This window comes from Nicotiana tabacum, chromosome 7, assembly GCF_000715075.1.
Source record: "Nicotiana tabacum cultivar K326 chromosome 7, ASM71507v2, whole genome shotgun sequence".
NCBI lineage: Eukaryota > Viridiplantae > Streptophyta > Magnoliopsida > Solanales > Solanaceae > Nicotiana > Nicotiana tabacum.
Window position 1 is genome coordinate 11,960,336 of NC_134086.1, and position 72,089 is coordinate 12,032,424.

The window sequence follows — 72,089 nt, forward strand, 5'->3', positions numbered from 1 at the left end:
TACTCAGATTGATTTGATCTATGCTTTTTCCATTGCATCCTCAATCCCTTCTTGTAGAAAAAGGACAAACTAGGCTTTCAAGGTATATTTCCGCCTTGCAATGGCCATCGAAATTAATGAACTCAGGAATTTTGAACGAGCCATCCTTCATATTGTATATCCTGAAAGTTGATCCATGCATAACCAAAATTTCACCTTTATTTGACACGAAAAAACGCGGATTCAAAATATTATTATCATGACACTTGATGGTCAATATCTTAATCCAAGATTCTTTAACCCCGTACTCCTTCATAACCCATACATCTATATGACTTCTCTTATATTCAGTGGCAGATAGATCACTCTTCAACACTCCCACCTTCAAAAACTAGGTTCATTCTCCATAGTAAGGCTGTTCCACCGTTTCCCATTTCTCATGGGCCAAATCGAAAGACATGATGTTCTTGCTGTTATGATTAGAATAATAATCATCACTAGTAGCCCAATGAAGTTTGCCATTCACAAACATCCCTCGACCATTTACTAGCACTCGGCCATCATTATCAACACTTTTCCAAGAATTACTCTTTAGACTATATATTTTGACCTCACCATCATCAGCATAATTACAAAAACTAACCACTACCACCTTATAATCATCATGGAACTCATCATATCCAAAACCAGATTTTTTTCGGAAAATAGCCAGCTTCGCAGGTCTAGGATTAGGAATTTTTTTGTACTTTCGGATTGATGGATTCCATATAAAATAGTCATTGTCCCGAATGAGAAGACAAATTGTTATGATCTAACATGAAGGCTACAACTGGGATTCGAAATGAAGAAGAGCAATAACAGAAAATAGGAAGGAATAACAGAAATTCAAATGAACGGCTAGGATCAGTTGAAGCTTTAATGAACCCCAAGGGCCACGATTTAGCCACGTCAACTGTTGGTTGTTATAACCAACTGCATCAGAGAGAAAGAGGCATCGTTCAACAGAGTAAATTCTCTTCGTCTTTCTTCGATTCTCTCTTCTCTTTCCTCACTCTCTTCTTCCAATCTCTTCTTTTCAGGTTACTGCAGCTATGGAGTCTAGTTAGAAGTAGTCGATTTCCATTCCGTTGTGATAGTTAGATTTCTTTTATCAATATATCAGAAAATTGTCCCAAAAAACCATTCTATTTCCATTATTGTATTTTGATTTTCTTAATTTGAATTGAGTTCATTGCAATTAGTATCAGAGCCTCGATTCTACAACTGTGAGGAGGTGATGGTTGAAGGAACTAAACTGAAGGTTATGGATGATAAACTAGTCAGACATGAGGAGGTTCTAAATGAGGTTATGACCACTCAGGAGGAACTCCGCAATACTCAAAATGGAATACAGGGCACACTGGAGTTGATCCTTGAAAGACTGACCAACTTAGAAAGAGTTCCACAAAGAGCACAAGGGGAGAGGCCTCAAGGGGATGGATTACTACCTATGCTAGGTCAGGAAATAAGACAGCATCGACCTCCAGCAGTACAAGCTCCTACGCCTAAATGGGAGCTACCTTACTTTGAAGGTCATGAGCCTAAAGGGTGGATTAGGAAGTGTGAGAGGTACTTCAACTTATATAGAACCCTAGATAACTTGAAGGTGGAAGCAACTGCTCTCTATTTGAATGGATTGGCAGTTATCTAGTACGACTCATTAGTTCTAAGTAAGGGTGAAGTAAGTTGGGCTGAATTTAATGAAGAATTACTGATTCGATTTGGGAGGAATTAATGAGAGACATAGTATAGGAATTCAACAAACTAAGTCAGACTAGAACAGTGGATGAATTTCTGGATAAGTTTGAGGATTTGAAGGCCCAGATGTTGGTCAGGAATCCTAACTTAGATGAGTTACACTTCATATCCAGTTTCATTGGGTCTTTGAAGGAAGAGATTAGGTTTGGGGTGAAGCTATTCAAACCTACAACTCTACGATTTGCGGTGGAACAAGCTAGGTTACAGGAGAAGGCCATAGAAGCTGCTCTCAAGCGTACGAAACTAGTAACCAAATCCTCTCAGATCACTGGCAACCCTAATAATGCTAGGGCACCTGTTGCAACTGCAGTTAAACCAAATTCATTCAGGCTTAGCCTTGAGGTTTACGAGTATAGGAAGAGCAACCATTTGTGTTACAAATGTGGTGAGAAGTATGCCCCAGGACACCAATGCAAAAAGAAGCAACTGAATAGTATGATAGGGATAACAGAAGTTCCTAATGAGACTGGTGAGATAGGAGAAGAACATAACTCTGCTGGGCTGATCATTGAAGGAGAAGTGGAACAAGAAGTTATAGAGGCAGTATGTTTGAATGCCCTATCAGGTGATAACAAGGGGGTTAATACCATACTGGTGCGTGGTACTATAGGCAACAGGAAACTGACAGTATTAATTGACTCTGGGAGTACTCACAGCTTCATTGATGCCACCACAGTTAAGGAATCAGGGTACCAAGCCCAACCCTGCCCACTAGTGAGAGTGACAGTAGTTGATGGAAACTTTGTTATGTGCACTTCAATTTGCATGAGCTACCAATGGAAAATGCAAGGTAGACCATTCCAAGAGAACCTGCTGATTATTCCACTTGGAGGCTATGACATGGTTATGGGAAATGATTGGATGAAGAAGCATAATCCAACCAAATTTGATCATGAAAAGATGTGTGTTACCATTGGTAAGAAGGGTAATAAGCTAGTATTACAGGGCATCACTGAGGAAGGAAAGCTGACTATGATCACTAGTGGAACCATGGGCAAAATGTTAAATGAAGGGTTAGGCTCTAATAGCTCACCTATTCATGATGAGTGTTGTTAAGAAAGAAGAGCAAGAACCAATTGGGGAGGCTATTGAGGGGGTACTGCTAGTATTTCTACTGTAGCTTGGCCAACCCAAGACCTTGTTGATGGACTCGGCTTGTAGCTATCATATGTGTCCCAACAGGGACTGGTTCGTGGAATTTCAAGAAGGAGAATATGGAGTCGTCCACACAGCGGATAACAGCCCTCTTACCTCATATGGCATTGGTTCAATACGATTAAGGAACCATGATGGAATGATCAAAACATTGATAGATGTTCGATATGTACCGGATTTGAAGAAGAATCTCATCTCTGTGGGAGCCCTAGAATCAAAAGGGTTCAAAATCATTGCAGAAAATGGAGTGATGAGAGTATGCTCCGGTGCACTAGTGGTAATGAAGGCTAATCGGAAGAATAATAATATGTACCGCTATCGTGGCAGTACAGTTATTGGGACAGCGACAGTAACATCCAGTGACGACAAAGAGGCAGAAGCAACCAAGCTATGGCACATGCGCTTGGGACATGCTGGAGGAAAATCCTTGAAAACTCTATCAGACCAAGGATTGTTAAAAGGAGTAAAGGCTTGCAACTTGGAGTTTTGTGAGCATTGTGTCAAAGGGAAACAGACAAGGGTTAAATTTGGTACAGCGATCCATAATACTAAAGGCATTTTGGATTATGTACACTCTGATGTTTGGGGTCCTTCCAAAACACCTTCATTGGGTGGGAAGCACTATTTTGTAACCTTTGTTGATGATTTTTCTCGAAGAATGTGGGTGTATACAATGAAAAACAAAGATGAAGTGCTGGGAATTTTTCTCAAATGGAAGACGATGGTGGAGAATCAAACAGGCAGGAGGATCAAGTGTATTCGCACAGACAATGGAGGTGAATACAAAAATGATCATTTCAATAAGGTCTGTGAAAATGATGGCATCGTCCGACACTTCACTGTTAGACATACACCACAACAGAATGGAGTGGCAGAACGTATGAACCGGACCTTGCTGGAGAAGGTACGGTGTATGTTGTCCAATGCTGGCTTGGGCAAAGAATTTTGGGCTGAGGCAATTACATATGCATGTCACCTCATTAATCGTCTACCATCTGCTGCTATTGATGGAAAAACACCATTTGAAAAATGGTACGGAAAACCTGCTGTAGATTATAACTCTTTGCACGTGTTTGGCTCAACTGCATATTATCATGTGACAGAGTCAAAATTGGATCCAAGGGCAAAGAAGGCTATTTTTATGGGAATTACTTCTGGAGTCAAAGGATATCGCTTATGGTGCCCTATGACAAAGAAAGTAATATTCAGCAGAGATGTTACCTTTGATGAATTTGCTATGGTAAATAAGGTAACAGAAGATACCAAACAAAATGAAGGTGCTTCTAAGCAGGTGGAGTTTGAGGGAAAATTTATTTTTCCTACACAAGAAGCAGAGGAGGAAACAAATGAAGATTACCCTCTGGAAGGAGAGCCAGTAGAGGAGATTCCAACTCAGGAATCTCAACAACAACTTGAATCAATAGCAACCAGCAGGCCAAAAAGAACAATAACGAAACCTGTTCGTCTCATAGAGACGGTTGCTTGTGCAACCTCAATTGTAGCTGATGATGTTCCTACTACTTATAAAGACGCTGTCCAAAGTTCAGAAGAAGATAAGTGGAGGATTGCCATGAATGATGAAATACAGTCCCTTCATCAGAATCATACATGGAGATTGGACAATCTCCCGAAGGGAAAGAAAGCAATTGGGTGCAAATGGGTATTTGCAAAGAAGGAAGGATTTCCTAACCAAGTAGATGTTCGCTACAAAGCAAGATTGGTGGCCAAAGGATATGCTCAAAAGGAGGGAATTGATTACAATGAAGTGTTTTCTCCAGTTGTAAAACATTCCTCCATTAGAATTATGTTGGCTTTGGTAGCACAATTGGATTTGGAACTAGTTCAGATGGATGTAAAAACTGCGTTTTTACATGGAAACTTGGAGGAGGAAATCTACATGACTCAGCCAGAAGGATTCAAAGTTGCTGGAAAAGAAAATATGGTGTGCAAACTTGAAAAATCGTTGTACGGATTGAAACAATCTTCTAGACAATGGTACAAGCGATTTGACGAGTTTATGTTGCGGCAAGGGTACACGAGAAGCAAATACGATCATTGTGTGTATTTACACAAGCTTAAAGATGGTTCCTTTGTATATCTTCTCCTATATGTTGATGATATGTTGATAGCTTCCAAGAATTCGGAAGAAATTGATAAGTTGAAGATTCAACTGAAGAAGGAGTTCGAGATGAAGGATTTGGGTGAGGCAAAGAAAATTCTTGGCATGGAGATAATTAGAGATAGACGTTCAAAGAAACTCTGTTTATCTCAAAAGGAATATTTGAAGAGAGTACTTCAACGTTTTGGCATAGATGATAAGACTAAGCCAGTTAGTACTCCACTTGCTTCCCATTTTAAGCTAAGTACTACTATGTCGCCAATGGATGAAGCTGAACGAGAGTATATGTCAAAGGTACCATACGCAAATGTTGTTGGTAGCTTGATGTATGCAATGGTTTGCACAAGGCCTGACATTTCACAAGCTGTTGGAGTTATTAGCAGATATATGCACAATCCAGGGAAGGAGCATTGGCAAGCTGTGAAGTGGATTCTACGGTATATTCATAATACTGTAGATGTCGGGTTAGTTTTTGAGCAGGAAGACAATCAGTCTGTAGTTGGATATTGTGACTCAGATTTTGCGGGTGATATGGACAAACGAAGATCAACTACTGGTTATGTGTTTACTTTTGCAAAGGCACCAGTTAGTTGGAAGTCTACTTTGCAGTCAACAGTTGCTTTGTCTACAACAGAGGCAGAGTACATGGCTATTACAGATGCTGTGAAAGAGGCAATTTGGCTTCAAGGATTGCTAAAGGAGCTTGGTGTTGAACAAAAAGGTATCACAATTTTTTGTGATAGTCAAAGTGCTATTCAATTAGCGAAGAACCAAGTTTATCATGCAAGGACGAAGCACATTGATGTTCGGTATCATTTCGTACGAGAAATCATAGAAGAAGGTGGAGTCACGGTGAAGAAAATTCATACTACAGAGAATCCTGCTGATATGCTGACAAAGGTGGTGACTGCGGTCAAGTTTCAACATTGTTTGGATTTGATCAACATTGTTGAACACTGAAGATTGAAGATGAAGACACAACCAAAATTTGTTATTGAGAGAGAATTGAAAATGTGGAATTTTGCCAAGGTGGAGATTTGTTGAAGTTTGGCAAAATGCCAAAGTCCCACATTGGTTGGGAGTTAAGTTTGGAAGGGATTTTTCCCCTATAAAAGAAGGCCTAATGTTTAGAATTGAAACACACCTCTCATTTGCCTTCTCATCTGTTTAAGGCATTTGTATCTTCTCTCTTTAGTATTATTTCACTTGTATTTTTGGAGTGAAATAAAATATTGGTTGTGTCCGAGGAGTAGGCAAAATTAGCCGAACCTCGTAAATTCTGGTGTTCCCTTTATTGTTGCTTTATTGTCTTATTTATTATTTGGTGGCTGTCATAATTTTTGGTATAGTAGTTGTGACTTATTCACACTATATACATTTGGCTTCCGCAACAGTTTGGTATGATAGACCATGTATGGGATAACCCTGCATGAGGTGGTTTCTTAATCCACACTGCTTTTAATTTGTGAGGCGCTTTGTTAATTGTTACTCCCTATGTTCCGGTTTATGTGAATCTATTTTCTTTTTGGTCCGTTCCAAAAAAAATAACCCCTTTCTAAATTTGGTAACAATGTAGGTTAAACTTACAATTCTACCCTTAATGAAAAGCTTTTACAACCGCACAAATATTTTGGCATCCTTTTTGACTTGTTTAGAACCACAAATTTCAAAAAATTCATTTTTTCTTAAACTCCGTGCTCAGTCAAACATGTTCTTATAAATTGGAACAGAAGGAGTGAAGTATATACTATTGAACTTCCAAGAAGTGAATGCAAATGTTCGGAACAACTAACCTATCCCTTGTTGACTGCGGCGCTCCAAATGATGAAGCGTGGCTTTTCCCTATCTATCAATGTTTACTATGATGTACGAATGTTATTTCCATGTGTTTTGAGCAAGATTAACCTATGTTAGCTAATTGCATATCACGTTTTGTTTGCAGTTTGAAGTTAAGTTTGTCGTGAACAAGGTTGAACAAGCTTCTTCTTCCCTTGAATATCTGTTACATGTAGTATCAGATTGTTTATCAATGTTCACTATGATGTATGAATGTTATTTCCAGGTGCTTTGAGCAAGATTATGTTTGTCGTGACAAAGGTTGAACGATCTTCTACTTCACTTGAATATCTGTTATATGTAACAACCACATACTCTTCTCCGATCTGCTTGATTACACATAAGTGCTATGTCTGCAGGTTGCCAAAATTGAAACAGAGAAAATGCTATGGTTGAAACTAAATTTTAGCAGAGGAAGTAGATGGGTGCATATGAAGGTCAACCTAAAGGGAAATCCCACTTTCTTGTTATAACATCATATTGTAGAAAGTGATTTGTTAGGACTTCGCTCTCTGTTATTAGAAGAAGCGGTGCGACCTCACTCAGCTGGAAAGAACGGGTCTGCCGCTCAGTTGAAAACTATGAAATAAGTCTGCGGTAGTTCAAAATTGGAATTGGCACAATATCGCGAAGTGGCCGCCCTTGCTCAATTTGGCTCAGACCTTGATGTTGCGACTCAGACATCAATCCTACCTTTTCTTTATGCGTAAATCTGGTAAAAAAGCTCCCTTGCGGCTTTATAAGATAGCTTGAAAATCCGGGCATTTCGCTCCCTCCAAGTATTATATATGGTTTTCCAAAAAAAAAACAGTTTCGTAATAGAGCTAATGAGACCATGCCCCGGATAATGGTGCATCACCTCTTTCAACTAATCCATACTTTTCATTTCCTTCTCCTCTGGTTCTTGTTTGTTTTTCTTAGCGGTATAGTACGGCACATGAGAAATCACAATTAGAGAGAAGTAATGATCCTTTATATCCACAGGAAATAGCGAAGTACATGAATTCTCTATCTCTTTCCTTAGTTACTGTGACATTTGCTTGCACCTCTAGTTATGAATACTGTTTATTTTGGTCCCTACTATATACTACTATTAGACATTTATAGTCCTTTGAGTATGCAAAATTGGTCATTTTTAGTTTAGGGATAAAAATTATATGATTCTTCAACAGTTGTTTGTGTTTTACACTATTTGACAGTTGTGCTGGTTAAAAATTTCCATTGATCGTCTAGTAATAAGAAGAAATGCAGGCTTCGGCTAATTTTGCCTAATAACTTTGTAATTTCATTGGAATGTTAAACTTAATTAAGTATCGAAAGTTGCTTAATGACGTTGGTAAAATATGAATGGACTTAATTGTTTGGGGTTAATTAGACTTAATTGTTTAGTTTTTATGTGCCAATTTTTCAGGATGGTTTAGAATAAAGGAGTCTTAGAGAAAGTTTTCAATATTAAAATGCATAAAGGGAATAAACCTTGTCAAGACTAAGCCGTAATTTCATAAGAAGAAAAAAAAAATAGGAGTATACAAGGGACTATGAACGTCTGTCATTATTTGTTGTCAATATATAGGTGTAGCTTTGTAGTTCATTAGAAATATTATTTTTGTGATATGACTTTTCTACAGAAGATTAGTAAAAAAACACATGAAATTTATAAGTCATTTTCTTCCATTCAAATTGTAAGTGAACGTACGAAATTATTTTCACTAGATATATACAGATAGGATCGGCCTAAACCCGCAACATTTGTATGGCAGCTTTGTTCTAAACAAATAAAAAGACAAAAAATGGCAATTTGAGTTTGTGCAGTCAATAAACTTGATGACTTCAATTGATCTAATCCGCAGATTTCAGTTACAGCAAAATGCATGTCACGTTTAAGTTTAAGTCAAAGCTAACTTTCAATTAAATGCTTTTACACCTAACAAAGATTTGACAAAATCAAACTCAGATTTTGTTATAATTGTTTCTGTATAAGATTAACATCAATTAATAACATAAGACAAATTAATTCGGAAAGGAAAAAAGAAATTACTGTTTTACAATCCAAACAATTTTTTTGAAAGCAAACACATAGCCCAACCCCAGGCTGGCTACTAAATAACGTCAATTATTACTTATTTACATATTCCATTTTTATGTAACATTATTATCCTTTTTAATCCGTTTAAAAGAGAAAAATATATTTGTATATTTACAAATTCTTTAACTTCAATTTTTCATTTATCTTTACATGACACACGCTTATAGCTAACGGCGAAGTCAAGAATTTCATGTTTAAGATTTATTATTGTAACACCCCAAACTATAGACAGAGTCTCACATCGGCAAAATACAAGAGGTATACGGGGTATATAGGTTAACAAGTCTTAAACCCTAGTGACGCGTTTTAAACCCGTGAGGGTCCAGAGCGGTGAAATTAAAAAATAACCGGACTTACAAGTGGTAATTGAAAAATAACCGGAGTTTCAAAAGTAATCGAAATTTAGCCACTTTTCATGTAAAGATAAATCTGAACGAAAATACTGTTCAAAATCTGGAAAATATTCCAGCATAATATGCTGGAAATTTATACACAGGTGCTCCAATCTCCAGTATATTATGCTGGAACTTTTCGTGTTGCGGCAAAATAGTGGCTATTTTTCAATGACTTTGCAAAAGCTGGCTATTTTTCAATTACCAGTTCGAAAACTGGCTAGTCCGTGCTATTTTCGTGACAATGTCACTAACCGGATGGGTTGTTACAGATGGTATTAGAGTCACTCTTATGTCAGCCTTGTCGTTGGTGGGTCAGAGTTCAACTGAGTTTAGGCAAATTCCGGTTTGGCGAGGCAAACCTCAATGCTGAGTCTAGGCAAATCCCATGCGGTGGGGCAAACCTCATCAAGGACGCATAGTCCATAAGAAGGGGTGTATGTAACACCCCCAAACTTTAGACAGAGTCTCGCATCGGTAAAACACAAGTGGAATGCTGGGTGTATAAGTTAACAAGCCTTAGACTCTAATGACGCATTTTAAACCTGTGAAGGCCTAAGCTCAAAGCGGATAATATCACTAGTGGGTTGGGCTGTTACAATTACACATATATTTGACCTATAACACAATATAATTTTCCAATGAAAGGTTCAACCGACCACCCTGGAGCTTATGTGGCTCCTCCTTATAGTCACAAAATATCTATATCCAATCACCGTCACATAAAATGAAACGGATAGAGTAATTAAATTAGAGATGAGGAACAAAGAGGAAGAAACCAAGCTAATTGTCTCCATGTAAAACAAACTAGATGACAAAATTCCAAGTCTTACTTCTAATCTAGTATATATCATTTTCTTGCATGTAACGGTTGGTTTTGTGACATAAAACCAGCCAAAAAAATTCTCAATTTTCTACTTTGTTCGGTTCATACATACACCATTGTCTAAGTTTCTCAAAAAAAAAAATCTCTCTTTGTCTGAAAATTTTAATGGCTAGTTTTGCAAAGGAAGAAGTGGAAGTGGTTATAGTTGGAGCTGGTCCTGCTGGTTTAGCTGTTTCAGCTTGTTTGAATAAATTGGCCATAAAAAATGTTTTGTTAGAAAAAGAAGATTGTTGTGGCTATTTATGGAAAAAAAGAACTTATGATAGACTTCACTTGCATTTATCTAAAGATTTTTGTTCATTGCCTTTGAAGCCACATGCAAATTCAGCACCAAAATACTTGTCAAAAAATGAGTTTATTCAATACTTAGATGAGTACGTTGAGAATTTTAATATCAACCCAAAATTCCAACGTTGTGTGGAGATGGCATTTTATGAAAAAGAAGAGAAAAAATGGAATATCAAAGTAAGAAATGTGGCTACTAGAGAAATGGAATCTTATGCTTGTGATTTCTTGGTTTTGGCTAGTGGTGAAAACAATGAAGGTTATATACCAAAAGTGCTAGGGCTTGAAAAATTCAAAGGAGAAATTATTCATTCAAGTGAATATAAATCAGGTCAAAAATATGAAGGAAAAGAAGTTTTAGTTGTTGGTTCTGGAAATTCTGGAATGGAGATTGCTTTTGATCTTTCTAATTATAAGAGTTGCACTTCAATTGTTGTTAGAAGCCCGGTACACCTCTCTACCTTGAATTTGACTCTTTCTTTTTTTGCATGCATGTAGATTTGTGTTTGTCTATTTTTATTTTTATTTTTTTACAATAACAATAGTGTTTGGGTCAGTTTATTCGTATCTATATTATTCTACTTAGTTTACTTCTCACCAGCACATGTATCGTAACTTTGCCGAACAAGCAACAGATAGGAAGATTATAACTTAACGTTGCTTCTGCTAAGATTTGAACCTTAGCAGAGGCGGATCCATGATTTAAATTCTATAGGTTCAACTTCTAAGGTTTTAGCATTGAACCCATTATATTTTTAAAGTTATGGGTTCATATCTACTATCTTTGCAATTTTAATGAAATATTACATATAAATGTTTACTTCGCGTCGAAAATTATGGATTCAATTGAACCCGTTGAGAACACACTACCTCCGCCCCTGAACCTTAGTCATTTATGACAACAACAACAAATTCAGTGTAATTCCACAAGTGGGATCTGGGGGGAGAGTAATGTATATGCAGACCTTATCTCTACCTCCAGATATTGTTTCTGGTAGACCTTCGGCTATATGGTTTGAACCTTAGTCGTCTATGATTTTTATCCAACTGCATTATTAAATGCTGGGTCACACCCTTAACTACAGATTTGTTGATTTAATTGATATTTCACTTCTAATTTTTTGGTTGGAAATTTTTTAATTTCTTTTTCCTTTCTAAGGAATAGAGGAAGGAAAACCAGCCTATACAGGAATAACTTCTAAGGGGAAATAATAACAAAATTGCTTAATAACGTGGTCGTGGTAAGATCTTTTAACAGCTTTTCTAGCATAGCAAATTAGTAAATAAATTAATAAATAAAAGAATAACTAATATGGTGAATATCTTTCCCTTATCGTCTCATCATCTTTCCTATTTACAAGCCACAACTTATTTCGCCAATTTTAATTTCTCATAAAATCTCTTGATTTTTATCGGGTGTTGCATTTTTTTTTTCTTTAATCCTGTTTTCTCAAACATAGATTTGATTTGCTTCACCTCCAATTAGTTGACGGAGTCAGATTTCAACCTTATGATTTCTTTTCAAGAATGACAACTTCAAGTATTAATGATTAGGTTCTAGATTTAATGTTTGTACATATTTAATAAACTCTAAATACCAAATATATTATTTTAGCAAAAGCGGCCTCTATTGAGTATGCGTTGGTTGAGGTCATCTTATTAATGTGAAAATACCTTGAAAATCTACTAAGTATTATATTTGAACTCACAATTCTAAACACACAATGCAGTATTAAGAAACTTAAATAACAAATTAATCAAATTTAAATTCTGATTCCGTCTCTGCCTACTAAAAGAAAGCGGTAATTCCTTGTTTTGACGAAGGAGAGCAGCGGAAAGGTTGATGGTTCGGCTAGAAGAGGAAGGGAAGATATAAAGAGAGAAGGATTCTTTTTATTTTAATATATTATTTCAACTTAGGCAAGAATCCATACCACATATATCGAAATTATTATTCTGCTGATACTTTTCTTAAACCAAATATAAACATCACATTATAGGGACATGATGCCTAATTTAGGCACATGACAAAAAAGATATTAGTCATGTAAAATCTGAGTATAGATGACTTACCTTAAACGAATATAGATTTAACCCTATATATACTCGGATGACAAGACAGGATAATATACGAGATATTGATGTCCCATTGATATCAGCTTAAGAAAGCTACGAGGAGACCTTCCTATATACGAGATATAGATGTCCCATTGATATCAGCTCAAGAAAGTTTCAAAGAGGCCTTCCGTTGGTTAATAAAGAGGGATGACAAGGCAGGATAATATACGAGATATAGATGCCCAATTGATAATATACGAGATATAGATGTCCCATTGATATCAGCTCAAGAAAGCTTTAAGGAGGCGTTCTGTTGGTTAATAAAGAGGGATGACAAAGAAGGATAATATACAAGATATAGATCTCCCGTTGATATCAGCTCAAGAAAACTTCAAGGAGGCATCCCGTTGGTTAATAAAGAGGAATGACAAGGCAGGATAATGTACAAGATATTGATGCCCAGCTCAAGAAAGCTACGAGGAGGCCTTCCGTTGGTTAATCAAGAGGGATGACAAGGCAGGATAAGATTTAGGTGCCTCATTGATAATATAAGAGATATAGATACCCTATTGATATCAGCTCAAGAAAGCTACGAGGAGGCCTTCCGTTGGTTAACAAAGAGGGAAATGGCAATTGTCCGTACATTTTCCAAAAATGATGGAAATATAGTTCAGTGCCGCCAAGGCAAAGCCAGCTGAAGGGTAAGGCAGCCCAAGCAATGGCTTTGGGCCCCTAAATTTTGGGGGCCCCACTTTCCATTGGTAGTAATTTTATAAAAATAATTAATAAAAAATTGAGTATCTGAACGTTAAATAGTAAAAAAAACTAATACAAAAAGGAAAAGAAATTTTTTAATTTGCTATTAACATTGATCGTTGAGATTTGAATAATCTAAAGGGTATATGATAAGAATCTAAACATAATATTGCCTTAGCCTTGATTAAAACATAATAGTCTGATATGGTAATTTAGACTTATTTTTAAATTATATAACGCTAAAGAAAATACTACAAGTAGAAGATAATATGTTCATCGGTATACTCAATAAGATAACAAGAATCGATTTTTTTTTTAAATGGATCGAATTAGCTATATTATTAGCTAAAAGGGGCTTATTAGAATAACTCGTTATAAGAAAATTATTAACTTTATATCTAAAAGAGTTAAAAAATAATAGACTTCAAACAAAATATTTAAATTTATTTTGTTAACAAATTAGAGTCTCTCATCGAAATTTTACTTTAGGACACCAACAATATTAAGCCGCCCCTGTGCCAAGGGCCCGAAAACATAATGCAATATTTACCCCTTGTCATAGAGGTTGATGCAAAGTCAATACTGGAGTTAGTGCAATAGTACGACTATGGTCATACCAAATTCCTTATTAGGTAATTTATCTTAGCATAATCTTCTAGATAAAGAAGGATATGCACACTAAAGATTGAAAGATCTTTTGTCTCATGGTAACCTACTTCAGTCTCCTTACTAATTTTTGGTTATTGGGTTAGCCCTACTCTTCCCATGCATATTTCAAGTGATAGCTTGTTTTTGTCTCAAACTTATTATATGGCTACAAAGACTAATACATGGGACATGCATATGAAGTTGGCTTCTTTTTTAGGGTGCAATTCAATTTGCATTGAAGTTGATTCTATGGTAGAAAGAGTGGAATTAAGGGTGGCATTGGGGATTAAAGGAATTATTAAGGACATATTCCTATTACTCGGGTATGAAGGTCAAACTGCTGGGACCTGTATATAGGGAGGATTTTTTTCCGGATGGTTAAAAAGAGTAATTTTACTAATTAGTATGTGTCATAACAAATTAAAATACAAGTTCATGGTGGGCACCATGCCCTTGTAGTCTACTACTATATATATGTCGATTGTCTAACAAAAGTAGTTCCTAGCTTGTCTGCTCTAACATGTTCCTGAGCAAACAAATTAAAGGACGAACTACTAGATATACAATATTATCAAAAAGGTGTCCCACCTTGTTCTACTGCTAGAAACCCTAGCTAGTATATCAACCACACGCAATTATTTATAATATTATCATAAGTCAAGTGTTTTATTTAAGTTAATGTGATTAATTACATGTTTCGAGTCGATTGAAATTTCCAATTCAGTAAGATTACTTTCCATTTGGAGGGAATTCAACTTACCGATAACTTGACAATTTATGGGAGTTGATGGATTATCCACATTCTCCATCTCCAGGTTTACAGAGCTATCTGGCCATGCACGTTGTTCGCTTAACATGGAAAAGATTGTGCAAGAGAAATCATACAAAAATGTTCGAATCTTCGAATATGTTCTAAAGCAAGGGTGCAGCAGCTGCACAAAAATCGTCGTTTCATATATGGAATGACGTGGCATTTTTCTCTTACTTGCTGCAATTGCTTTAGTGCAAGATGCAAGGAAAGGATAGTCGGTGCACAAAGAGAAGGACATGATAGAAATCATCTGGTGACTTCATAGTTCCAAAGAAGCTCCAAGAAGCATCAATGAGATCCTTGAAGCAATTCTTAAATAGCAAGCAGTACCTCTCGATGCAACCTCACACAAAGCAATAAAAATGATATCGAAGAAAATGAAATACATATATGTTACTATAGTGTTTTCTTCTTTTCTTAGAAAATATTCGAAACGGTCTGGTTAAGAAGCTAACTCTATTATCAACGAAATAAGGAAAGGGACGACAATTTCGCACCAAATATTCCATAATGGTTAAAAAGAGTGCCCTTCACCCTTCTTCATTACATTAGTGACATAAGTCATTGACCTCCTCACCTATTATTGCATTTTTTATGTATCTATTCTCTCACGATTAAATTTATATAGATATTTCTCCAGTATTTCACATACACCACACAAATGGATATATTTTCCAATCAATTTTGATATTATTCTTTTGGTTATTTCCCACATTACAATTTCTTATAATGTCTTTTTTCATTCATGCTTTTTTTTCTTAGACGAAAGTGCATTAATTAGAGTGCAATAGAATAACTAGGTATATTTTCTTCTTGTTATCATTCTAACATTATCCAAATTTCAAGCAATTTTTATCATATGCTCTCAAGTTTCTCTAAAATCATTCTTGTTGGTTTAGTTTATTCTTGCGAGGAGAATGAAAATATGATAAAATCATAATTGTATGTATTTTTTGTTTTACTTGTACGTATTTTAAATTAACAAAAATAAATGTTTAAATATAATTAAAACCGACTATGTTTTAATTAAATCACCCAAAAAAAACGCATTGATTCTCATGAGATAGCAATATGTTTGTTATATAACCTATTATAGTAGATAATTCAAAATTAATCATTGAGATATTATTTTATCTTAAGAGTTGTAAATGATAATGTACATCTTAGGAGTTCAAAAATTCAACTTGATCTTAACTTTGTACTTGTATACAACTATAAATTACATTGAACTTGAAGCAAAATGATGTACATTTTTATCTCGAGGTCGAAAATTAATAATTCAAATTTGGATGCGAAAATTTTCAAAAAAGGTTGAGTGAGCTAGGAGGAATTTCATATCATATCCTCGTGATGAAAGTATTTGTATCAGATTTAAATTTATACACTGGCAACATAGAATAAATTTTACACTAGTAATGTACGTAGTTTAACATCTATAATATATAGCATGTTCATCATCATTTTTATGTGGTCACCTATTAATGTTTATCATAAAGATTTATCTGTAATTACCTAATAATTGATCAATCTTTTTCATACCGTCAGTGCATAAAATTCAAACCTGATATTCTCCAAAAATTAAATATGGTTATTAATTAGTTAATTACCTTTTACTAAAGGATTAATGTTAATTTCTCTTAATGTGTTTACAGATTCATGTTCTAACAAGGGAAATGGTGCATACTGGAATGTTATTGCTAAAATATCTACCAATATCTTTGGTGGATACTCTGATTGCAAGGTGTGCTAAGTTTAGATTTGGAAATTTGGATTAATTAGGAATACCTCAACCAGAAGAAGGCCCATTTTATATCAAAATATCAAAAGGTAGATCTCCAGTAATTGATGTTGGTGCTATTGACAAGATTAAACTTGGAGAGATTAAGGTAAGAGTACCAAATTTTTCATTCTATTTTGTAAAAATATCATGTGAAAAATACATGGCTTGCAAATGATTTGCCCACGCGCAGAGTATTGGTCTAGTGGTAAGCGCGCAACTCGTGATGTGTTGATTAGGCAAACATCATGTGTTCAAACTCTGCTCTAGGCAAAAGTCCGTTATTAATAAAGACGGAGCCAGGATTTGAAACTTATGAGTTCAAGCTTCCAATCTTTTAAATTACTGAGTTTTGAATTCATAGTTTATATATATTCAATGAATTTCTTAAGGCAAATACATAGTTTGAACCAAATTTACCGGGTTCGACCGAACCCTTAGCTTCTACTCTCCCTCTGCCCCTAGGTATTAAAGTGAAGAAGAATAGAGGAACAGGTCCATTATCCAACGAGTTTTGAATTGTGTGCCGCTAGTCGGTTAAAAAAAAAAGGCTTGATTTGCCTTTTGAAACCATGAAGCTTACCATTAGCAAACTATAGTTTAGGATTTAACTTACAATACTATAGTGTGTGAGTAATTTTTATACTGTAAGTAAAATTTAGCATTTTGTAATTGTGATTATCTTTTAGGTGATTTGACAGTGTAAAATTCTTTTACTATTGATATATAGAAGTTGAATTCTTTTAGTTTATTGATTTAATTTGATATTTTTTTGTGAAAACACCTGATTGGCATGCTGGTTTTGGTGAATGTTTAGGTACTTCCTGGAATATCAAAAATAAAGGAACAAACAGTAGTTTTTGACAATGGGGAAGAACACCAATTTGATGCAATAATTTTTGCTACTGGATATAAGAATGCAGCTACCAAATGGCTAAAGGTACGTGTTATAAATTGTCGAGACAATTATTAAAATTTACCCACAGAAAAAATAGTTGTTAAATAAGTTTTGTTCTTTGTCTTAATTGTTCTATGGTTTTTCTGTATGTTTGAGTCTTGAAATTGTTCCACTTGCCTAATAGAGACTACTCCTAAATGGAATTTTTTTATTTTGGTTTTTCTGTACTCGTATCCGTATTGGGGTCCAACTAAATTCAATTTCGTACTGAAAAATCTCACATGGATTTAATTTATAACTGTTGTTTGTATACACTATATTATTATTGCATATATTAACATGTTGTAACAAGTAACTTGCCTTATTTTTCAGGTTACTTTGGGTAGCTACCTGTAGTTATCTTTTAAGTAATTTCATAGTGTAAAAATTCTTTTACGTTGTCAGTGTCAGAAATTAAACTTATCTTAAATGCTTGTTCTACTTTTTTCTAAATTTTTACTTCACATAATATTTTGATGCTCTTCTACTTAATTTGAAAGAAATTCGACTCTTACCTTAGTAGATGTATGGTGTAAGAGTAAGTTTTCTAAATACAGATTATTAAACATGTTTAATTTAGAGGAAACAAGAATATGTGCGTGTTCACTTAATGCATTTTTCTCATTCACATAATTATTTTATATATTTAACTCGTATCTACATAAATGAAACTTTAGACATCAGTATAATTTAACTTATTGTAAAAAATTATCACCTAATTTTTCAACTTATAATTTCACTTATTATAAGTAATTATGACTTTAACTTACATTGTCATTGTATAGAAGTTAAACCGTATTTTTATTTTATTTTTTTCTTCTAAAATTTGTGAAATATTCTTTGCAGGATTATAGCTCCATTTTCCTTGATGATGGAACTTTGATAAATGAATTTCCAAACCATTGGAAAGGAGAGAATGGGCTTTATTGTGCAGGTTTTTCAAAAAGAGGGCTATTTGGCATATCAATGGATGCTAAATCTATAGTAGAAAATATAAACATTGTTAGAGTAGAGAAAATCTAGACTCTTTTTATTGTTATGTCAAAATGCCAAACTATGTTGGTGATTATTTACTTAACAGCTAGAAACTTAAAACCTTGTTTGTTTTAATCTGTTTTTGTTGGATTTTAGCTTCTATAATAAAATAAATGCGATGGAATTATCTGATTGATTGTTTTTGTCTATCGATTTCCTTGTTTTTATAATGGTAGAATCTGGGCCAGCTTGCAGACATCTTTACCTGCTACCTCCTACTAAGTATCTGAGTAACTCTAGCCACCAAGCTGACATAGAAGGATGGAAAGAAATCATCTAAGGATTACATCATAGTTGTTGTTACACTTGCATTCCTTGATGCTCCTTAGGTACATAGAATTAATGTACATTGAGCAGTTAAATACTCCATTTTGTTAGGTCATTGCCTGTACAAAAATGTCCTAACAAAACCAGTACAAAACAAGAGGATAACAAGGGGGTCCTAGCTCATACAAGATACTCCTAAGTCCTAGCAAGAATGTAAAAGTTGATGGGCAGATGATTCAACTACATACGCGCAAAATACTTCTGGCGTATGAACGAGGACAAATCAAAGAAGTTGGTATGAATGATAACCAGGCAAAGCTAGCTAGCTATTCAACCAACCAGAAGCCAAAGCCGTCGAATCAAATGGTTCATCGTCTTCCTCCCCAACCTCGTGTCTGCGTGTTTGACAACTTAGCCTTAGGTGCACACTTATTGTTCTTTCTTGCGAACCAATGTTTAGTGTCTGATTTTATCAACCATTGAGCAGAAGAAGTTCCTCCTGTGGTTTCTTCTAATGTTTTTCTTTTTGTCCAGAGAGAGTCAGGTGTTACACCGTCCTCCTTTGACCGTCCCCAACTCACTGAAGGTAATCTTTCCCAACCTTCACTAGACCATTTCCTCTTGGTTGTGGTAGGTTTAGAAGCGAATCCTTCCCAACCCTCAGCAGACCATTTCCTCTTGGTCGTGATAGGTTTAGAAGCTAATCCTTCCCAATCTTCGCTAGACCATTTCTTCTTGGCCGTGATAGGTTTAGAAGCTAATCCTTCCCAACCTTCGGTAGACCATTTCCTCTTGGTCGTGATAGGTTTAGAAGCTAATCCTTCCCAACCTTCGGTAGACCATTTCTTTTTGGCTGTGATAGGTTCAGAAGGTAATTCTTTCCAACCTTCGCTAGACCATTTCTTTTTGGCCGTGATAGGTTTAGAAGCTAATCCTTCCCAACCTTCGGTAGACCATTTTCTTTTAGTCGTGATAGGTTTATAATCTAATCCTTCCCAACCTTCGGTAGACCATTTTCTTTTAGTCGTGATAGGTTTAGAAGCTAATCCTTCCCAACCTTCGGTAGACCATTTCTTCTTGGCCGTAATAGGTTCAGAAGCTAATCCTTCCCAACCTTCGGTAGACCATTTCCTTTTAGTCGTGATAGTTTCTGAAGGTATAGCCTCCTGACTTTCTTTCTGGCCTTCTGTACTTTGATCCTCCTTATTCTTGATATCTCTACAAGGAATTGTGATGCTATTTCCATTTTCTTCAATGTTACTTGTCTGAGAATCCACTTGAAAGGGAGCAGCAGCATGGCGGAATAATTGATATCTTAATGCTGGTAGTTCGACGAGGCCATCCATATAAGCAGAGATGTATTCGCTTGTACGCTGGATACACTTGTATATCTGCTTTACTTCTCCTTTCCCAACAGCCCTTGCGACATTTTGAGATTGATCCGTGAAATCCTCAACCTGTGAAGATCAATATCAGACATTAATTCAGCGCCTCAAAGATAGCTAAGCAGAAAGGAATTGAATAAGCGAAAAATAACTACACTGATGCAGCAAACTTTAGAATCCCATGTTTTAGATAGCCAAGATGCTTCATAGGTGCTTGCACATAGTCCTTTGTCCCATAGTTTCTCGACCGACAATAACTGCAATGAAATGAAACAATACTTAGCACACTTCAAGATATGGCCAGAGTTACTAAAATTCACTATACCTTGATTATTAAAGTAACTAGCAGCTCAGCCACCGACTCTTTGTTGCTCTTCCCATAGTTCACAAACTTATTCAACGACTTTTCCACTGAATCAGGATCAGAGCCATCTACAACATTCCCAAGCCAAGAAATAATACCAAGCTACTCAAAACCAAAAATCTCATGAAAAAAAAAATTAGCGGATTTAGAAGCATCATTTAGAATCTACTTGAGTAAAATATCTCAACAATGTTTTTCTTGAAATTTAGAATCTAGTCTATTGATATGGTTTAAATTCCTCACTATCTATAGCAGACTGAAAAGATATAAGGATTTCCTATTTGACCCTCATTCTTGGGAATTTTGCTTTGGGAATTCTGTTTTACTAATACAGTACTTCACTGCACTGTGTACCGAATACCGATACTGAAATTAGTAAATACCTGTCAAGAGGCGTTTGAAAAATGAACAAGTAAAGATTCATAGCATTACCTTTTAATATGGCAGAAAATGGCGGTAGTATTGGAGGATTTCGTGTCTGCAAAGTTCATTCATTAGATGGAGAAGTTCATATGAGCCCAAATGAGAAAAACAGCAGATTCTTAACTAAACAACTACATGACTAGCACTCTAGGAAGGAACGAGATATCTACACATACTTTTCAGCACACATAAAGTTCCTTTCAGAAAAAGCAAAACAAACAAAAAGGCAAGGCTTTCAAAATATATGTCCTCCTCGAATTTAAATCAAAAGGCAGAATTCGTAAATAGGCAGCAGAAACATTAAAGTTATTCTGAATAAGCATGAGGAAAAGAAATTGAGAAGAAGTTAAATAAGCTATTGGCTTCCTATATAAGTATAGACTTTTACATTTTTCTTTTTCTATAAATTGACAAATACAAGGGTAAAATCCAGTAATAATGAAGTTTACAAGAGCAATATCACTTGTACAAGAGGGTGCCCAAATTTGGCGTTCAAAGCACATTTTTAAATTTGGGAATTTTATTGTGCTTAGAGTTGCTTTCATATAAGGTATTGTATCCCATAGCATTGGAAATTTCTAAAATGAAGGTCCCTATTGGATTACAGGAAGCTAAATGCAACATAATCATGAAAGAGCATTGAATAAGTTGAAAAACCACAGCAGACTAGAATCAAATAATATGATTTCACCGTAGAGTAAACTGTGTATGGTTATGTAAACTATTAGTTCACCAGTAGCTCCTAGGCTCAGACTGATTAACCACAGTGACAAAACATTCAACTTAAGGCAAAATTCATATTGACTCAAAGTAATCTGCACGCGAATTCCTCAATATGCAACCAAGAAACAAAGAGTAAGATAGCAACAGAGAAACAATTTGTACTTGGCTCATACCTGTAAATGAAAAGCAACCAAAAGTATTATAGATAATGAGTTTAAAGTTTTGTCTCTTGAGCTATTAATATTCTGAGCTTTTGCCCAAGCTTTCATCTGCAAAAACAAGAGATCATATCTTCTGAGGACGTAAATACAATGATGCAAACTAAAGATATCTGTCAGCATATACATAAGTTGACCCCTGTATCTTCTTCTATGAACAAGAACTGACGAGCAATTTTTATAAGAGAAAGGAAACCAATATAGCAACAAGAACCGATGAGCATTTGGACCACTAGACCATGGTTCCAGAGGGGGGGGGGGTATATTATCAGAACGTAAACCCAAAAATATATATTATAGTCTTTTACAAACCACAACTTTGATTTCCATCTTTCTTCTTTTTGTACCTTTCGAGTTTATTCTAAGTAAAATTCATCCCATGTGCTACGGAAGTCACATGGCCTTTCTAATGTTTATATTTACCACTACCAATCCATATATTTTCAGAAAATTATTTATCTCAGAAGTAGGAGTTAGAGAAAGTGATATAATGAATCTCCTATTTCATTTAAGTACTAACACATAATGCTGTATTCTGGGCAGGGCCCGGGCCTAAATGGGCCAAACGGGCCGGGCTTAGCGGGCCTGGGCTCGGGCGGTCCCGGGCCTCACGGTCCCGGGCTTCGTGGGCTCAACGGGTGGAACCAGCCCGTGACGGGCCTAAGCCCATATGGTCCTGGGCTAAACGGGCCGGGCTCGTGGGCTTAGCGGGCCTAACGGACTTTTTTTTTTAATTTTTTTTGTTTAAGGCAATTTCTTGTAAACCATATCATGGCTATATGAAAAATATATATGTAGTATATATGTAGAAATCTAATTATTAAAGTGCTTGACGAAAAAGTAAAATAACAAAACAATAGTAAAACTAAATTGTCATACATAATAAATTAATAAGAAAGTACAACATGAAGCATAAATACGTCTAATAATTTTAAAATAACACAAATTGTTGAAAAATCTTAAAGACGAATTTGCGGATAAATACCATCAACACAATACGTTATATGTCTCCTTAAAATGCCTGTGGTACACCCTGAACGAAAATTTAAGACTCTTCCACAGTTCTTGCACTTTAATATTTGGCTTTCTTCATTTTCTTCAAGCACTTCATAGTAGTGCGAAACAAGTAAGCGCACTCTTTCCGAACGAAGCATGATGTAACTTGAAAATTAAGATTGAGACATGAAGTCTTGAAAATTGGAAATTGAGAGATTGAGAGAAATTTAGATTGAGAAATGAGTATTGAAATGAAGAAGAGGGAGGGGGTATTTATAGTGTTAGAGAAGGTTAGTTTTGTAAATTGAAAAAAAACGGCTATTTGTGCAATATGGCCGTTGGTGGTCATTGGGGGTGGGCCCTCATTTTGAAAAATCTTGTTTTGTAGTATATATAGTATACTAGTATAGTATATATAATATATATATATAGTATACTAGTATATGGTAAGCTTATAGGAGTTTGTACACAAGAAGGATTGAAATTGTGTAATGAGCTAAGGCTTTCTAGACAGCTTAAGATTGATAAGCTTAAAGAGAAATCCCAATTAGGTGACTTCTGTACTCAGTTCGGTTTACCCGGAACTTCCACTCAAAGTAGGAAGAAGAAAAACAGATATCATAGGTATCCTTACCCGGATAGCCCGTATAAGAAAAAGAGGTCTAGATATAGGCCTAAGGAAGAACGTGATACTAGAAAAGCGCATCGGAAATCTACTCGATTTGCGAAGAATAGATCTAAACGAGATCTCGCTGATATTAAGTGTTACAAGTGTGGAAAGTTTGGTCATATTTCTCCAAATTGCAAGCTTCAAAAACTAAAAACCTTAGAACTCGATGATGAGTTACACGATAAGGTTTATGGCTTGTTATACACTTCAGGATCAGAATCTGACTATTACTCGGAGACTGAATCTGAAGATGAAGTTGAGTTAATTGATTTTTCTGATAATAATAAAAATGCTGATACTTCCTGCACTACTAACAAAGGTGATATTTGTACTTGTGATAGTGACGAATTTTATAAATTGCAATCACAATTTGATAATCTAAATATAAAAACTATTACATCTGATAATGTAATAGAACTTTTAAAAGAAGTTACTGATGAAAAACTTCGTGAAAAAATTATTAATTTAGCCGCAAGTTCTAGTTCTAGTAGTTCAAAATCTGTTGAAAAATACAAGAACGAATTTGAACATTTTGCACCTTATTCTTTATCTGAAATTAATAGACGACTTCAAAAGTCCAGTACACCTAGTAGAGATACTTCTTTTGATGATTTAAAAGAAGAAATTGAGAATTTGAAAAGGGATATTAAGTCTCTTAAGCAAAATCAAATGATTTGCGATCACCGAATTACTCAAATTGAGAAAAATAATTCTCTACTTGAATTTTCGACTAAAGAAATTTCTGAATTTTCTAATGATAAAGGAAAAGAAATTTCTGATCTAACTGAAGAAAAATCTGATTTGTTTTTAGGTATGATGCAAATTATTACTGCACATAAATGATATATTAAATGTACTATTTTGATCGATAATAACTTTTCTATAACTGATATAGCTATGATTGATAGTGGTGCAGATGTAAGCTGCATTCAGGAAGGATTAATTCCAACTAAATATTTTCAAAAGACCACTCATTTGGTTAAATCCGCTTCTGGTCATGCTTTAGATATAGAGTACAAACTGCCAAATACTCATATTTGCCAAAATAGAGTCTGTATTCCTCATTTCTTCTTTTTGGTAAAAAACCAGTTATACCCTCCAATTATACTTGGAACCTCTTTTATTAATGTTATTTATCCGTTCAATAATACAGATGAACATGGGTTTTCTGCTACTTATCAAGATAAAAAGATAAGTTATTCTTTTGTTACAGATCCCGTAACTAGAGATATTAATGTCTTGATTAATATGAAACAAAGGCATGTTGATTCATTACAATTAGATATTCTTAGCATGAATATATTCGATACTTTACAGTCTGCTAAAGTTAAGCAAAAGATTAAATTGATTGCTGAAAAGATGGTTGTTGATGTTTGCACCGATCACCCTAGTGCCTTTTGGAACCGGAAAAGGCATATTGTAACTCTTCCTTACGAAGAAAATTTCTCTGAGGATGATATTCCTACTAAATCTCGACCTTGCCAGATGAATGCTGAACTAGTTGAATTCTGCAAAAACGAGATTGATAGTTTGTTACAAAAGGGTTTGATAAAACCCTCAAAATCTCCTTGGTCATGTTCTGCCTTTTATGTTAATAATGCGGCAGAAAAAGAACGAGGTATCCCTCGATTAGTTATAAATTATAAACCATTAAATAAACATCTAAAATGGATTAGATATCCTATCCCCAATAAAAGGGACTTGCTATCTAGGTTATATGACGCCAATATATTTTCAAAATTTGATTTAAAATCTGGTTATTGGCAAATTCAAGTATTTAAAGAGCATACTTATAGAACTGCTTTCAATGTTCCATTTGGGCAATATGAATGGAATGTTATGCCATTTGGTTTAAAAAATGCCCCTTCTGAATTTCAAAAAATTATGAATGATATTTTTAACCCTTATTTAGATTTTGTCATCGTTTATATTGACGACATATTAGTATTTTCTAAAACTTTGGAGATGCATATTAAGCATCTTGATATTTTCAAGAAAATTGTTATACAAAACGGTTTAGTAATTTCTAAACCAAAGATGAGTCTATTCCAAACGAATGTTCGTTTTTTAGGTCATAATATTTGCCAGGGAAAAATTACCCTTATACAAAGATCAATTGATTTTGCCTCGAAATTTCCTGATGTTATTACTGACAGGACTCAATTACAAAGATTTTTGGGAAGTTTGAATTATATATCCCCTTTCTACAAAAGTTTATCACGAGATCTAGCTCCTCTATACGATAGGCTGAAAAAGAATCATAGACAGCCTTGGACTGACCAACATACTGAGTTAGTCAAAAGTATTAAACAGCGTGTTAAATCTCTACCTTGTTTAACCCTTGCTAATCCTACTTGGCAAAAGGTTATCGAGACAGATGCGTCTAATGTTGGCTATGGAGGGATTTTAAAACAAGTGAATCCCAACAATAAGAGTGAATACCTAATAAGATTTCACTCTGGTAAATGGACCGAAGCCCAGAAGAAATATGCTACTGTGGCACATGAAATGTTAACAATTGTTAAATGTGTTTTAAAATTTCAAGACTTGTATAACCAAAAGTTTTTGATAAAAACTGATGCTCAATCTGTTAAATATATGTTTGACAAAGATTTTAAGCACGATGCTTCTAAATTAATATTTGCTAGCTGGCAGGCTCAGCTGGCGCCTTTCGATTTTGAAATACAATACAAAAAAGGAATTGATAATTCTCTTCCGGATTTTCTATCCCGGGAATATTTAGAATAAATTATGAATTATTATACCATGTTATTTGATGATAAGGTGTTGATCGCTATTCTTAAAGTGATTAATTTAAACAGAAACTTAAAGGAACTCTATACTTGATAAAATTATGACTGACATTATTAATAAAATTGAAGATGAATGCTCTAATTTTAATGAAGTTACTGATATTCTTCAGTTAATTGAAAGTGAATTCCCCAGCCAAGATTATATCGGCGATAGAATTATGATGTCTTTTTTAATTACTAATGACTTGCTATTTATGCAGAATGGACCCTTCATGGGCCACCAGGGGCAGAGGTAGGGGAAGATCTTCCCCTAGTAAGACTTACTCTCAAGGATCGTCATACGGATCCTCATCAAATTCTCCAGTAATACAAAGAGGAAAAAGGAGTTTGATAAACTCAAAAGTACCTCATACAGGTGAATCATCAGGACATTCTATACATCTGGAAGATATTCCAGAAGATAGTCCTTTATATGGACATCTGCAAGCTTATTTGGCATCAAAAAAGCAAAGTGATACTTTTGCTTCAATTGCTAAAGAAGAAGACAACGATGATATCAAGTCATACGAGAAATTATCAAAGAAAGAAATGATATTTCTCCTTGAAAACTCTGAGATTCAGAGAAAAGAAGAACCATGGAAAATATTCCAGAGATATCTGATTAATGGATTATACTACCCGGGTGAATCATATAAAACCCGCACTTATTATGAGACTATCCTAATCAGTACAGGAAGTGCAGAATTTCAGCACTTTTCGGGTTATAACACAAATGAAAACGTTTATAACTTTTCAAAAGTCATTATCAAACAGATTATATCTGTTGAAGAATGGGGGATTTCAACAATGAAATCTTCCACCTTTTCTATATCTCTGTCAGATAATATTACCTCTGGCTATATTGGTTGTGTATCTTCCACGAGGTCATCACCACTTGTTTCACTTCGCATTGAAGTGTCTGATTTTTCGCACTGATCCAGTGACTGAAGCAAGTTTCTTTTCACTTCTTCTAAGTATTGATTTATCAAATCAATTTTATCTCCTTCTTGAATTGCGATTCTTCGAGCAATATGTTTAACTGTGCTCTCTTCTATCATCTTCTTTGCGTTATATATAATTGGATTTGAGAGAGTTGGTGAATTGAAGTATTCAAGTCTTTAACGATTTTCAATTTTCAAGAAGTTGTTCGGCAATTTGGTAAACTCGTTTCAACTCTTAAGTTTTAAGAATATATTTTTGTGTGTTTTAGTTTGCATAATTGTAATTAATATGACATCTTTGATAAAAATGTTTGGTGGTAAGGGAAAAGCTAAAACTGGTGAAAGTAGTGGCCAACCTACTACCCTTCCCCCGGCTCCCCGAACCCAGACCTGGTAGACGTCCTGCTGCTCCTATTATTCTTGATAGTGATAACCCCTGTTTTCAATTTTCCGATAGTCAATTTTGCCATAATGTTGCACCAGGTGAAAATTTAGATGATGAAACTATGAATGCTCTTTATCCTAATCAAACTATCTTTGAAAATGATGAGGAAAATGAGGATGAAGAATGAAACCCAACCGGATTTAGATGATACACCTACTAGTCCTTTTAATAACCCAACTGATGTACCGCCCGACCCACCTGTAGAAACCCCTAGTTTTAATAGACAACCTCCTAAACGCCTAGAAACATCATTAGTTTGGAATTTTTTTACTCAAGTAAGAGAACAAAATAAGGCTAAGTGTAAAACATGTGGGAAATTACTGGCGCATAAATATACTGGAGACCGTAGCGACACGGGTAGTTTGACTAGGGACATAAAAATACACCCTAGAGATAAAGTTAGATATTTACAAATGAAAGCGCAGCTAGAGGGGACACGTGTAGATTCTGCGGATAGCCCTAGTACAGGTTCAAATCTAGTTTAACCATGAATTAACACTGTGACCGGAGGTATTTTATATTACGATCCAAATAGAGATCGTGAAGAATTAGCAAAGATGGTTACCGTTATGTGCTTACCCTATTCTTTTCCTTCTAATCCTAATTGGGTGCATTATATTAGAAGAGTTTTTAATCCTACTTATAAAGGTTGGCCTCGCGCAACAGTTAAGAGCGATATTTATAAATATAAACATGAATATGAACAATATTTGCGGTATTTATTTACTCATATAACTAATCGGATTTCTATTACTACTGATATTGGTAGAAGTGGTAATGATTGTGATTATCTAACTGTTACAAGTCATTGGATAGATGAGGAGTGGACAATGCAAAAACGCATTATTGCGTATAGAATAATTAATTCACGTCACACAGGTAAGTTTATAGCTAACACTGTTGCAGATATTTGTAGATATTTTTGCTTTAGAGATAAAATAATGGCAATTTCTATGGATAATGCTTCTAGTAACACTAGTGCTATAGGCATACTTACAACAACACTAAATCATGCATTTAGGAATATATTCCATGTTAGATGTATTTGTCATATTTATCATTTAATTGTCGGTGATGGTATGCGAATTTTAAATTTAGAAATTGAAAAGGTTAGAATGGCTCTTAATTGGCTTTTTTATTCAAACCGTAGAAGTAAACCTAGAGATTATTTTAAAAAATGTGATGAATATGGCCTTAGAGAAAGAAAGGTTCCTCAAGCTTGCCCGACTAGATGGAATTGTATGTACAAAAGTTTAGTAGTTGCATATGAATATAGAAACTCAATTAATGCAACGTTTAATGCTCGGGTAGGTGGTGAGGATGATGATAAAATGCTTACTACTCAAGATTGGACGAATGTTAAAATTCTTATAGATTTTTTAGAACATTTTCAAATTGCTACAAATGCATTTTCTGGGCAATATTATCCTACTATTTCAAACTGTTCAGTTTATATTGCAGCACTATGTGATTTGTTTGTTGAATTTTCGGAGGGTGGGGAAATTTATCAACTTGCTATAAATGAAATGAAAGAAAAGTTTAAAAAATAGTTTTTCCCTATCCCTCCTATTTATGGTGTTGCTGCAATGTTAAATCCTACAATGAAATTAGGAGGTCCTCATTTTTTGTACTCAAATATTTATAAGGCTTTAGATCTTTCAAATGAGGAATTTGCTACACTTGCAGATGCAAAAGCCTCAATTAAAATTAATGCTCAAACAATTTATAATGATTATCAACTTGCCTTAGAGCATGCTAGACCAAATGTTCCAACCCCTACTTCGTCTAGTTCACAATCGTCTAAAAGAGTTGCAGGCTTAAAAGCACTTAAATCATGGACGGAGTTCAGGGGTTCTCAAGGTGATAATTATGATGAAACTTCACATCTAAATGAGCTTCAAGTTTATTTGTCGCAGGGACTTGAAAAGGAGAATCCAGACGACACTTTTGATCTTTTGGAATGGTGGAAGGCAAGGGAAAAACATTTTCCGGTTCTTGCAAGGATGACTCGGGATATTTTATCTATTCAAGCTTCAACTGTTGCATCAGAGAGCGCTTTCAGTCAAGCAAGACTTCAAATAGGTGATCATAGAGCGTTATGAGGGAGAGCTTGGAAAAATCTGTACTGTTCAGAGATTGGATCCGTTCGGAAAGAAGAAACTTTAGAATTGCGGAATCACAACCGGCGATAGATGAAGCTTATGAAAAAATGATGGCGAAACTTGCGGAGGATGCTGCTTCGCCCGGAAGTGGTGATGAACAAGCTTCTTTTCCACCACCACCAACGCAACCTCCTCCGAACCTTGAAGGATTTATGAGATTTGTTAGAGATACAATGTAGATTATGGTGTAACTTGTACTTTGGCACATCTTCTTTTAGTTTTTTCCCTTTTAGTGGTGGTATTAGTACCTTGTTGTGCTCATTCCATTGGGGGGAGGAAGACTAAGAAAGATATGTCATTTTTGGTAATAAAAATTATAAGACATGCCCTTGAATATCTTTTTGCAATATTTTTTTGTCTTTAACTTGCAATTATTTATAAGCTATAATATATATACATAACATACAATATATACTACAAGAAAATATATAAGGGAATATATATACATAACATACAATATATACTACAAGAAAATATATAAGGTAATATATATACATAACATAACATACTATATATATATATATATATATATATATATATATACTACAAAACATTATAAGAAATTATATTTGGAAATATATATACATAACATACTATATATAGTATACTATACTAGTATACTATATATACTACATATATATATACTATACTAGTATACTATATATACTACAAAACAAGATTTTTCAAAATTCAAAATGAGGGCCCCACCCCCAATGACCACCAACGGCCATATTGCACAAATAGCCGTTTTTTTTTCAATTTACAAAACTAACCTTCTCTAACACTATAAATACCCCCTCCCTCTTCTTCATTTCAATACTCAATACTCATTTCTCAATCTAAATTTCTCTCAATCTCCAATTTTCAAGACTTCAAGTCTCAATCTTAATTTTCAAGTTACATCATGCCTCGTTCGGAAAGAATGCGCTTATTTGTTTCGCACTACTATGAAGTGCTTGAAGAAAATGAAGAAGGCCAAATATTAAAGTGTAAGAACTGTGGAAGAGTCTTAAATTTTCGTTCAGGGTGTACCACAGGCATTTTAAGGAGGCATATAACGTATTGTGTTGATGGTATTTATCCGCAAATTCGTCTTTTAAGATTTTTCAACAATTTGTGTTATTTTAAAATTATTAGACGTATTTATGCTTCATGTTGTACTTTCTTATTAATTTATTATGCATGGCAATTTAGTTTTACTATTGTTTTGTTATTTTACTTTTTCGTCAAGCACTTTAATAATTAGATTTCTACATATATACTACATATATATTTTTTATATAGCCATGATATGGTTTACAAGAAATTGCCTTAAACAAAAAAAAATTAAAAAAAAGCCCGGAAATAAAAAAAGCCCGTTAGGCCCGCTAAGCCCGCGAGCCCGGCCCGTTTAGCCCAGGACCATATGGGCTTAGGCCCGTCACGGGCTGGTTCCACCCGTTGAGCCCACGAAGCTCGGGACCGTGAGGCCCGGGACCGCCAGAGCTCAGGCCCGCTAAGCCCAGGCCCGTTAAGCCCGGCTCGTTTGGCCCATTTAGGCCCGGGCCCGGCCCAGAATACAGCATTATCGTGGGCTATTTTATGTGACCCGGCCCGCCAGGTCCTTTTAGCCCGTTAGGACCGCGGGCCCGGTCCGGTCCCGGTCCCAGCCCGGCCCACCATACAGCATTACTAGCACAGGCCTTCTCACCAACTTGATGACTTTCTGATTGGGTAGCACACAGGCAACTGTGTCAAGAACTAGTGAGCCCTATGGTACTGCTACTGTGCATCCGCGAATCACATAAGAGATCTTCCAAACTATTGCACAAGCAGAACTAAACTTTAACTTCGTTTCATGAACAACTGTGCATATTGCATAGCATACAAGAGAGCAGAATTTTACCAAAAAACTCAGCTTCTGAAACCTTTCATCGAGTGAACAAATCATGTGGATTATCTTAGACTTTGAAACTCCATCCCTGTTTTCAACTGATATATCGCACTCAATTTTCGTTCCACAATCAACAACTTTCAGAATGGGCACCTTGGCAGCTGTTATTGGATGAACGCCAGCAACATGCCCATCTCCTGAAGCACAGAAAACCATAGATGAAAAGCTTTATTTAAATGGTTCTACTAATGGAAATAGCCATTTCTTGGAAGTGGCGGCATAATTATTTACCTAGAAAATAATCAGAGCAGTTAATCTACTTTTCTTCTAGAATTAGTCCTACTCTTCAAAGTAAAATGTTAGACACAAAGACAGTGACCCATGAACTGCAGACAGTATCAAGGAAAAAGAAGGAATTAAATCAAAGATTTACTTTGAAGTGCATACAACTTCCTTGCAAATTTCCTGAGAGTTTGAATCTTCTTCTCATGCGAAATCTTAACTGAACTGTTGTCAAAATTCACAGATATATCTAGATCACTCTTTGAATGGAATAGATCCATCACGAAAGATCCAAACTCCTCCACAACAGGAATATTACCAGAACGCCCTGAAAAAAAGAACTGTCACATCATGCTGTAATATGTAAAAATATAATCCAATAAATAGCCTACTCACTCAAATTTGTGTAGTTGATTAAGTCTATTAACAAAGCTACTACAAGCCAGTGCACAGGATCCATTTGCTGAGTTACACTATAAAAGGTTGCAGAGGTTACCGTAGATATCCTTTGCTATCTCATTGAAGACAGAAACCAAATTTCTCCTAACTTCATAATCACTTGGTTTAGGGCGGCAAATTGTATAAATCTCATTAAGCAATTCTTCAAGTGCAGATAGTCGCTCCGGGTGCACTTTATAGTTTTGCATTCGCTTCCGCTCAGCCCTCTCGACTCTCTTACGAAGAACTGTCATCGCAGTTTAATCAAATGATGATTCAGCCAATAGTAAAACAGATGATAATTCAACAATAGAGACTTTCCTACTGCAAGAACCATTACATATCACAGTTGAGTTATCATATACTACTTGGACCCAAAGTATGTTTCTAAGATGCAACTTGCAAGGATACAACCAGCCTAGAAAATATAAAGTTACAAAGTAATGGTTACCTTCCCTTAAAGCATTTTCTACTGTGAAAATCATATCCTTTGACTTCTCTAAGATAACTATCATCTAAGTCAGAATTCATAATTGTATTTATAAAGAGAATTAGTACCTAAAAGGAAGCAAATGGTTTTTTGGTGATAATACTCATGGTAAATAGATCAGAAAAAGCTGTCGGATATATTTATTATCACTGCATACAGATTGAGATTAGTTTCTTTCCTCTTTGTCTCCGTTGCAACCAATCAAGCATTCCCAAGGCGAAAACCATATCACTTGTTATAAGCAGGAGAATTTATGCCTCATTCACCTAGTGTGTGCTGTATAACAGTCTTCATTACATAAATTATGTATTAACCAAAAAAGGAAGTAAAATTAGTAATTGTGCACAATAAGCTAAGACAGAAGTAGAAATTTCTGACTTTAGAAATTCCGAAGTTTCAAGGCTGTGCATGCTCCTATTAACGTGCTGTGCAACCACCTCAACAAATTGGCATTCCACCTTACAACCTTTATCTCTAACAAGTTGCAAGTTTTTTATAACCCAGCATAAACACATTGCACCCATTTAGCCAAAACTTTTGCACTTTCAAGAACATTATGTGTACTTCCATCAACTCTTTCTCAATGTCACTTGATCTATGAACAACTCCAAAGCTCTCCTACTAACACGTTGTGTAACTGTTAAAGAAGCATCTTGCCGCTTTACCACCTTCCCAACTAAGAAGTTGCAATTTTTCAAAGATTTTACGCACCCCAAAAACATATTGCATGCGGCATGCCTTAAACCAAAGAAGCTTTTTCACCTCCAACAGGATCATATGTAGTTTCATCAGATATTTTTCAACATTTACTTTATTTATGAACAATTTACAAGTAGTAATAATCTTCTTTTCCTTTTTTTAATTAACAGTAGTGTCTAGACCAGCTTGAGCTTTTTCTCTTCTTTTGTTCTACTATGGTGTCAAGGCCAGCTTGCGAGCACTCCAACTGTTCTACTGAATACCTATTAACTCCCACCAGCACAGGTACTAGGTAAGTATGTTCATCAAACCTTAGGTACGGACTCGAACCCGTTCTCCAAGGTTTGTATCCATTCATTAACCACTAAACCATACCCTTGGATACTAGTAATAAACTTTCTTATTAGGGTTAAAAATTAATGTGCACAATATTACTGGTAATTGAAATAAACAACTAACTCCTCTTCAATTCTATCAAACAACCTAGGAGAAATATCAGAAATGAGAATCTTGAAATTTATAAAATAAAATAAAATAAAAATTAAAAAAAAGAAGAAGAGAGAGATAGACCCTTTAGCAGTATAAAGTAATGGTATTTCAGAAAGTACTGACCTTTAACGCGATAAACCTTAGACATATGGGAAACTGATGATTTCGTATTCAGCTCAAATGCTTACTGATAGCTGAAAGGAAAAATTCAATTAAAGAAAGAAGAATGTAGCAGAAATGTACTACAAAGGTAGCATATGGTACAAGTTATGGAAGCAGAGTGAGTGTGTATTTCTCGAAATCATCACTGTAATTACTTTCCATGGAACAGACCAACAAGAACAGGAAAGAAAGGGCCGCGCGTGGTTTTTTGTTTTCTGATATTCGCTAATCTAAACTTTCTTTCTATGTGAAAAGACGAAAATAACCTCCATAATCTCAACTCTTTTTATTTGAAAGACTAAAATAACCTCCACTGGTTACGTGTTTGGAGATGAATGTTAAAATTCATATAAACAGTAGTACTTACAAGTTATTCTTTTGTTAAAATAAGTCAAAATACATAGTTTACTCGTTAATCTTATAGCGAAATCCCTATTACACATTTTTCTTTCACAGGAAATATCTTATACACTTAATTTTTTAAAAGTGTGTCTAAAACATACTACTTTTGACCAGATAGCACTTGGGTGTTTACCCACAAAAAAACACGTGAAACCCGTAAAAAAACATTTTTTGTCTCACCTCCCCCAAGAACCCCTCCCCCTCCCTCTGGTCTTCTTCCTCACCACCCTCCCCCTCATTTTCTTCCCCAAATAGAATTTTTGAAAGAACATATCAATTTTAAATCTAAAATTGAGCGAATTTTGTTGGTTTATTTGTCCAAATATTGGAAACTATTCATTTGTGATAGATTTAAAAGCTTTAACAGTAGTATCGAAAGTTTGGTGAAAAAGTCTAGAATCTACCATTGTTGCGGTAATGAAAATTCAATTGGGTCTTGTTGATTATTGTGTTATTAAACTCAATTTGTTGCTCGATTATTTTCGGCTAGTTGTTTAGATAGTATGGTTGAATTTTGGTGTTGTTAGAAACTTTCTCACAAACAACCATGGTGCTTAAGATAAAAAATGGAAAGGTGAAGAAGATGGGTTTTAATTTAATTTCTAATATTTTTTTCCTTTTTAAAGTTAATGACACGTGTCACGACCCTATTAGGGCGTGACTTTCACATTATCTGAAAAAATTGGTCAAGCACAAAAGTGGTGCGCCTTAGACATACTTTTGAACGGTTGAGTGTGTCAAAGGTTTTCCGAGAAAGAGAAGTATGTAACAGGGATTTCGCTATAAGGTTGTTGGGTAAACTATGTATTTTGCCAAAATAAAATACCCTTAAATTTTTTATAAACTTAAAAAGTATCTTTGTCAAGAAAAGAAGAAATAATGAATATAGAAAGACAACAACAACAACAACCCAGTAAAATCTCACTAGTGGGGTCTGGGGAGGGTAGTGTGTACGCAGACCTTACCTCTACCTCGAAGGGTAGAGAGGCTGTTTCTGAAAGACCCCCGGCTCAAGAAAACAAAAAAGACAAAAAAAAATAATATTAGTATCACCATAGAAATCATAGGAAAAATAGGAACAACATAAAATCCAGAAGAAAGATGCAAAGCAAAGCAAAGCAAAAACGATAGCTACTAAATAGGTTCTACACTGAAAAGTGAAATAGTAAGACACAACGTTGTCACTATCTGTCTTAGACAAAAATCCTACCAGCCTAGTCTTCCAAAGATACGAAGTAAGGCAAAAATCACCTACCTCCTAACCTAGAACTCTAATACTCGACCTCCACATCTTCCTATCAAGTGTCATGTACTCGAAAATCTGAAGCCTCGCCATATCCTTCCTGATCACCTCTCCCCAATACTTCATAGGCCGCCCTCTACCTCTTCTCATGCTCTCCAGAACCAGCCGCTCACATCTCCTTACCGGAGCATCTGGGTGTGACGACTCGACCAGTCGTCTCATGAGTTACCGCTCCATTTCCCCCATTTCTGTTTCTTATTGCTTTGTTTATTGGTTCTATATATGATCGGGGTTGGTTGGCTTAGGTTCGAAAAAGTTTTGGTAAGGTTTGAGACACTTAGTCTCTTTTGAGGAAACTTAAGTTGGAAAAGTCAACCGGATGTTGACTTATATGTTAAAGGGCTCGGATGTGAGTTCTGGTGGTTCGGATAGCTTCGGGAGGTGATTTGGAAATTAGGAGCGTGATCGGAATGTGTTTTGGAGGTCCGTAGTAGATTTAGGCTTAAATTGGCGAAGTTGGTATTTTGGCGTTTTCCGGTTGATATGTGAGATTTTGATATAGAGGTCGGAATGAAATTTCGGGAGTTACAGTAGGTCCGTTGTGTCATTCGGACGTGGTTTGGTATACTTTTTGATCAAAAGCGTAATTCGGAAGATTTTGGAAACTTGGGCTTGAATTCGATGTGTTTTGGTTGATTCGATGTTGTTTGAGGTGTGTTTGAAGATTGGTATAAGTTTGGATGGTGGTATATGATGTGTTTGTGCTTTTGGTTGAGGTCCCGGGGGCCTCGGGGTGATTTCGGGTAGTTGGCAGAAAGTTTGGAAGTTGGTTTTGGCAGCTAAAGATGTTCCATTGCTATCATAACCGCACCTGCAGCTAGGGGACCGTAGGTGCGGTCTCGCAGAAGCGGAAAGAACTTAGGAAGGCAGAAACCGCAGATGCGGATGAGGGACCGCACCTGCGATGGCGCATGTGTGGATTATGCATCGCAGATGCGGATTTTGGCCACTTAAATGAGGACCGCAGCTGCGGTGCTTGGGACCGCAGAAGCGAGATCTGGACCACAGGTGCGAAAAGCCTGGGCCAGAAGGTACAAAAGCATTCTTTCGTGATTTTTGAGTTGTTCTTCACCATTTCAAGTCGGTTTTGGAGCTTTTTGGGAGATTTTGAAGAGGGAGTCAAGGGATATCGTCTGGAGGTAAGATTTTTGAGTCTAATAATCGATCCTATGGTATTATTTCATGGATTAGAGCAGTAATTAATGGAAATTTAGGGTTAACAATTAGGAAACTAGGGTTTGGTATTGGAGACCTTGACTTGAGGATTTGAGGGGTCATTTGTGGTCGGATTTTGGGACTTTTGATATGTATGAACTCGTGGGGAGATAAGGAATCTATTGATGTAAATTTTATCGAATTCCAAGATGTGGGCCCGGGGGTCGGGTTTTGGTTAATTTTGGGATTTATGCTATAACTTGATTATTTTCGCATAAGCTTCGTTCTCTTAGCATATTTTGACATCGTGATTCTGATTTTGGATAGATTCGACACGAGTGGAGACCGATTTGAGGGGCAAAGGCGTCGCAGGCTAGAGTTGGACTAGATAGAGGTGATTAATGATTTTAAATATTGTCCTAAGGGTATAAAACCCCGGATTGCACACCGTGGTGCTATATTGAGGTGACACACACGCTAGATGACGAGCGTGGGGTCATGCATCGTTGGAGATTGTGACTTAGTCTATCCCAAATGACTGTTTTACTGCGTATTTGATTGAAAACTATTTGCTATCATCATGTTTTGGGTTGAATGCCATATTTGGGACTCGTGTCAACTATTTGGATCTTTAGGGGACTTTTACTAATATTTCCTCACTGTTTTGACTTTATATTTGTACCCAGTCATGCTATATTATACTGTTTTCATAACTCAGCGATGTTTACTCTATTTTAACACATTAAATGATATTCTAAATGATAATTTGAGTTGAGCATCATGTTTTTACTGTTGTCCGAGTGGCTTATGAGATTCTGACTGAGTAAGGCCGAGGGCCTGAGATTGTATGCCACAAGGTGGCTTGTTGATATGAGGCCGAGAGCCTACTAATTATGCCATGAGATGACTTGATATTGCGCTTGGGCCGTAAGGGGCCCCTCCCGGAGTCTGCACATCCCCAGTGAGCGCGGGTACCCATTGTGAAATGAGATATAGCCCGAGGGGCTAGTGTTGTTCCATGTATTGTCCGAGGGGCTAATTATGTTGGTATTGTGCCCGAGAGGCTGCTCTTTATGGGTTTATCTTTTCTAGTTGCCTGTCATTTACTTGCTTAATTATTAAAAAGAGATTTTTAAAGAAGCTTAAACTGAACTAAGGTGACTTTACGTGTTTGCATTGTTTCATTGTCTCCACTGGCTTTATACTGCTTCTTTATAGCCTGTTGATGTGCCTTTGCGTGATTTCTCATCGCTCAGTCTTTATTAATTATTATTACTCACTGAGTTGGAGTACTCACTTTACTCCCTGCACTCCGTGTGCAAATTCAGGCGCTTCAGGTCCTCCTTGCGATGGTTGAGAGCTTCCAGCAGATTCCGGAGTTCACTAGGTAGCTGCTCGGCGTTTCGCAGCCCAGTGTCTCTCCCTCTTATCATCATTGCTTTCCCTTGTCCTAGTTATGTAATAGTTTGTGTAGACTCGTTCAGACTTGCAGTATTATGATAGATGCTCATGACTGGTGACACCCCGATATTGGGTTGTGTTGGTTCTATTTTCGCAAATTGTACTGTTTCACTGTTTATTTTGGGATTATTATTATTATGTTAAAGACTTAATTCATATTAATTTAATTGATTAAAAATAATTGGGTGTTGTGTCGGCTGGCTTTGTCTTCACGAGAGGCGCCATCACGATCGGGTCTGGGTTTAGGGTCGTGACACTGAGCTTCTCCCCTTAATATGCCCAAACCATCTGAGTCTCGCTTCCCGCATCTTGTCATCAATATAAAAAGAGATTAAGATAAAATTTTATTTTGGGAATGGTCAAACATTTGGTTGATTTTGGTGTGCTTATAACATTTAAATGTTTACCAATTGCATAGATAAGTTAAAATTTAAACGTTCAACTCAAATGCTTATTGATAGCTGAAAGGAAAAGTAAAAAGGAGTGAAAATACAATTAAAGAAAGATGAATGTAGGTGAAATGTATTTGACAAGATAGCAAACACATAGTACAAGTTATGGAAGCAGAGCGGAGCATATATTTGTCAAGATCATCATTTTAAGGAGTCGTTTGAACATATTAAAAAAATCCCAAAAAATATTTTCAAATTCAGTGTTTAATTATATAATTAATTGAATTTTTAGAGAAGTGGTTCGAGGGGAGGGGGGATGTTTTTTTTTTCTCTAATATATTCACTATCTGAAAAGTAAAACATTACGTCGTTGTTTTTTCCAGCGACCTTAGGTCTCGTTACGAGGAATTTATATAGAATACAACTTCTTTAAAACTTATTTAGAAATATTACAACTACTTTTATAAAATTCCATAAAATGCAATTTCTTACAACTTTTGAACTTTTTAATTTCATAAATTCCTAAAATTACTCCCCTAAACGTGGGATAATGGCACAAATAAACTTTTAAGTACTCAATTGCAGAATGACTAATTTTTTAGACTCGTATAATGTCTCAACTATCCATCTATTAGTCATTAATACAATCAAAGTATATCCACTTTTAAAACAAACATGTTATAAAATAATAAAAGAAGAAGAAGAGTATTGCAGAGCAAAGTAGAAAGAGAGAATTCTTATTGATATGAGATGATTTACAATGGAATAGAATCCTCTATTTATAGGGAGAAGATAACTTAGCCACCAAGTAATAAACCCTAGAATCTCTCTAAATATAGACATTCACCATAAATAAAATTCTATTTATAACACTCCCCCTTGAATGTCTATTCAACAGATAATGTTCCTCGTTAAAACCTTAACTAAAATAAAACCCAGTGGAAAAAAATTCTAGTAAAAAAAAAGAGTACACATATCTAATAATACGCCTTTTGATTGCCTCGTTAAAAACCTTGTAAGAAAAATCCAGTGAGACAAAACCTTGTAAGGGAAAAAGAGTACAACGCGTATTAACTCCCCCTTATAAGAACATCAATTCACATCCTTGAGCCTTCGCATCCCAATCTTGTGCACCATCTTCAAAAGATTGTTGGTAGAGATTTGATAAACAAATTCGTCATATTAACTTGAATGAACATATTGCATCTTGAAATCATTATTCTTGATAGAGATGTAATGTCTTCATAAAATGCCGTGGAATGGTCTTTTCAATATCTCCATAGAGGTATTCTCACTATCACATTATCATGTTTATAGTTATAGCAAGATAATTTGTACGCAAATTGTACTGAGGAAGTGGTACTTCATGATCAAGAATTGTATATGCTTTAAGCAGTTTAAATCCTTCAAGGATTGTCATATAAGTCATCTAATGGACTTTAATTAGATGCATATCAAGTTTTTATGTCATGCTAGACATATAAGATAGATAAAGGTGATTGCACACACCGTTGACTTTACACTTTCAAGTATTTGAACGACATAGACAAAATTATATGTCTTTCATATGTAATCAATTCTACTTGAATTGTTTCTCTTCCATTTGGCCAATATTTTTGTGTTTGTATTCGATAGACTTGAGGTCCGACAGACTTGAGATCCCCATCTATACTTAGCGCTATCATAGATGTCGTCGACGAACATTTTATATCAGTTTCAATATTTTTTCATAAAGACATAACATAGAGATCTCTTCATTCAAATTTTCAGGTACCTGAATCTCTTTTGAGATTTTATGAAGTGTTATGTCATGTGATCTTCTAGATCACTTGCCTCTTTTGCTTATCTTCTTTATCAAGAAGTTTATTTGAAACCGATTTGTCTATACTCTTTAACCGTACCATAGACTTTGTCCTTTTAGGACTTAATAGGAGCATTTTCAGTGAGAATATAGTAACTTTATTTAGGTCAACAAATGCGTTCGGCATGCTTTGCAATATACTGCAAATGAATTATCCTTTTATAAACTCAAGTTCATATTATTTTATTCGAGGGTCTAGATGTACACATGATAATTCATTCCACGTAACTTTTTCTCAAGTGTTTATCATGTATCCCCCTCATGTTAGAAAAACTAACTTGCTTCCTCAATTTTGGAAACTCATCTTTGTGCGTTATGGTGTTAATCCAAATACACCACACAACAATAATAATAAGATGAAATTATTTGGTTTCTGGCCCTGAACCACTTGTGAGGGGAGAATGAAATATACTTTCGTATATAACCTATATCAAACTGATATAGATAACTTTGTTCTCATAAGCAATAGTTTAGTTATTAAGTGGAGACACTCAATGAATTAGTTTTGCTAAACCAACTGTGATGTAAACCAACTTATCAAGATAAACTATCTTGAATAGAAAATCCGGAAATTATGCTCTAAATTAAATTATTGAGCAATTTACCTCGCAAATACCATGTTGCGGGTTAATAATCGCACATGTAACCATCTCATAGATGTATCTTATGTGGTATACATGGCAGGTGAATGGGCTCATATTCACCTTTGATATTTCCAGCATTCATGGGATTCAATCCCAATTTTAGTTGGTCTATTAAGTAATGAGAACAAGCAACATAGGAGAATTCGTAAAGAACTTTCTAGTTCTTTAATGTTTACTCATGTGAATTCTCTTTTATTTTTGTACATCATACTTAAATTGATATGACTAAACTAGATATGCCAACTGGATATCAATAAACTCCAAGTTTATTATGATATGCGTTTTATATCAATAAAGTTCTACTTTATTGTGACATTCTTTTATTTGTGTAGTATAAACTGGAGAATAAAGCGGGTAACTTTTCATATACATATTACCCCACTACAAGTTGTAGTAATAGAAGATATTAAATCTTTCCTTTATTTATAGCCTCAATATAATCAACTGCTTTCGCGTGTACTTTGGAAAGTGAATAAGTTTCTTTGAGATTTACTACAACACAATATCTTATTGATAATCAATTTTATTTCTCCAAAATAGTGGTAATTGGCTCTTCGAGAGCTCTCAATTAATTTTGTACTACCACATATTCATCAGCATCCATATGGTCATATATCTCTTTCAAGGAGAAAGTTATACCATTATGGTCATGGTCAAAATTATATGCAAGATATGTGTCTTACATTATTGTTGTCCTTTAATAATCACATTGCCAAAATATTTTGGCGTACAATAGGTACGTGACCAATGACCATTCATGCCATAATAATGACATTATTTTCTTATATCATCTCAAACCTCCTTCTAGAGGTGAGTAAGGTATATTCGCTACCACTAGCATTGTAACGACCCGACCGGTCGTTTTGAGCTTTAGAACGCCGTTCAGTAGTTTAAGGCCATGAGCAGCTTCACTTCAGGTATTATCACTTGTGTACATGGTCGGAATTGAATTCCAAGAAGTTCGGAGTTGATTTGGAAAGAGAATTCTCATTTCGGAAGCTTTAAGTTGAAAGAATTAGCTAAGATTGAATTTTGAGTAAACGGCCTCGGAATCGGGATTTGAAGGTTCCAGCAGGTTCGTATGATGATTTTGGACTTGGGCGTATGTCCAGATCAGGTTTTGGAAGACCCGGGAGCGTTTTGGCGCTTATTGTGGAAGTTAGCATTTTGGAAGAAATTTCATAAGTTTGGGTTGAAGTGCATTTCAGTGTTATCGATATCCATTTGGGATTCAAGTCTGGGAGTAGCTCCGTATGGTGATTGTAGAGTTAGGAGCGCTATCGGAAGTGAATTCTAGGTCTGTAGGTCATTTTGGAGTCATTTGGCTAAAGATAGAAATTTTAAGGTTTTTGAGAAGTTTGACCGAAAGTTGACTTTTTTATATCGGGGTCGGATCCTAATTCCGAAAGTTGGAGTAGGTCCGTAAAGGCAAATATGACTTGCATGCAAAATTTGAGGTCAATCGGACATAATTTGATAGGTTTAAACATCGAAAGTAGAAGTTTGAAATTCTAAAGTTCATAAAGCTTGGATTGGAGGTCGATTCGTGGTTTTAGCATTGTTTGATATGATTTGAGGCCTCAAGCAAGTCCGTAATGTGTTTTGCGACTGGTTGGTATGATTGGTTGGGGTCCTGGGGGCCTTGGGTGGATTTCGGGTGGTTAACGGATCGAAAATGGAATTTTGGAGAAGGCTGAAGTTATTGGTTGCTGGTGTAACCGCACCTGCGAAACTAGGGTCGCAGGTACAGAGACGCAGAAGCGGACTTCGTGCCGCAGAAGCGGAAATGGACGGCTAGGCTAGGACTGCAGATGCGGTCATTTCGCCGCAGATGCGGGACCGCACCTGCGGAAGGAGAAGCACAGATGCAGAAGTTGAAGGCTTGGGGAAAAACCGCAGAAGAGGCAATTGGTCCGCACCTGCGGCATCGCAGAAGCGATCAATAGACCGTAGGTGCGAAAGGACTGGAGGCAGTGAGTGTTTTAGAAATTGAGATTTGGCCATTTTCTCTTGGCTTGGGCGATTCTTAGAGGGTTTCAAGAGGGGGTTTTCATCATCAACGACAAGGTAAGTTACCCCCACCTATCTTGAGTTAAATACATTGATTATGTATGGAATTGAGCATGAAATTTGTAGAAACTAGGGGTTTGAGGGAAAACCTAGAAAATCGATATTCTTGGAATTTGACCACGATTTTGGGTATGAAACTGGAGTAAATTATATATTTGATTTTGTGAGGTTATGGGTAAAGTTTATCTTCGAAAAATTTAGGAATTCGGGCACGTGGGCCCGAGGACAATTTTGTCAACTTTTCGATCAGGGTTAGGAATTGTTATAAACTGGATTGTAATGAGTAATTGAGCGTATATTAATGGATTTGCATAATTATTGGCTAGTTTTGGAGCATGGTGCATCGATTCGAGTCTTCGGAAGGGCGTGGAATGCCGGTTATGGATCTTCGGAGCGAGCTGAGTCTCCTTTCTAATCTTGTAAGAGGGAATTGTCTCCATAGGTGAAATAATTAGTTATGTGCTCCTATTTGTGGGGGCTACGTACGCACGAGGTGACGAGAATCTATGCGTAGCTACTATTATGTTATTGTCTGGGTAGTCTAGGACCCAAAAGCATGCTGTACTTGGATATATTTGTAATCCTATTGACGGTTTGAAGTGCTTAAATCCTATCGAAGTGGTAAATGAATTTCTAAAAGGAATAAACTTCATTTTATAAAGTTGTTAAAAGAGAATTGGCTTTTCTTTGGATAATTGTTCCTTGTTGACTTCTTGATTGACTGTATGTATGTGTTTAATATCGGAACGGACTGAACGCCTCAGTAGATTAAATAGATGCATTTATGGTTCGCGCCATTCGACCCTCTGGTAGTGCATAGTTTAAATATTGTTGAATCGGGCCGTATGACCTTGGCATGATTTGCGCATGCTTGTATTGCTTGCCTTGAAACTTATTGAAGTTGTTATTGCCTCTTCCCGGCTTAAGAATATTTGTATAAATGATGAAAAGTAATTTGGAAATTTTCTATAAAAGAAAGAATTGTTTACATGTTTCACCCTATTGAATTACAAAGCTCGTTTATATAAATCCTTGATTCATTATATTACGGACGTATCATTATTGGACCACTAGTAAGTCGAAGTCGACCTCTCATCTCTACTTCTTCGAGATTAGACGGGATACTCATTGGGTACATGTTGTTTTCGTACTCAAACTACACTTGCTGTGCATTTTTGTTGCACAGGCACATGCATCACTAGTGGCCTGGTGGGCGTAGTAGCATGGTTGATGTGGAGACTTAGGTGAGCTGCACTTCTCGAGATATCCCGCAACCAGCAGAGTCTCTTCCAGATTATTGTATTTATTTTCTGTCCAATTTGTATTCCAGACGGTTGTTGTATTGTATTGCTTCCTAGAAATAGCTCATGCACTTGTGACACTGGGTTATGGGATAGTTATTGGGTATTTTGTATTGACTTCTTGACATGTATATTTAATTCGAACTGAGTATCTTTTACTAGTAAAAATTGAAGTAAAATCAGAGTTTTTTACAATTGTTTAAATGAGAATTTAATTAAGTATTTATGGTTGGCTTGTCTGACAGCGGTGTCCGGTGCCATCACGCCCCTTAGTGGATTTTGGGTCGTGACAACATGGTATCAGAGCATTAAGTTCCTTTAGGTCTCAGGAGTCATGAGAAAGTCTAGTAGAGTTTCGTGGATCGGTACAGAGACGTCTGTACTTATCTTCGGGAGGCTACAAAGCTGTGAAGAGCACTTCCCTTCTTGATTTCTTCATCGTGCGACTTGATTCCTTGAGGCTTATGCCCTTGTTTCCTTCCTACTCAATCTTATGTGACGCGAACCGCTTGCTATAAATCAAGAATTGAAGAATTTTAATAGTACTACCGATGTTGTGCGGGATGTTTCTCCCGGTATAGTTGGGTGAGCTATTGTCATCGCCTTACAACAACAAACAACAATAACAACCTAGTATAATCCCACTTAGTGGGGTCTGGGGAGGATAGTGTGTACGCAGACCTTACCCCTATCCTGGGGTAGAGAGGCTGTTTCCAAATAGACCCCCGACATCCTTCCCTCCAAGAACTTCCCACCTTGCTCTTGGGGAGACTCGAACTCACAACCTCTTGGTTGGAAGTGGAGGTTGCTTACCATCAGAGCAACCCCTCTTGTCTGAACCCAGTATAACCCCTATTGGCATCGCCTTGCGGAAGGATTTTTCTATCATTTCGGCTCGATAGTTGTTCTTCTAAGAGCTTGGAGGCTATGCACAGGTTGTTATGATGCTCGTGATTGGTTATCACACAGTATTCACTTGATGGTAGGAGACTTGCCTATTTTTTGGGGCGGTGAATGAGTTGAAAGGAAATCTACTAAGTGCACGATTCAGGGATATGATATTTCACTTTCGGTGGAGGAAAAGCAATTAGCCTATGGATGTCCAGATTTGGGGTGATGGAGTAACAAAACTTGGTAATTTCGAGCGTGGTGGAATTTTTATCTGCGATGTAGTGTCATCATCCTCGATTGTATGTGTTAAGTTCGCCGGTATTATGGTCTTCTGCAATTCTCCCTTGGGGTAGGATATTATGAGATAATATTGGAGAAACGACTATTGGATATCGCGAGGTGCGGTGGTACAGGATTGAATCGGTGTTTCTAATGTCGACGACTCGAGAAAAATGATCTCTGGAAAGGTTTAAAGTTAGTAGCGATTTATGGGTTCAAGTGCTACAAAGATAGATTTTATTAAGGCAACAACTGAGCAGCAAAGGATGCGGAAGTACATGTGAGGAGTGTCAGGCGGTGGTTAAAATTTCTAGAAGGTCAGGTATAAGATGCAAGGGTCGAGTAGTCGATTAAAGGGGTGAGTTCTGCCAAAGTGGAAGAGTGGCGGAGTTGTATATAAGCTTTGTGGTAGGATGACTACGCACCTTAAGGAGAGTTTGGAACGACTTGGGAATTTTAGAGATTGATGTTGGGGTCTACGGATCTAATTTGAAGTATGGGCTATTATGCGGCAGGAGATTTGATATAATGGAAATGAGCTACTTGAAATGAAGAAGGATACAACGTAACTTTAAATTGGAAGGATGTTGCCGCACATTTAATTGATGTCCACAAGGGGTGAATGGACTTTTGCAACTAGAGAGTGAGCTCGGACTTAGGATGGGTTATTGATGTCATAGTGATTGTACCTCGTGCAGTAGCGTTGGAAGATGTCGGCACGTAAATTCCACAGGTGGGTTATCTCCAGTGAGCAGATCGGCGGTCGCATGGTTGGCGAAGCTTCTGCGAAGAATTCTATTAGTTATACAGCAAAGAGACCGGTCGTGCAAATGTGGTTGATGATTCAGAGTATAAAAAGGGGTTTTACAGAAAGATTCCGCGAATTATGGCGGTTGATTGTGCAAGGTTATGTCAATAAGAGATAAAAAATCCTGATAAATTTCAGAGTTGTGTAATAGTGGCTTCAAGCTAAGTGGTAGTTTGAGCAAAGGAATTGTTAAAGGTATGTTATGGTTGGCCTTATTGTCATGTTCAGACTTGGGGAAGGATTCAAGATTTATGCCTTGTATAGATGCGGGTTTCAAGGGAAGTGATTCTGTCGGGTGCTTCGTCGAGAGGGTATTCATGTGCTAGAAGATTCATGGAGTTGATTATATTTGGGGCCAAGTCAGAGCGGGTGGCTCTCAACAACGGTCCTAGTGGATTCAAAGGGGCAAAGTATGGTTCCTAATGATTACGAGCCTATAGGTACGATTAAGAATCAAGCTTTGTAGCAGCTTATGAGAAGAGGCACAAAATGTTCTATGATGTTTTGACTTGCAGTGTAGCATTTGGAAGGTATGAAATGGTTCATGGGATTTGAGACAGCATGGTCTTGTAATTCAAGGTCACTCAGGATGAGTGCGAATGGAGTGTGTTATGTGTTGAATGGAGTTATTATTATTTCTAAGGCAATCAAAAATTAATTTGGAAGAAAATAAATTGGTTAGCCATAGTTGAATTGGCATATTGTTGGTACTGATTAGTTCCTTCAACGTGATCAAGTTATGCAAGTGATTTGTGACAGCACATGTGATGCTTGTCGACCGCCGTAATTGATGTTATTTAGAAGTATTCCACTGTTATGGCCTGTCATGTGTAGGCGGATCCCGAAAGGGCTATGGTGGCTTAGACCACTACTTAGAGATTTGCATATTCTACGATTATGAGAATTCACCTGTGTGTTGCTATGGTTCTGCTGAAGTGAGTTAAGTGAAAAGTTTTATATGATGAAGTGTTAATCTATTAGTGGTTACAGAGTTATGACGAAAATCGTGTTCTATCGTGTATTGGCATGTTGGGTGCAGTGAGTGGTATGGAATTTGAAGTGAGGATCAAGGTTATAGTTTGGTGTTGACAAGGATGTCACGAGCTCGGATGAGTAGTAAAGGAGTTTCGATGTTTAAAGTAAGTGGGTATCGTCTTTAGCGTCACCTGAGATCGGTGTTTTGTGAAAAAGGCCTTGCATCCTGGTTATGGATTCTTGAATGCTTTCTTAGTGTTAGTGCGGCTGGTGGTATGGATACGCATACTTGTTGTCTGTTACGGAAGGTTATGGGAGCATGCTCCACAGGAAGATTGTATAAGTGTGGCATGTAGTCACTTGATTGATTGAAGATTTAAACCAAGTATGAAGACGGTGGTGATATCATTAATTTGAGAATTTATGCTTGGAAGGCACTCGACTTATTGGGTTGTGGACCGTGGAGGATTGCCCCGATTATGATGGTAGTTTTCGTGTGTTATGAGAAAAAGGAGTTATTATGGACCTTCGAAAGGTTATTAGCCTAGTTCAGTGTGATCGGAATTAGCTTGAGGTATGTGGATGGATTTAAATGTGAATATGGGCTCTATATCAGGTCAGATGAGTTCATCTCAGCAATGCGCTCCTTTGGACAAGTAGTCGGGGTACTATTTCATCGTCAGCTATTTCATGTAATGATATATTACGCCGTATGAGTTGTGAGACAGCTTGGTGAATTTCTTATGTGTTGAGGTTCCGCGTAGAAATGATGTTATATGAGCAGGATGGCTCTCGAGATTTAGATCATATATCGCACCTCAGTTGTGCTTGAGTTTTGTAGCCTATGACACTATATGTCTCCCCAGGGATGGTATTATGCACTTAGCGTGCTTGTGACTGATATTCATTATTTTGTTGTGATGAGCAATTTAGCTCGATGTATATCTCTTTTTGTGAATTCTATATGTGGATCGGGTGGCACGCCGTCATGGGTGTATTATTTGGATCGGGTTGCATGCCGCAACAGTGTGATGTTGAGTACAGTTTTCTATATGCTATTTTTGTATGCCTTGTTTCCCATTTTCTAAGGATAGTCCATATTAGTGCCTAAGTTGAGTAGTTCCTTCCAGAGTTTGTTTTCCTTTTGTCACGTTCGAGTTCATAGCCTATTGGCACATTGGGCATCATATGAGACTTTTGATCTTGTTCGGGGTGGCTTATTGCCTGAGCAGTTCATACTGGGTGAGACGAGGTCATTGGATTTATAATCAGTGCAACATAATTATATGAAGTATATTAAGGAGCAAAGACCATTTTTTGGTTCGGAATGAGGTGAGGGTTCTTGTCATGCGTATAGACCCAATGATTTGTTGATTCGGCAGTCGGTTATGAATTTCTACACATCTCTTCCATCGTGGCGGTATTGTAAGAGTTAGAGTAAGACCTATGTAGGTCATGAGGTGCAATGAGAGCATCAGATTCGTGAAATTCTGAATTATTTGATCAGAGAATGTTATTGTAGTCCTGTGAGTAACGTGGTGCAAGTTGTGAATTCAGCTAAGGTATGCAGTCATGTTCTGGTGCTGCGTGTAGTTATTGATACAGTGAGCGTATGTTGGAACAGGCCTGGCAGAGAATTCCGGATGTTGGAATTAGGCTCTAAGGCTTACTTGCTTAAGTGAAAAGGAATATCTTCAGATTGATCGAGCTAGGGTGCCCAGCTGAGTTGTGGTAGCACGAGTAGGTGCTCGAGGTGTTAAACAGTGAATTCGGACAACCCCAACACAGTTCTTAGCACGTTCGAGGACGAACGTATGTTTAAGTGGGAGAGAACGTAACAAGCCGACCAGTCGTTTTGAGCTCTAGCGTTCCGTTCAATAGTTTGAGGCCATGAGCAGCTTCACTTCAGGTATTATGACTTGTGCGCACGGTCGGAATTGAATTCCGGGAAGTTCAGAGTTGATTTGGAAAGAGAATTCTCATTTTGGTAGCTTTAAGTTGAAAGAATGAGCTAAGATTGGATTTTTGAGTAGACGACCTCGAAATCGAGATTCGAAGATTCCAGCAGGTTCGTATGATGATTTTGGACTTGGGCGTATGTCCGGATCGGGTTTTGGAAGACCCGGGAGCATTTTGGCGCCTATTGTGGAAGTTAGCATTTTGAAGAAATTTCATAAGTTTGGGTTGAAGTGCATTTCAGTGTTATCGATGTCCGTTTGGGATTCCGAGTCTGGGAGTAGCTCCATATGGTGATTCTGGATTTGGGAGCGCGATCGGAAGTGAATTCGGAGGTCCGTAGGTCATTTTGGAGTCATTTGGCTAAAGAGAGAAATTTTAAGGTTTTTGAGAAGTTTGACCGAGAGTTGACTTTATGATATCAAGGTTGGATTCCGATTCCGGAAGTTGGAGTAGGTTTGTAATGGCAAATATGACTTGTGTGAAAAATTTGAGGTCAATCGGACGTGATTTGATAGGTTTAAACATCGAAAGTAGAAGTTTGAAATTCTAACGTTCATAAAGCTTGGATTGGAGGTCGATTCATGGTTTTAGCGTTGTTTGATATGATTTAAGTCCTCGAGCAAGTTCGTAATGTGTTTTGGGATTAGTTGGGGTCTCGAGGTCTCGGGTGGATTCCGGGTGGTTAACGGATCGAAAATATAATTTTGGAGAAGGCTGAAGTTGCTGGTTGCTGATGTAACCGCACCTGCGAAACTAGGGCCGCAAGTGCAGAGCCGCAGAAGCGGCCTTCGTGCCGCAGAAGCAGAAATGGACGGCTAGGTTGGGATCGCAGATACAGTCATTTTGCCGCAGATGTGGGACCACACCAGCGGAAGGAGAAACGTGGATGCGAAAGTTGAAGGCTTGGGGAAAGACCGCAGAAACGACAATTGGTCTGCACCTGCGGGACCGCAGGTGCGAAAGGACTGGAGGCAGTGAGTGTTTTAAAAATCGGGATTTGGCCATTTTCTCTCATTTTTCTCTTAGCTTGGGTGATTCTTGGAGGGTTTCAAGAGGGGGTTTTCATCATCAACGACAAGGTAAGCTAGCCCCACGTATCTTGAGTTAAGTACCTTATTATGTATGGAATGGAGCATGAAATTTGTAGAAACTTGGGGTTTGAGGGAAAACCTAGAAAATCGATATTCTTGGAATTTGACCACGATTTTGGGTATGAAATTTAGAGCAAATTATATATTTGAGTTCGTGAGGTTATGGGTAAAGTTTATCTTCGAAAAATTTAGGAATCCGGGCACGTGGGCCCGAGGGCAATTTTGTCAACCTTTCGATCGGGGTTAGGAATTGTTATAAACTGGATTGTAATGAGTAATTGAGCATATATTAATGGATTTGCATAATTATTGGCTAGTTTTGGAGCATGGTGCATCGGTTCGAGTCTTCGGAAGGGCGTGGAATGTCGGTTATGGATCTTCAGAGCGAGCTGAGTCTCCTTTCTAATCTTGTAAGAGGGAATTGTCCTCATAGGTGAAACAATTTGTTATGTGCTCCTATTTGTGGGGGCTATGTATGCATGAGGTGATGAGAGTCCGTGCGTAGCTACTATTATGCTATTGTCCGGGTAGTCTAGAACCCAAAATCATGATGTACTTGGATATATTTGTAATCCTATTGACGGTTTGAAGTGCTTAAATCCTATCGAAGTGGTAAATGAATTTCTAAAAGGATTAAACTTCATTTCATAAAATTGTTAAAAGAGAATTGGCTTTTCTTTGGATAATTGTTCCCTATTGACTTCTTGATTGACTGTCTGTATGTGTTTAATTTCGGAACGGGCCGAACGCCTCAGTAGATTAAATAGATGCATCTATGGTTCACGTCATTCGACCCTCTGGCAGTGCACAATTTAAATATTGTTGGATCGGGCCGTACGACCTCAGCATGATTTGCGCATGCTTGAATTGCTTACCTTGAATCTTATTGAAGTTGTTATTGCCTCTTCCCGGCTTAAGAATATTTGTATAAACGATGAAAAGTAATTTGGAAATTTTCTATAAAAGAAAGAATTGTTTACATGTTTCACCCTATTGAATTACAAATCTTGTTTATTTAAATCCTCGATTCATTATATTACGGACGTATCATTATTGGACCACTAGTAAGTGTCGAAGTCGACCTCTCGTCTCTACTTCTTCGAGATTAGACGGGATACTCATTGGGTACATGTTGTTTTCGTACTCATACTACACTTGCTGTGCATTTTTGTTGCACAGGCACATGCATCACTAGTGGCCTGGCGGACGTAGAAGCATGGTTGATGTGGAGACTTAGGTGAGCTGCACTTCTCGAGACGACCTGCAGCCAGCAGAGTCTCTTCCAGATTATTGTATTTATTTTCTGTCCAATTTGTATTCCGGACGGTTGTTGTATTGTATTGCTTCCTAGAAATAGCTCATGCACTTGTGACACCGAGTTCTGGGATAGTTATGGGGTATTTTGTATTGACTTATTGACATGTATATTTAATTCGAACTGAGTATCTTTTACTAGTAAAAATTGAAGTAAAATCAGAGTTTTTTACAATTGTTTAAATGAGAATTTAATTAAGTATTTATGGTTTGCTTGCCTGACAACGATGTCCGGCGCCATTACGACCCTTAGTAGATTTTGGCTCGTGACAAGCATGTTCATATTCTTTGAAGAATGAATATGTATTCATAAAAAATCAGATGTTGTCACATTCACATCATGAATGGACCATAATCATCTATATATGCTTTACAAAATCTCATGTCAAATCAATGACAAATATTACTTTCACAAAGTGAAATATTATTTTGAGAATCCTTATTATTCCCATTATTACAATGATGACGATTATAATTTCGTCTATTGCCACGTCCATATTCATTGATACATTCATAGTAATAATTTTGTCCTTTTTCAGATTTATTACATACTGCTATCACATTCTCTTAAGGGAATGATAATGGAGCAAATTCAATAGGACGAGTTTTCAATTCTTTGCCCACAATCATACATGAATTTGATCATGGCAAGGCATAGAAATTTTTTCACTTCGGATGGTTATAATTTCTTTCAAACTCCATTAGAGTTACAATCACAATTTATCGTCTTTGCTTGTAATTATAATCAAGTTATAAAATGTCACGACCCAGATTTTCTACCCTTGGGAGTTGTTATGGAGCCTACTAATGTGAGCTAGGCAAGCTAAACCTTTGATCTAATTACTTTATTAACCAATTATTTCTTTTTAACAAATATAAGACGATAACGTGGTAACAACGGAAATTCAAATTTAAGCGAAAGACAACAATAAGATTATGAAAACTGCATCTATTACAAATACCTACGCCTTAACCACCCAAAACCCGGTATCACACTGTCACAAACTGTCTAAGATTTCAACATAAAAAGTCTAAAGAAATAACAGTACACTGTTTCTAAATAAAAGGAAAATAAAACAGGTAATAGGGATAGAGGGAGACGCCAGACATGCAGACGCCTTCAGGTCTACCTTGGGTCTCCGGATGGACTGAAGGAAGCCTCCAAGCTACTGTCTAAAAGCTGCTCCGGGATTTGCACATAGTGTAGAGTGTAGTATCAGCACAGTCGATCCCATGTGCTGGTAAGTGTCCAACCTAACCCCGGCGAAGTAGTGACGAGGCTAGGACCAAAATACCAAATAAACCTGTGCAGTTCAAATATATATAGCGAAAAAGAAATACAAAAATAAACAAATAAAGATAGGAGGGGGAAACGTGCTTTGGGGAATAACAGGTAAAACAGAATATCAAAAGAATTATAAAAGAATCAAAATCAATCACTAACAAGAATAAGGAAAACAAAGGCAGATTTCACTTTCTTTTCACATCTTGTTGCACGCGTGCAACCCGATCCCAATTCCTGTATCTCGTGGCAGGCGTGCCACTCGCTCCCATTTCATTTATCTTGTGACAGACATGTCACCCACTCCCATTTCATTTATCTCGTGGTAGGCGTACCACCCGATCCCATTTCATTTATCTTGTGGTAGGCGTACCACCCGCTCCCATTTCTTTATATCATGTGGTAGGCGTACCACCCGCTCCCATTTCATTATATCTTGTGGTAGGCGTACCACCCGCTCCCATTTCATTATATCTTGTGGTAGGCGTACCACCCGCTCCCATTTCATTATATCTTGTGGTAGGCGTACCACCCGCTCCCATTTACAAGCCAACAATAATCATAAGGAATCTCGGCAAGGGAACAAGAGTAATATAACAACTTCCCGGCAAGGGAACAATGATATTTCAACAACATCCCGGCAAGGGAACAATGGTGATAATAACATATGAAGCGCAATAAACCACAACGGAGTCATAACAATTATAATACACGACTCATGGGCATGCTTGACACCAACGTATAAATACTCGTCACCATGCCTATACGTCGTACTCCATAATTAACATGTAGCAAATAAGACACAACTTCTAATCCCTCAAGTTAAGGTTAGACCAAACACTTACCTCGATGTCACGAACACAATTCACGTTTCAATTATATCTTTACCCCTTGATTCCACTGACAATTCGCTCGTATCTAGTCACAAGTTACTTAATTACATCAATAAACGCTAAATGAATCAACCCCAATGCATGAAAAATGAGTTTTCTAAAGTTTTACCCAAAAAGTCAAAAATCGCCCCCGAGCCCACATGGTCAAAACCCGAGGTTCGAACTAAAACCTGATTACCCATTCCCCCACGAACCCAAATATATGATTTGTTTTGAAATCGGACCTCAAATCGAGGTCCAAATCCCCAATTTTTGAAAAACCTAGGTTCTACCCAAAACACCCAATTTTCCCCATGAAAATCATTGATTTTGGGTTGAAATCACGGACATAAGAAGGAAGTACCTAAGTCGGAAAAAAGATAGGGATAACGGCTCCGCATATCGGACTCGGACTCCTAGGTCGATGCCTCAATGGGCTGACCTCTCCACTGAACACGAATAGAAGGAAAACTCTTTGATCTTAATTGACGAACCTGCCGGTCTAGAATAGTTACCGGCTGCTCCTCATAAGACAAGTCCTTGTCCAACTGGACAGTGCTGAAATCTAACACGTGGGATGGATCATCGTGATACTTTCGAAGCATGGACACATGACACACTGGATGCACGGCCGATAAGCTTGGCGACAACGCAAGTCTATAAGCCACCTCTCCCACGCGATCAAGAATCTCAAACGGGCCAATGAACCTACGGCTAAGCTTCCCCTTATTCCCAAATCCCATCACGCCCTTCATAGGCGACACTCGAAGCAATACCCGCTCACCGACCATGAATGCCAAATCATGAACCTTGCGGTCGGCATAACTCTTTTGCCTGGACTGAGCTGTACGAAGCCTATCTTGAATAATCCTGACCTTGTCCAAGGCACCCTGAACCAGATTCGTACCCAACAACCGAGCCTCTTCCGGCTCAAACCATCCAACCGGAGACCGACACCGCCTACCATATAAAGCCTCATACGGAGCCATCTGAATACTCGACTGGTTGCTATTGTTGTAGGCAAACTCTTCTAAGGGCAAAAAATGATCCCACGAGCCTCCAAAGTCAATGACACAAGCTCGGAGCATATCCTCTAAAATCTGAATAGTCCGCTCGGACTGCCCGTCCGTCTGATGATGAAACATTGTGCTCAACTCAACCCGTGTGCCTAACTCTCGCTGAACTGCTCTCCAGAAATGGGAGGTAAATTGTATACCTCGATCCGAGATGATAGACTCAGGCACACCATGAAGACGAACAATTTCCTGGATATAGATCTCAGCTAACCTCTAGGAAGAGTAGGAGAATGCCACAGGAATGAAATACGCTGACTTGGTCAGCCTATCAACAATAACCCACACTACATCGAACTTCCTCTGAGTCCGTGGGAGTCCAACAACAAAGTCCATAGTGATCCACTCCCACTTCCACTTAGGAATCTCAATCTTTTGGAACAAACCACCAGGCCGCTCATACTTGACCTGCTGATAATTCAAACACCGAGCCACAAATGCTGCGATATCCTTCTTCATTCTCCGCCACTAATAATGTTGCCACAAATCCTGATACATCTTTGCGGCGCCCAGATGAATAGAGTACCGGGAGCTATGAGCATCCTCTAAAATCAACTCTTGGAGCCCATCCACATTAGGCACACAAACTCGACCCTGCAATCTCAAAACTCCATTATCACCTAAGCTAACCTACTTGGCACCTCTGTGCTGCACCGTGACTCTAAGGACACACAAATGGGGATCATCATACTACCAATCACGGATACGCTCCAATAAAGAAGAACGAGCGACCGTGCAAGTTAACACACGACTGGGCTCAGAAACATCCAACCTCACGAATTGATTGGCCAAACCCTGAACATCCAAAGCAAGCGGTCTCTCACCGACCGAAATATAAGTAAGACTGCCATACTGGCTGACTTCCTACTCAAAGCATCGACCACCACATTGGTCTTTCCCGGATGATATAAGATGGTGATATCATAGTCCTTTAACAGCTCCAACCATATTCTCTGCCTCAAATTCAACTCCTTCTACTTGAACAAGTACTGCAGACTCTTGTGATCCGTGAACACCTCACATTCCATGCCATACAAATAATGCCTCCAAATCTTCAACGCGTGAACAATGGCTGCCAACTTCAAATCATGAACCGGATAATTCTTCTCATGAATCTTCAACTGCCACGAAGCATAAGCAATGACCTTGCCATCCTGCATCAACACCACACCAAGTCCAATGCGAGATGCGTCACAATAAACTGTATAAGACCCTAGACCTGTGGGCAAAACCAATATCGGTGCCGTAGTCAGAGTTGTCTTGAGCTTATGAAAGCTCGCCTCACACTCATCCAACCATCTGAACGGGGCACCCTTCTGGGTCAACCTGTTCATCGGGGCTGCGATAGATGAAAACTCCTCCACGAACCGACTATAGTAACTTGCTAAGCCCAAGAAACTCCAAATCTCTGTAGCTGATGCTGGTCTAGGCCAGTTCTTGACTGCCTCAATCTTCTTCGGATCAACCTGAATACCCTCTGCTGATACAACATGACCCAGGAATGCAACTGAACTCAACCAGAACTCACACTTTGAGAATTTAACATATAACTGACTATCCCTTAATGTCTGAAGAACCACTCTAAGATGCTGCTCGTGCTCCTCCCGGCTGTAGGAATATATCAAAATAATATCAATGAAGATTATCACGAATGAATACAAGTAAGGCTTCAACACTTGGTTCATCAAATCCATAGAATCTACTGGGGCATTCGTCAACCCAAATGACATCACCAAAAACTCATAATGCTCGTACCGAGTGTGGAAAGCTGTCTTAGGGACATCGGATGCCCTAATCCTCAACTGATGGTAGCCAGATCTAAAGTCAATCTTCGAAAATACCTTGGCACATTAAAGTTGATCAAACAAATCATCAATCCTCGACAATGGATACTTATTCTTGATTGTAACCTTGTTCAACTGTCGGTAATCAATACACATCCTCATCGATCCATCCTTCTTCTTAACAAACAACAACGACGTACCCCAAGGTGAAACACTAGGCCTAATGAAACATTTTTCAAGCAAGTCTTGCAACTGCTCCTTCAACTCTTTCAACTTAGGCGGGGCCATATGATACGGCGGGATAGAAATGGGCTGAGTGCCCGGAGCCAAATCAATGCAAAAGTCAATACCCCTATTGGGTGGCATACCCGGCAGGTCTGAAGGAAATACCTCAGGAAACTCACGAACAACGGGAAAAAAATCAATAGAAGGAACCTCAGCACTAGAATCACGAATATATGCCAAATAGGCCAAACACCCCTTCTCGACCATACGTCGAGCCTTCACATAAGAGATAACAATACGGGTAGAATGACTAGGAGTCCCTCTCCACTCTAAACGAGGTAAACCCGGTAAGGCTAAGGTCACAGTCTTGGCATGACAGTCCAAGATAGCATGGTAAGGTGATAACCAATCCATCCCTAATATGACATCAAAATTGACCATGTCCAAAAGAAGCAAATCTACACGAGTTTCAAGACCTTCAATCACAACTATACATGAACGATGGACTCGATCTACCACAATAGAATCACCCACCGGTGTAGACACATAAATAGGATCACTCAAAGAATCACTAGGCATGATCAGACACGGTGCAAAATAAGAGGACACATACGAGTACGTAGACCCTGGGTCAAATAACACTGAAGCATCTCTATCACAAACTAGAACCGTACCTGTAATAACTGCATCAGAAGCTTTAGAATTGGGCCTGGCTGGAAGAGCATAACATCGGGGCTGGGCCCTACCACCCTGAACTACATCTCTAGGATGGCCTGCTGCTGGCTAACCTCCACCTCTAGCAGCCTGAGCTCCACCTCTAATACCTCTACCTCCACCTCTAGCACCACTACCCCCACATCTAGTTGGCTGGGCGGGCTGTGGAACACCTAGTGTCTGAACCATGGCACAGAAACCCTGATGTTGAGAGCTACTCAGTGCTCGAGGGCAATACCTAGCAATGTGCCTTGTGTCGCCACAAGTAAAACAAGCCCTCGGCTACTGGGGCTGACGACCCTGGAAACTTTGAAGCAGCGGTGCACCGATAGGAGCTGGTGGTGTACTATAGGACTGCTGATCAGAATACTGCATCTGAGAACCACGGCCACCTGAAGCACCGTGAGAAACCTGAAGTGCTGACTGAAAAGGCCTGGGAGGATGTCCTCTACCATACGAATCCCTACCTCTAGACGAGGTACCACTATATCGGCCTGAATGATGAGGCCTTTTGTCAGATCCCTGACCACCTCCCTTCGATAGAACCGTATCAACTCTCCTGGCTACATTGGTCGCCTCCAGGAAAGAAATCTCACTCCTAGTCTCCCTAGCCATCTGAAGACGAATCGGCTGAATAAGTCCATCAATGAACCTCCTCACTTTCTCTCTCTCTATCTCTCTCTCTCGGTGGGAAGTATGATAAGAGCATGATGAGCTAAGTCGATGAATCTGGTCTCACACTGGGTAACAGTCATAGAACCCTGCTGAAGATGCTCAAACTGCTTCCGATAGGCCTCTCTTTGAGTGACAGGGAGAAACTTCTCCAGAAATAGCTGAGTAAATTACTCCCAAGTCAAAGCTGGCGATCTGGCTGGTCTAGCCAAACAGTAATCTATCCACCAAGTCTTGGTGGATCCAGACAAGGAAAAAGTAGCAAAATCGACCCCATTGGTCTCAACTATCCCCATGTTCCTAAGAACCTCGTGAGAGCTGTCTAGATAATCTTAGGGATCCTCAATAGATGCACAGCTGAAAGTAGTAGTGAAGAGCTTGGTGAACCTATCCAACCCCCACAAAGCATCGACGGACATAGCTGCTCCATCGCCGATTTGAGCTATCACAGCCGGCTGAACCGCTCTAACTGGCTGAACTGTTGGAGCCTGAATCTAGGGAGCTACCTGCTCCAGAGTGTGAGTAGCAGAAGTCCGGGCTCCTCCTCTAACCTGAGAGATGACTGGCACTACAGGAAGCAAGCCTGCTTAGGTGACACTCTCCATGAGGCCCACTAAACGGACCAGAGCATCCTGAAGAACTGGGGTAACAATAAACCCTTCTGGGACCTGAGCGGGGCCCATCGGAACTGCTGGGGCTGGAACCTTATCATCAAAGCCAACCTGAGGCTCCACCGCTGGTGCTGCTGCTCGGGGCTAAGCTCTGCTCTTACCTCGGCCTCTAGCACAGACTTGGCCTCACCCTCTGCCCCTCGTGGGAGCTGCTGCTAGGGGATCGGACTGCTGGTCAGTGGATGAGGAAGCGCGTGTTCTCGCCATCTACGAAAGAACAGAGTAGAAGTTCAATTAGCATTGAGAAACCAAATCGCATGACATGAGAGAATAAATGTGAAGTTGTTCCTAACTCTATAGCCTCTAGGGGATAAATACGGACGTCTCCATACCGATCTCTCAGACTTTACTAAGCTTGTCTGTGAACTGTGAGACCCCTGATACCAACTTGTAACAACCTAGATTTTCCACCCTTGGAAGTCGTGATGGCGCCTACTAATGTGAGCTACGCAAGCCAAACCTTTAATCTAATTACTTCATCAACCAATTATTTCTTTTTAACAAATATAAGACGATAACGTGGTAACAACGGAAATTCAAATTTAAGCGGAAGACAAGAATAAAATTTATGAAAATTGCATCTATTACAAATACTTAAGCCTTAACCACCCAAAACCTGGTGTCACAGTGTCACAGACTGTCTAAGATTGCTACATACAAAGTCTGAAGAAATAACAGTACACTATTTCTGAATAAAAGGAAAATGAAATAGGAAATTGGGATAGTGGGAGACGCCAGGGCCTGCAGACGCCTGCAGGTCTACCTTGGGAATCTCCGGATGGACTGAAGGAAGCCTCCAAGCTACTGTCCAAAAGCTACTGCGGGATCTGCACATAGTGCAGAGTGTAGTATCAGCACAACCGACCCCATGTGCTGGTAAGTGTCCAACCTAACCCCGGCAAAGTAGTGACGAGGCTAGGACCAGACTACCAAATAAACCTGTGCAGTTCAAATATATATACAGCGGAAAAGAAATACAGAAATAAACAAATAAAGATAGAAGGGGGAAACATGCTTCAGGGAATAACAGGTAAAATAGAATATCAAGAGAATTATAAAGGAATCAAAATCAACCACTAACAAGAATAAGGAAAACAAAGGCAGATTTCACTTTCTTTTCACATCTTGTTGCAGGCGTGCAACCCGATCCCAATTCCTGTATCTTGTGGCAGGCGTGCCACTCGCTCCCATTTCATTTATCTCGTGGCAGATGTGCCATCCGCTCCCATTTCATTTATCTTGTGGTAGGCGTACCACCCGCTCCCATTTCATGTATCTTGTGGTAGGCGTACCACCCGCTCCTATTTTTTTATATCTTGTGGTAGGCATACCACCCGCTCCCATTTCATTATATCTTGTGGTAGGCGTACCACCCGCTCCCATTTCATTATATCTTGTGGTAGGCATACCACCCGCTCCCATTTACAAGCCAACAATAATCACAAGGAATCCCGGCAAGGGAACAAGAGCAATATAACAACTTCCCGGCAAGGGAACAATGATATTTCAACAACATCCCGGCAAGGGAATAATAATATCAAAACAAACATCCCGGAAAGGGATCATTAATATCAAACAAACATCCCAGCAAGGGAACAATGGTGATAATAACATATGAAGCGCAATAAGCCACAACAGAGTCATAACAATTATAATACAAGACTTACGGGCATGCTTGACACCAACGTATAGATACTCGTCACCATGCCTATACGCCGTACTCCACAATTAACATGTAGCAAATAAGACACAACTCCTAATCCCTCAAGCTAAGGTTAGACCAAACACTTACCTCGATGCCACGAACACAATTCACGATTCAATTATAGCTTTACCCCTTGATTCCACTACCAATTCGCTCGTATCTAGTTACAAGTTACTTAATTACATCAATAAACGCCAAATGAATCAATTCTAATGCATGAATGAGTTTTCCAAAGTTTTGCCCAAAAAGTCAAAACCCGCCCCTGATCCCACATGGTTAAAACCCGAGGTTCGAACCAAAACCTGATTACGCATTCCCCCACGAACCCAAATATATGATTTATTTTGAAATCAGACCTCAAATCGAGGTCCAAATCCCCAATTTTTGAAAAACCTAGGTTCTACCCAAAACACCCAATATCCCCCATGAAAATCATTGATTTTGAGTTGAAATCATGTGAAAAAATGTTAATGATTGAAGAAAACGAGTTAGAAATCACTTGCCAATATTTTGGAGAAAAAAGGTTGTTTGAAAAATCGCCTCTTATGTTTTTGGGATTTTGAAAAATGAAAAATAACTGAAAATTCCGTCTTAATATACTATTCTTAGATGCCCTATGCATAGCCCTTCCTGTGTACTACAGTGACATGTTTTAGTATTTTAGCCATAACTTTCTCTACAAATGTCCAAATTATAATTTCTTTAGCTTTATGAAAACTAGACACGAAGGGCTACAACTTTTGTTTTTAAATTATCTCAAATTTCTTTGTATATCAAAAGCTATAGGCTTATGAAGTCGGACCAGTGAAATTTTTCTTCACCTCGGACCACACAAAATCCAGTGCGGCCGCAAAGCCCCCACCGCGGTCCGCACAAAATCCAGTGCGGCCGCACAGGCCCTTCCGCGGTAGCATTCCATTTTGTGCGGACCACACTGGTTTGTTCAGAGGCCTTCCAATTCTCTGAACCTGCAACAACTATGTTTTTAAGCCTAAGACATCCCAGAACCTACCCGAAACTCACCCAAGACCTCAGAACTCCAAACCAAGTGTGCATACTAACTCAAAGACATCATATGGACCTACTCGTGCGAACACATCATCAAAATAACATGTAAAATCATGAATTAAATCTCAAAACTCAACATTTTCATCAAGAACTCTCAAAGTTCATAACTCTTTAACCGGAAGTCCAACTCACATCAAATAAACTCCGGTTTTCACCATACTTCACAGTTATCTTTCAAATACTATAACAAGTTTGTACCAGCTCCGGAACCAAAATACGGGCCCGATAACATTGGTTTCAAACATTAATTCTTTTCTTTATTTCTTAGATAATTCAATAAAACAATTTCTTTCAAAAATTGATTTCTAAGGCTTGGGACCTTGGAATTCATTTCCGGGCATATGCCCAAGTCTCATATTTTACTGCGGACCTCCCGGGATCGTCAGAACATGGATCCGGGTCCGTTTGCTCAAAATATTGACCAAAGTCAACCATAATCAAATTTTTAACTTTAGAAATTTCTATTTCTCATATTTTCACATAGCAGGCTTTTCGGATATAGGTCTAGACCACGCACGCAAATCAAGGTGAAGTAAAAGGGAGGTTTTTAGGCCCCAAAACACTAAATTCACTTGCAACACAAGTGATGACCTTTTGGGTCATCACACAAAATGTAAAGAATTTAAAAGAGAAAAATAAAGTAAAATACTTACCTTAAATCCAGAATTTAATCATGAGGGAATTTCATGGAACAATTGACAATCATTATTCTCAATCCAAAGCTTATACTCAATTGGTTGGAGTCTCGTGCTGATAACGTGTTAAACAATAAAAGAAGAAGAAGAGTATTGCAGAGCAAAGTAGAGAAAGATGATTCTTATTGATATGAGATGATTTACAATAGAATAGAACCCTCTATTTATAGTAAGAGGATGACTTAGCCACTAAGTAATAAACCCTAGAATCTCTCTAAATATAGACATTCACCATAAATAAAATTCGTATTTTCAGTTTTAATTTTACAAGATTTTCATTTCCTTCTCTATTAGAACACCTATGCACCATCCAAAAATCTCCGAGGCTTTCCCCAAGTTTGCTTCTTCTTCGTCAAGTTTTATTTATAATGTATCAGTGTGTGTGTGTGTGTGTATGTAATGACCCAAAATGTCATCTTTAAATTAAATAATCATCTTGGTATTTTAAGACCTTGAAAAGCAGTATCAATAATTCCTCGACTTGCGTGTGCAGTCCATATAATTTTCCGGAAGATTTTTATGTGAAAAATGGATTAAATTGTGAATTAGAGCTTTAAAACTCAACTGAGTTGACTTCGGTCAACATTTTGAGCAAACGAACTCGGATACAAGTTTTGAACATTCCGGTAGTTCCATATCGTGATTTGAGACTTGGTCATGTGTCCGAAATCGAATTCGGAGGTCCCTAGATCAAATTATCGGCAATTAATGGAATCTAGAAATCTAAGGCTAAAGATTTCTTAAGTTTGACCGGAGATTTGACTTTTGAGCAAATGACCCCAGATTAGATTTTTGATGATTTCAATGGCTTCGTATGGTGATTTTTGAATTTAGGCGCATGTTCGGATTTAGATTTGGAAGTCTATAGGATAATTTGGCGCATTTTGGCAAAAGTTAGAAAATAGAAGATTTTTGAAAAGTTTGACCGAGGGTTGACCTTTTGATATCGGGGTCAGAATCTAGTTCTAAAAATTTTTATAGCTTCATTATGTCATTTATGACCTGTGTGCAAAATTTGAGGTCAATCGGACTTGATTTGATAGGTTTCGGCATCGAATATAGAAGTTGGAAGTTCTTAGTTTCATTAAGCTTGAATTGGGGTGTGATTCACGGTTTTAGCATTGTTTGATGTAATTTGAGGCATCAACTAAGTTTGTGTCATATTATGGGACTTGTTAGTACACTTGGTTGGGGTCCCATGAGGCTCGGATAAATTTTGGAAGAGTTTGTGGAAGATTTTGGCGTTTTGAGCATAAGCATGTAATGATCCAAAGGTCTATTTTCAGTTATAGAGATCGAAATTTGATTTTGAGACTTCTGGGATTTTGATAATGAATTATAGGAGTGATTTGGAAAGTTTGATCTAATTTCATCAAGTCGCGATTGAGTTTTTAACGCGAAACATGAGTTAATTATTTAATGAGCGAAATGTGAATCTCACTAAGCAAATGAGCTCCAAATTGAGTTTCTATTAAAGGACTATGTTTGTATTATTATTTGTGACTCATAGGAACAAGAATCATCGAATTCCGAGTTCGTATGATGGAGTTAGAGCCTTTTTAGTGAAATTAAAGACTGCTGGTGCAACAGATCTGTGTGCACTTTTAGCGACCAGATTTGACCACTTTTAGCGACGGGAGTTGACTTTTAGCGACCAGAATTGGCTTTTTAATGTTGTTTCTATTTTTAGCTCATTTTGAGGTTTTTGGTGAAAGAACACGGCTTGGGGCGATTTTTGAGCAAGAAATTATGGGAAATCTTGAGGTAATTCAGTTGTGATCATTTCTACTCCATAATATTGAATTATCATCGAATAATCCGACTAGATTACATGTTTTTGAGGTGTAAATTGGGGATTTAGACCTAGGGATTTGAAAATAAGATTTGAAGATTTGGAGGCCGAATTGTTATCGGAATTTAGTAATTTTTGTATGGTTGGACTCGTGGCTAAATGTGTTGTCGGATTTTGTGAGTTTCGTCGGATTCCAAGACGTGGGCCCCACGGGCGATTTTGAGTTAAATTTCGGATTTTGTTGGAAAATTAGTATTTTCATACGAAATTAATTCCTATAATTGGTATTGACTGAATTGAATTAACTGTGGCTAGATTCGGGTTGATTGGAGGCCGATTCGAGGGGCAAAGACATTTCAGAGTAGGAGTTTTGCTCAGATTAAGGTAAGTAACGGTTATAAATCTGGTCCTGAGGGTATGAAACCGTGGACATTGTGTCGTATGACTATTTTGGAGGTGACGAACATGCTAGGTGACGGGCGTGTAGGCGTGCACCGTAGGGATTGTGACTTGGTCTGTCCCGCGAGACTGTGGAATTAATTGGCCTACTGTTTAATACATGTTCCCTCAGTTTTTATAGAAATTGACTGTACTTCATATTAGAAATCATGTTTAGGCCTTATGTGATCATTGTTGAGACCTTCAAGGTCGTGTACTTACTTAATTAGCTGTTATTTGCTGTTTTGTACCCAGTTATAACTTTTCTTGTTTATTATGCCTCTATCTCTTGTTGTTCATTGTTGATACATGACATTACCTCTATTTGGGTTGTTTATATGATTTTTGAGAGCCCGAGAGACTGGAGAGATTGATAACTGAGTGAGGTCGAGAGCCTGATCTGTGAGGATATTTATGGGATCGGGCTGCATGCCGCAACATGTTGTTACTGATTTATGACTGAGTGAGGCCGAGGGCTTGATCTGTGAGGATATTTATGGGATCGGGTTGCACGCCGCAACATGTTGTTACTGATTTATGATTGAGTGAGGCCGAGGGACTGAGTGATTTATGCCACGAGGTGGCTTGTTATAGCGCTTGGGTTGAAGGAGCCCCTCCGGAGTCTGTACACCCCCAGTGAGCGCAAGTACCTACTGAGTGCGAGTGTCGAGTTCTAAGCGACTGGGAGGAATAAGTGAATGTGAGGAATGAGTGATTGTGAGGTTGGAGTGAATGGGAGGACAGAGTGACTGTTATTCTGAGAAAATACATTTACTTCATTACTGTTGCATCACAGATGTCACATCACTGTTTTGAAAATTATTGAAAGATATTATTTACTGCTCAGTCAAATTTGATATCTGGTTTATTGAGTACTTACTGATGTGACTTAAACTGTTAAATTGAAAGTGTGACTACTCTTATTTGAAAGTTATTGAGATAACTCTATTGTATACCTCGTCACTACTTCTCAGTTCCTTATTTATTTCTGTTACTTACTAAGTTGGTGTACTCACGTTACCCCCTGTATCTCGTGTACATATCTAGACACTTCTGGTCACGGCGGTTACTGATTGAGGAGTCAGACTCAAGAGACTATTGAGGTAGTTGCATGGCGTTCGCTGACCTTGACTCTCCTTTCCTTTCATGTTGTACTATTCTATATTTCCAGATAGTGTTTTATCAGTTGGATGTTGTTATCATTTAGATTCTCATGCACTTAGTGACGCCGGGTTTTGGGGATGGATTGTTTAGTACTTTTGGAGTTATATTCTGTTCTAAAAGGTTTTATTTAATATTAACTGCTTCCGCCTTTATTTAAAAGTTCTACTGTGTTGAGATATTGAGTTGAGGCTTGCCTTGTACCATGATAGGCGCCATCACGACAGGTCAGATTTTGGGTCGTGACAATATATATATATATATATATATATATATATATATATATATATATATATATATATATATATATACAAAAAATATTAGCTACCTACTCAGCAGAGATGGAGTAATATTTTTAAAAATATTACACATACACCAGTACAAACAATAGAAACTGTAACCAGGATAAAGACACGATTGAGCGCAAACCAGAAAAACCTGCAAGAAAATAAGAAAATATGGAATAGAGCAATAAATATGGAATAGAGTCTTTAAAAATTTAAAATAGAGTCTAATAGAGTCTTTAGATTATAATCTTCTTAGTACCAATATGGAATAGAGCAATAAATATGGAATAGAGTCTTTAAAAATTTAAAATAGAGTAGAATAGAGTCTTTAGATTATAATCTTCTTCTTAGATGGTATGATTGATGATATGATAATATTAAAATTATCAGATGCAGTTGTTTTCTATATATATCTGAACAAATACTACTATTCTGTTGTAGATATATAAAATGTTCAGCTAAATCTATTATCGAATAAAATCCGATTTCCACGTCTTGTTTAAACTCTTCTAAACTTGAGGTAAGACTTCTAGCAAATATTTCTGGAATATTATTGTTACTTAAATTAATAGACATTAAACATTTGTTTTTTGTTTTTATGGTACGGTAAAATTTGTAAGGTAAAAAGGTAAGGATTTTTTGCGGTAAAGAAATTATTTTTTGTGATTAAAAACTTATGTTGTAAAATCCTACTCGGTACTCTCTCTCTTGTTCTATAGACCTGTATTGTTACAGTATTATCTAAATTATGAACTGAAATTACCCCTTCTATACTTTTTTTTTTCACTTTACTCTGTTCATCTCTTCTTCCCAATCTTTTAAAGAAATAAATCTATTCTTAACTCTTTTTTCTTTAACCTTACCCTGGCCACGGTTAAACACATATACCCATTATTGGTTATTTTCGGATTTAACTTAACCAGTTTCTCCTAAGAATTTATAGGCTAATCCATCAAAATTGTTAAGAAATTGGAAAGATAACCATATACTAAGAGTGATGTCTGGTTATTTACAAACTAATTAATTGAAGGATAATAAACATAAAGCTATAATAACATAAAACTGTAAAAACCGGGGCAATATCTAGAAACATAATTTAGATAAAGATGAGTAACTTACATGTTTACAGGAGAGAGATTTCCCTTTCGGGAAACTCGAAAGAGTTTACTGGACTTGAAAATTAAAAACGAACATACTTAAGCCTAAGAATTTATTTATTTTACAGGCTTGAAGGAAGAACTACTAAGGCATACATAAAGAAATATTTTACAAAGGTATAATACAAAGTGTTTGGAGAATGGTTGGTGATGGAGGAGGGTGTTTTGATGATTTTCTTCAGAGTGTTCTCTCTTGTACTTGTGTCTTTCTTTTCTTATTTTTTTCCCCTTTTTATAGCTAAGTTTTTTTGAATAAGGATTCCTTCAAAGTTTGCTAAAATTTTGGGTCCTCTTAATTCGATTGACTAATTTTGCACAGATGGAGAGAGAGATGAGATTTTTTTGATATATTTGGTAACCAATTACTTGTACCGACTATAATGTAAAATATTATAATAATTTCTGTTATAAGTTATTATAGTGGTAATCAATAATTAAGAAAATGGAGCATTTTTAGGGGCTAATTATATGGGATACGTTTCAGAATGTGATTCCCCTTAATATGTAATCTACCATATTTTTAATTATATTTTTTGTATATTGTTGTAGAATATGTTATTTTTTTACTAGTTGTAAATTATGGAATATTTTATGAATTCAGAAGTAATTATGAAAATTTCCCTTTTATTTCGGCGACCTACTTGAAAGATTTAATTGGGCTTCAAGGCGGCCCAATTTCAGGCTGCAGCTTAGCCCATTCCCTTTTCCCTTTGTATTCATTTTTTTTGGGGCTTATGATAGGATCATTTTGTGGGCGAACGGCACAAATAGCCACTAAAAGCTGTGGCTTTTATTTTAAAGCCATTGTTTTCAATGTATTTAGACTTTAGCCACTCCTTTTAAAAAACTTATACCTGAGTGGACAAAAATACCCTTCTGGTATAACTTATACCTACGCTATCAACACAAGCATCAGTTACACAAAGAGAAGAAGCGAGCAACAGCAGCAGCGACGATCAACTGAGTACGAACCACCATTTCTCTTCCCGATTTCAAAAATTCAGCAATCTAATCCAAAAAAACAACAAAGATAAACAGTAAGTTGTAATTTCATGTGTTTCTATCAATTTTTATTTCGCTATAGTTATACTTTTTTAGATCTGTATTGATTTGATTATATATTAGATAAGAATTTGATTTTTTTTGAATTTCTGGATTGATAAATTTATAGATACCGCCTCCTATGATAATTCTGTATTCCGGACATAGTGTCTTCATTTTGGAAATTGAATTCAAAAAAATAAGAACACTATGTCCTTAACTTTGATTCTACTGGCCTCATTTTGCAAATTGAATAAAAAAACTTAAGGACAAAATGTCCTTCACTTTGTTGTTGTTCTTCTGTATACAAAGTCCTGTAGCTTGAGTTTCAAATTGTATGTTTTAATTTCTGGTTCAAATGTTAAGGACTGACAGTCCTTAACTCTTAAATACATGTTTAAATGTTAAGGACTAGCAGTCCTTAACTTTTAATTCCATGTTTAAATGTTAAAGGACAGACAGTCCTTAGCTTTTAATTTTTGGTTCAAAAGTTAAGGACTGGTAGTCCTTAACTTTTAATTCCATGTTTAAAACTTAAGGACTGACAATCCTTAACTTTTAATTTTAATTTCATGTTTAAATGTTAAAGGACATACAGTCCTTATCTTTTAATTTCTGGTTCAAAAGTTAAGGACTAGCAATCCTTAAGTTTTAATTCCATGTTTAAATGTTAAGGACTAACAGTCCTTAACTTTTAATTCCATGTTTAAATGTTAAAGGACAGACAGTCCTTGACTTTTAATTTCTGGTTCAAAAGTTAAGGACTGACAGTCCTTAACTTTTAATTCCATCTTTAAAAGTTAAGGACTGACAGTCCTTAACTTTTAATTCCATGTTTAAATGTTAAGGACTGACAGTCCTTAGCTTTTAATTTCTTGTTCAAAAGTTAAGGACTGACAGTCCTTAACTTTTAATTCCATGTTTAAAACTTAAGGACTGACAGTCCTTAACTTTTAATTCCATGTTTAAAACTTAAGGACTGACAGTCCTTAACTTTTAATTCCATGTTTAAAACTTAAGGACTGACAGTTCTTAACATTTAATTCCATGTTTAAATGTTAAGGACTGACAGTTCTTAACTTTAATTACATGTTTAAATATTAAGGACTGGCAGTCCTTAACTTTAATTACATGTTTAAATGTTAAGGACAAACAGTCCTTATCTTGGTCTTGCACTTACAGTACACCTGTTCTTAATTCTACAAGGATTGCTTTATAACGTATGTCCTTTGTTTCCCATTCTCTTGACTTGTAGGATGGAAACAATATGCATAATATTGCTTTTAATGGTAGATGGACTGAAGACTATAAATATCTTGATCATCAAACAAAGCTTTTCCTAGCACCTGAGTCAATTCAGTTTGAAAATTTCGTTAAACAGATTTTTGAGCTTATTGAATTGGATAGTGAAAAGTTTGAAATAGTGATATGGTTTGAGATCAACCTTGGAACAAGCAAAGGAATGCTTGTATCCAAAGATTTAGATCTTCACACATGTATAGAGTTGCTAAAAACTCATTCACTCTTCAAGAGCTGTCGTTTCATAGTTGATATTTCGGAAAGAGTTTTTGCATCAACAAGCAATGAACATGCCAACACAAAAACTCAACATGACAATCAAGAGCGATGCCAACAGATAGTTGAAGTAGATATGGTTGAAGCTCAACCATTAAATGAAGAGGTGCATCAAACATTTGATTCTATTCAAGTAGAAGGACAAAGCATTATAGAGATTGACAACGAACAAGCTTTGGGTATTCAAGTCTTAGAGAGTGCACCGGTAATCGAAGTAGTTGCTGATAAAACCTGCACTCAAATAACTAAACGAAGATCAAATTTGTAACAAAAAGAATCCCCAACTACGATATTAAGAGAAAATGCTTCTTTGGATCAAATAAAAGTCGGATCAGTATTTGACAAGAAGAAGAGCATAATTAATTGTTTTTCTAATGTAGCAATCAAAGGACATTTTGAATTCAAAGTTGTTAGATCAAGCTCAACAAGATATTCGTTGACATGCAATGATGATAGGTGTCGTTGGTGTGTGCGTGCTTTCAGAATTAAAGACTCAACATTATTCAAGATAGTAAAGCTTGAGAAAAAGCATGACTGCTATGTTAACACTAGGAAAGCAGATCAAAGGCATGCTACTTCAAAGTTAATTAGTGGTTACATTATCGATAATCTTCGGGACCCAAGATTTGAAGTTACACCAGCTTTTGTCATGGCAGAGATGCAAAAATTGCATGGACTAGACATTGGATATCACAAGGCGTGGCGTGCTATTCAACATGCTTCCGCTTTAATAAGAGGAAGTCCCGAAGAAAATTATGAATTATTGTGTTCATACTTGTATATGATGACAAGTAAAAACTCGGGAACTTATACTAACATAAAGATAGACGACAACAACAGGTAAACTATTTAGGACATGCTGTCTTTAGCCTTGTTAACTTTTGAGTTATAACCAGAAGTTGAGGACTGCCTATCCTTAAGTTTTGAACTTGTAATTAAAAGTTAAGGACTTCCAGTCCTTAAGTTTTGAACTTTGAAATAAAAGTTAAGGACAACATGTCCTGAACTTTATAACTTGTAAATGTAAGTTAAGGACTGACTGTCCTAAACTTCGGGTATTTTAACCTTGTTTTATATTGTATTTTCAGGTTTCTTTATATGTTTTACGCATATGGATCATCGATAGCTGGTTGGAATCATTGTAGACCAGTGATTGCTATTGATGCGACTTTTTTGAAGTCAAAATATCGTGGTGTTTTAATGATTTCAGTTTCAAAAGATGCAAATAACCAAATTTTCCCATTAGCCTTTGGAATAGCAGAATCTGAAAACAACAATTCCTATGAGTGGTACTTTAGTCAGCTTCGCAATGCAATTGGGAGCCGTGAGAATTTGATTTTTTTATCAGACATGCATCAAGCTATTGCAAATGGCATTGTAAAGGTATATCCTGAAAGTCATCATGGGATTTGCATCTATCATTTGGAGCAGAACCTAAAGCGAAGAAAGGTGAAAAGTGAGGTCATAAAACTTTTTCAAAGTGCTGCAAGAGTATACAAGCATAAAGAATTTGACATATACATGTCAGATATTGCAAATGTAGATAAGAAAACTTATGAATACTTGATGGAAGAACCACCAGAAAGATGGGCACG

General features: G+C 37.2%; 1 protein-coding gene and 1 pseudogene across 2 annotated transcripts; one reads left to right on the forward strand and one right to left on the reverse strand.

Annotated features, from left to right (window-relative positions):
- Positions 1 to 10,355: 10,355 nt before the first annotated feature.
- On the forward strand, positions 10,356 to 18,545 carry LOC107767206 (putative indole-3-pyruvate monooxygenase YUCCA10; annotated as a pseudogene).
- Positions 18,546 to 18,819: 274 nt separating this feature from the next.
- LOC107767205 (uncharacterized) lies at positions 18,820 to 34,579 on the reverse strand. 2 transcript variants are annotated; one of them, XM_075256944.1, is made up of 10 exons: positions 34,479 to 34,578; positions 34,338 to 34,408; positions 32,595 to 32,783; positions 32,250 to 32,426; positions 31,829 to 32,013; positions 21,893 to 21,988; positions 21,006 to 21,051; positions 20,535 to 20,641; positions 20,365 to 20,466; positions 18,820 to 20,281 (listed from the first exon to the last, which is right to left on the reverse strand). In XM_075256944.1, exons 2-10 carry the CDS (start codon positions 34,360 to 34,362, stop codon positions 19,193 to 19,195), a joined length of 2,016 nt encoding a protein of 671 aa, XP_075113045.1. In that variant the 5' UTR covers positions 34,363 to 34,408; positions 34,479 to 34,578; the 3' UTR covers positions 18,820 to 19,192. The 2 variants fall into 2 exon arrangements, with proteins under 2 accessions (XP_075113045.1, XP_075113044.1); XM_075256943.1 differs by having other exon boundaries at positions 34,338 to 34,579.
- Positions 34,580 to 72,089: the final 37,510 nt, after the last annotated feature.

Excerpts from the sequence above, each read along its gene's own strand:
- LOC107767205 (XM_075256943.1), bottom strand. The coding sequence starts at position 34,362 with ATGTCTAAGGTTTATCGCGTTAAAG. Across the intron at positions 32,427-32,594 it reads GATAGCAAAGGATATCTACG|GGCGTTCTGGTAATATTCCT; the intron begins GTAACCTCTGCA and ends TCTTTTTTTCAG. Across the intron at positions 20,642-21,005 it reads ATTTTCTGCCATATTAAAAG|ATGGCTCTGATCCTGATTCA; the intron begins GTAATGCTATGA and ends GGAATGTTGTAG.